This window comes from Aegilops tauschii, chromosome 7, assembly GCF_002575655.3.
Source record: "Aegilops tauschii subsp. strangulata cultivar AL8/78 chromosome 7, Aet v6.0, whole genome shotgun sequence".
In the NCBI taxonomy this organism is placed as follows: Eukaryota; Viridiplantae; Streptophyta; class Magnoliopsida; order Poales; family Poaceae; genus Aegilops; species Aegilops tauschii.
The window spans coordinates 133180329-133252417 of record NC_053041.3 but is presented as its reverse complement, the minus strand read 5'-3'; positions in this window follow the sequence as shown (position 1 = coordinate 133252417).

Genomic DNA, 72089 nt, shown 5'->3' with positions numbered 1-72089 from the left:
CTCTGATGAGAGGTGGCCTAATCATGTGGTGACATGAAGGGCAGCAAGGTGGTACTGTTGTAGCATGCCAGCCTTGTGTCATCCGACCTTTCCGACGTTAACATGGTTGGAGCCGTGTTATCGTCCCTTCCCCTTTCCGTGCTACCACATGTCTCATTGCCAGGATACGGTTTAGTAAGTTGGTAACCTCTTTCCGTGTACACACCAAACAGAGAGGCCGGGATGATGGTACCTTGGCCCAGGATTAAAGCCAGTCATTCGGTCAGGGGGCATGGGTGTTTCCGGTTGGGACCGAGAGGGGGGGCACCCCCTTATAGCGCGCGTATAGAAATTTGATCCCATGCTACGCGAGGTTGTAGCCTCCCCGACTCAGGGTTTTTCCTGAATGTTGCCGAGGGTGATCCCTGGCTTCGGATGGTTAAATTGGGTGTGTACTGGTTAGACGTGTTCCTTCCAGAACACCGTAGACGGAACTAGTCCCCGTGACTACTGAAATCCGTTGGCTGTGGTTAAGTACAAACTCTGCAGAGTCAATTCCTTCCAAATCATCGTATCCATGATCAGTAATGTAGACTTTACGTCCAAATCTATCTGTGTGAAAATCTTGCCCCCGGTGAACAAGCTCAAGCGGTAAAATCTCAGATTTATTGTTATTCCAGTTGATGGACTAACTTTATTTTGTGTCTCATGCTTGTGATAATTTATGTCTCCGAGCTATTGCATTAATGAGTTGTGACATAAGCCCTTTATGTGACGTCGCGCAGACGTCCGACTGTGGCGTGTACTCGTTTCTCACTTTCGATATAAGCCCTTTATGTGATGTCGCTCAGACGTCCGACTGCGGCATGCACTGTCTTTACTTTCGGTTATAAGCCCTTTATGTGGTGTCGCCCCGACGCCCGACTGTGGCATTATTATTCTGCATTTTCCGCTCGAGGAGTCTTTCAGACACTCGTTTGGCACCTGTATTATTATTCCGCATTTTCCTCTCGAGGAGTCTTTCAGACACTCGTTTGGCACCTGTATTATTATTCCGCATTTTCCTCTCGAGGAGTCTTTCAGACACTCGTTTGGCACCTGTATTATTATTCCGCATTTTCCTCTCGAGGAGTCTTTCAGACACTCGTTTGGCACCTGTATTATTATTCCGCATTTTCCTCTCGAGGAGTCTTTCAGACACTCGTTTGGCACCTGTATTATTATTCCGCATTTTCCTCTCGAGGAGTCTTTCAGACACTCGTTTGGCACCAGCATTACTATTCTGCAGTTTCCGCTCGAGGCGTCATTCAGACCCTCGCTTGGCACCCAGTATTTATTATCTCTGTGTCTGATCGCACTTGTTAACTTATTCATGTGCTTCATATTTGCATTTGTTATACCTTATGTCCGAACTGTCTTGTGAGTACTTTCATAGTACTCACCTGGCTTGTTGATTTGGCCAGATGTTGACGAAGGCGATCTCTTGGATGAAGAGTTTGATAGCGCGTCCGACGCCTAGAGGAGTCCCAGTCAGTCCTGCGCGATCCCGGATATTGGTCACTTGTATCGTTTACGCTTCCGCCACCCGTAATAAGTCTTCTCGAGCCTCACTCCGACGCTCGAAGAGTTGTAGTATTCTGGAATCATGTCACTCGCCTCGCAATGACATTTCCACCACCGTTTTTATCGTGAGCTAGTAGTTTGCCACCCTAACCGCCGTATTGTTTTATCGGCGTGCATGTAATAAATTGTTGGGCAGTCTCTGCTCAACCTTGTATTATATTTAGTACTCCTGGTATTTTTCTTCTGTGACCAATGTATTGTCTATCAGTGAGAAGGAATTCTTCCTCGCTGGTCCGTAACAGGGATTGGTTTCTCAATAATTATTTTATTGAAAAATCGGTCGTGACAGAGCGGCTCCTCCAGGCCATGAGCGCCAACTTCCAGAAGCTCCAGGTGCTTCACCGCGCCCGCCTGGACAAGGCAAAGTCCAGGATGGCGGTGGTGGACAAGGCAGAGGCGGACCTCGAGGAGTGTGTCACCGAGGCGCAGGCCTGGCTCCGCCAGGCCCACAAGGACTTGAAGGCCGCCCAGGATGTGCTGGCTGAGCGCAAGCTGGAGCTTGTCATGAAGCAGACCGACATCGAGAAGGCCCAGGAAATGGCGAAACAGCAGGCCGCCCAGGACAAGGCCACGCGGCACCAGCACCAGGCCGTGCTGAACTCCCAGGAGGAGGACCTTGCCGCTCGCGAGGAGAAGCTCGCTGCGACACTCCATGGTAAGGACGAGGAGGTGGAGAAGCTTGTCGTGCAGCGGACCCAGGAGCTAGAGCAGAGGCACAAGGAGGCACTCAATGCTCAGGCCCAGGTCCAGGCCGGCAAGGTGAAGGAGCTGGAGGTGGAGCGGGATGGGCTGAAGGACCAGGTCCTGAAGCTGTCCAAGGAGAAGGACACGCTCAATGGCGCTCTGGTTGAGGCGCAGGCCGCAGTCCTCGGCAAGGCTGAGCAGCTCTCCAAGGCCAACGACTCCGTCAAAGACCTGAAGCTGAAGCTGGAGAGTCTTGAGGGGACGCTTTCGGAGGCCAAAACTCGGGAGGAGGCCCTGACCAAAGCCCTGGAGGATGAGAGCAAGCTGCGGAAGAACGACGCCGCCGACCACGAGGATTACGTGAAGGGCGAGAACCTCTGGCTCAGCCACCTCGCCGCCGCCGCCGACAGGACCACCACGCAGCTGGCTTCCATGGGGATGTCGAATGTGAGGTACGCCCCGGAGCCGAACTTGAGTCCCAACTGTAACCTGACCCTGTTCTTTGAGAGGGTTATTGGAGCCCTGGAGCGGCTCCACTCCAACCGGGCGGCCTCTCTGGCCAATGAGGCCCGGAGGCTCTGCCGGGGTGTCATGACCAAGGTCCTCACCAAGGTGGCGTACTGGAACCCCAACCTCAACTTCGACACCACGCTGGAGAGCTTGCCGGAGGATGCGGACCTCGGAGCGCTCGAGGAGCGTATTGAGCCCATCATCAGCCGCATCGATGGAGTTCAGAGGGTAGAGGGCCAGCGCCGGGATTAGGCACCCCGTTTCTTATCGCCGCTGCAGGTTCATGACCAAGACAATTTTTATCTTTAGTTAGAACCGCAGCAACAATTGATGTAATATGACTCCGCAGTACTTTAATATTATGCACGCTATCTTCCCGTTAGATCTTTCTTCGTATGTTCGTACCCTACGCTTGTTGAGATAAGGCTGCTGGCGCGTAAACCCATGCCATGGTGCTTTAAGGACGGATCCTTAGCACCCTGCCGGCAGGGCGCTTGCTGCCGGGCGAGCCACCTTGCAGCCGCCAGCGCGGTCGCTTGAGCTGTCGAGCGGACTCGAGGCAGGACAAGAGCGCAGCTGGGAACGGGTAGGCCACCTTGCCGCCGCCAGCGCGGCCGCATGAACTGTCGAGCAGGCTCGAGACAGAACAAAGGCATTGCCAACAGCGGAAGGGCCCCATCGCGTGCAGGTTTCCCATACAAAGAACGAGATCTCTCGGGGAGAACAACCTTATATAAGTGAATATAGCCAAGATTTCGCGTAACTTAGCTTTTTTGTCGTTGCGCGGGTGTCCACCGCATCCGCAGGCAACGCCGCCCGTTTGGTCGTCTTCTTCCTTGGAGTGACGACCACCATGAAACCGCTGCTCCAACCAGACCAGATTTCCACAACTGCGCCCCCTACCTGGCGCGCCAAAGATGTCGGTGAGAACGACACCTATGGGATCACTGGGATCCCTTCTACGGTTGGCGGGCACGGGGTTGTGCAAAGAACAGGTCTATGAGCCAGCACAAAGATCGTTTACCCAGGTTCGGGCCGCGAGAATGCGTAATACCCTAGTCCTGCTTTGGTGTATGTATTTGAGTGTTCTTGAGTTCTTGAACTAGCTACGGTGCGTGTCTAGTCCAAGATATCCGAATCCTTCTCCTGGTCGCCTCGGGCCTCCTTTTATAGACAAAAGGGGTTGCCACAGTGGCACACAGGAGGTGGAAAGGTGTACAGTGGATGAGTCTATCCTCTGGCACCGTCGGACAAACACATTGAATGCGCTGCCGACGTGCTCCTCTTGCTTTATCGGGGACGGCAAGGAAGCTCGTCCCAGATGTCACCGCCTCGCCTGGCTGTGACGCGCGTCCGAGCTGACGAGGCGTTGTAGCGCCACGTTGGCTGGCTGCTGGGCTGGTGCGGTGGCGGAGTCTTCATGAAGATCTGCATGCCACCACGCAGGTGCTAGCTAAGTCGGCGTAGAGGCCGCACGCTGCCACGCAGGTGCCTGGCCAGCTGGTTGAGCTAGCAGCTGCATGGGAGCAGCGGTGTAGTCTTGGCAGACGTGGGCCTGGCCACGGCCCCGCTGACGTCCTTGGCAAGGGTCTTGCCGTAGCACCGCGGTCGTCCCCGGCAAGGATCTTGCCGGGGGGGGGGGGGTCTCGTAGATTTCCTTGGCAAGGATCTTCGCCAAGAATCGTCGTCTTCTGGTCCTCATCTGACCTTGTGTATTTATGATCTTGACGAAGATCTGCATGCCACCACGGAGGTGCCTCTTGAGCCTTGGTTCCAATGCGGTTGTTGGCGGCGTTGGAACCCTTGGGCTCAAGGGTGGCGCGCCCCGCTGGCGTCGGGCAAGTTGCCCCGGCAAGGCTCTTGCCCGGGCTGCGGGGGCTGCCCCGGCAAGGGTCTCGCCAGGGGAGCCCACCTCGCCCTCTTGCTTGTTGTGTTTCTGGTCTTGGCGTTGCTTTGGTTGCCTTGTGCTCCGGCTTCCCTCTTCTACCCTGCTCAGTGTGGCCGCGGGCGCGGCTCTGACTGCCTGTGCACAAGTAGAGGGGTCAAAAGGAGAGCCCCTACTTTTGTACACCGACAGTTGACAAGACCACTAGTTTCAAGAAAATGGCAAAGGGAAGAAGGGGAACTTCAAGAAGAACGGCAAGCAAGTTGCTGCTCAAGTGAAGAAGCCCAAGTTTGGACCTAAGCCTGAGACTAAGTGCTTCTACTGCAAAGGGACTGGTCACTGGAAGCAGAACTGCCCCAAGTATTTGGTGGATAAGAAGGATGGCAAAGTGAACAAAGGTATATTTGATATACATGTTATTGATGTGTACTTTACTAGTGTTTATAGCAACCCCTCAGTATTTGATACTAGTTTAGTTGCTAAGATTAGTAACTCGAAACGGGAGTTGCAGAATGAACAGAGACTAGTTAAGGGTGAAGTGATGATGTGTGTTGAAAGTTGTTCCAAGATTGATATGATCATCATCGCACACTCCCTATACTTTTGGGATTAGTGTTGAACCTAAATAAATGTTATTTGGTGTTTGCGTTAAGCATGAATATGATTTGATCATGTTTAAATGCAATACAATTATTCATTTAAAGTCAGAGAATAATTGTTGTTCTGTTTACATGAATAAAACCTTCAATGGTCATACACCCAAGGTGCATGGTTTATTGAATCTCGATTGTAGTGATACACAAATTCATAATATTGAAGCCAAAAAATGCAAAGTTAATAATGATAGTGCAACTTATTTGTGGCACTGCCATTTAGGTCATATTGGTGTAAAGCGCATGAAGAAAATCCATGCCGATTGGCTTTTGGAATCACTTGATTATGAATCAGTTGATGCTTGCGAACCATGCCTCATGGGCAAGATGACTAAGACTCCGTTCTCCGGAACAATGGAGCGAGCAACAGACTTGTTGGAAATAATACATACTGATGTATGCAGTCCGATGAGTGTTGAGGCTCGCGGCAGGTATCGTTATTTTCTGACCTTCACAGATGATTTGAGCAGATATAGGTATATCTACTTGATGAAACATTAATTTGAAACATTTGAAAAGCTCAAATAATTTCAGAGTGAAGTGGAAAATCATCGTAACAAGAAAATAAAGTTTCTATGATCTGATCGTGGAGGAGAATATTTGAGTTACGAGTTTGGTCTTCATTTGAAACAATGCGGAATAGTTTCGCAACTCACGCCACCTGGAACACCACAACGTAATGGTGTGTCCGAACATCATAACCGTACTTTATTAGATATGGTGCAATCTATGATGTCTCTTACCGATTTACCACTATCGTTTTGGGGTTATGCATTAGAGACAGCTGCATTCACGTTAAATAGGGCACCATCTAAATCCGTTGAGATGACACCATATGAACTGTGGTTTGGCAAGAAACCAAAGTTGTCGTTTCTCAAAGTTTGGGGTTGCGATGCTTATGTGAAAAAGTTTCATCCTGATAAGCTCAAACCCAAATTGGAGAAATGTGTCTTCATAGGATACCCCAAGGAGACAGTTGGGTATACCTTCTATCACAGATCCGAAGGCAAGACATTCGTTGCTAAGAATGGATCCTTTCTAGAGAAGGAGTTTCTCTCGAAAGAAGTGAGTGGGAGGAAAGTAGAACTTGATGAGGTAACTGTACCTGCTCCCTTATTGGAAAGTAGTTCATCACAGAAATCTGTTCCTGTGACTCCTACACCAATTAGTGAGGAAGCTAATGATGATGATCATGTAACTTCAGATCAAGTTCCTATCGAACCTCGTAGGTCAACCAGAGTGAGATCCGCACCAGAGTGGTACGGTAATCCTGTTTTGGAGGTCATGTTACTTGACCATGACGAACCTACGAACTATGAGGAAGCGATGATGAGCCCAGATTCCGCGAAATGGCTTGAGGCCATGAAATCTGAGATGGGATCCATGTATGAGAACAAAGTGTGGACTTTGGTTGACTTGCCCGATGATCGGCAAGCCATAGAAAATAAATGGATCTTCAAGAAGAAGACGGACGCTGATAGTAGTGTTACTATCTACAAAGCTAGACTTGTCGAAAAAGGTTTTTGACAAAGTTCAAGGTGTTGACTACGATGAGATTTTCTCACTCGTAGGGATGCTTAAGTCTGTCCGAATCATGTTAGCAAATTGCCACATTTTATGAAATCTGGCAAATGGATGTCAAAACTACATTCCTTAGTGGATTTCTTAAAGAAGAGTTGTATATGATGCAACCAGAAGGTTTTGTCGATCCTAAAGGTGCTAACAAAATGTGCAAGCTCCATCGATCCATCTATGGACTGGTGCAAGCATCTCGGAGTTGGAATATACGCTTTGATGAGTTGATCAAAGCATATAGTTTTATATAGACTTGCGGTGAAGCCTGTATTTACAAGAAAGTGAGTGGGAGCACTACAACATTTCTGATAAGTATATGTGAATGACATATTGTTGATCGGAAATAATGTATATTTTTCTGGAAAGCATAAAGGAGTATTTGAAAGGAGTTTTTCAAAGAAAGACCTCGGTGAAGCTGCTTACATAATATGCATCAAGATCTATAGAGATAGATCAGACGCTTGATTAGTTTTTTCAATGAGTACATACCTTGACAAGATTTTGAAGTAGTTCAAAATGGAACAGTCAAAGAAAGAGTTCTTGCCTGTATTGCAAGGTGTGAAATTGAGTAAGACTCAAAGCCCGACCATGGCAGAAGATAGAAAGAGAATGAAAGTCATTCCCTACGCCTCAGCCGTAGGTTCTATAAAGTATGCCATGCTGTGTACCAGATCTATTGTATACCCTACACTAATTTTGGTAAGGGAGTACAATAGTGATCTAGGAGTAGATCACTGGACAGCGGTCAAAATTATCCTTAGTGGAATAAGGATATGTTTCTCGATTATGGAGGTGACAAAAGGTTCGTCATAAAGGGTTACATCGATGCAAGTTTTGACACTGATCCAGATGACTCTAAGTCTCAATCTGGATATATATTGAAAGTGGGAGCAATTAGCTAGAGTAGCTCTGTGCAGAGCATTGTTGACATAGAAATTTGCAAAATACATACTGATCTGAATATGGCACACCCGTTGACTAAACTTCTCTCACAAGCAAAACATGATCACACCTTAGTACTCTTTGGGTGTTAATCACATGGTGATGTGAACTAAGATTACTGACTCTAGTAAACCCTTTGAGTGTTGGTCACATGGCGATGTGAACTATGGGTGTTAATCACATGGTGATGTGAACTATTGGTGTTAAATCACATGGCGAAGTGATCTAGATTATTGACTCTAGTGCAAGTGGGAGACTGAAGGAAATATGCCCTAGAGGCAATAATAAAGTTGTTATTTATATTTCCTTATATCATGATAAATGTTTATTATTCATGCTAGAATTGTATTAACCGGAAACTTAGTACATGTGTGAATACATAGACAAACAGAGTGTCACTAGTATGCCTCTACTTGACTAGCTCGTTGAATCAAAGATGGTTAAGTTTCCTAGCCATTGAGATGAGTTGTCATTTGATTAACGGGATCACATCATTAGAGAATGATGTGATTGACTTGACCCATTCCGTTAGCTTAGCATTTGATCGTTTAGTATATATTGCTTTCTCCCTGACTTATACATGTTCCTATGACTATGAGATTATGCAACTCCCAAATACCGAAGGAACACTTTGTGTGCTACCAAACGTCACAACGTAACTGGGTGAATATAAAGGTGCTCTACAGGTGTCTGCGATGGTACTTGTTGAGTTGGCATAGATCGAGATTAGGATTTGTCACTCCGATTGTCGGAGAGGTATCTCTGGGCCCTCTCGGTAATGCACATCACTATAAGCCTTGCAAGCAATGTAACTAATGAGTTAGTTGCGGGATGATGCATTACGAAACGAGTAAATAGACTTGCCGGTAACAAGATTGAACTAGGTACTGAGATACCGACGATCGAATCTCGGGCAAGTAACATACCGATGACAAAGGGAACAACGTATGTTGTTATGCGGTTTGATCGATAAAGATCTTCGTAGAATATGTGGGAGCCAATATGAGCATCCAGGTTCCGCTATTGGTTATTGACCGGAGACGTGTCTCGGTCATGTCTACATAGTTCTCGAACCCATAGGGTCCGCACGCTTAACGTTCGGTGACGATCGGTATTATGAGTTTATGTGTTTTGATGTACCGAAGATAGTTCAGAGTCCCAGATATGATCACGGACATGACGAGGAGTATCGAAATGGTCGAGACGTAAATATCGATATATTGGATGACTATGTTTGGACATCGGAAGGGTTCCGAGTAAGTTTGGACGAATACCGGAGTACCGGGGGGCGGGTTACCGGAACCCCCCGGGGAGTGTAATGGGCCTCATGGGCCTTAGTGGAGAGAGGGAGGAGCGGCCAGGGCAGGCCGCGCGCCCCCTCCCCCTCAAGTTCGAATTGGACTAGGAAGGGGGGCGGCGCCCCCCTTTTTCCTTCCCCCTCTCTCCTCCTTCCTTCTCTCCTACTCCTACTCATGGAAGGGGTGGAATCCTACTCCCGGTGGGAGTAGGACTCCCCTTGGGGCGCGCCTAGGAGGCCGGCCTCCTCCCCCTCCTCCACTCCTTTATATACGGAGGAGGGGGGCACCCCATAGACACACAAGTTGATTATTGATCTGTTAGCCGTGTGTGGTGCCCCCTCCGCCATAATCCACCTCGGTCATATCGTCGTAGTGCTTAGGCGAAGCCCTGCACCGGTAGCTTCATCATCACCATCATCACGCCGTCGTGGTGACGAAGCTCTCCCTCGAAGCTCTACTGGATCGTGAGTTCATGGGACGTCACCGAGCTGAACGTGTGTAGATCGCGGAGGTGCCGTACGTTCGGTACTAGGATCGGTCGATCGTGAAGACATATGACTACATCAACCGTGTTGTCATAACGCTTCCGCTTTTGGTCTACGAGGGTACGTGGACAACACTCTCCCCTCTCGTTGCTATGCATTACCATGATCTTGCGTGTGCGTAGGAATCTTTTTGAAATTACTACGTTCCCCAACAATTAGGACTAATTTTATAGCCAAAGCAAATTACCATGCTGTTCTGAAAGACTCCCAAAATAATATAAGTGAAGCATGAGAGATCAATAATTTCTATAAAATAAAACCACCACCGTGCTCTAAAAGATATAAGTGAAGACTAGAGCAAAATTATCTAGCTCAAAAGATATATGTGAAGCACATAGAGTATTCTAATAAATTCCGATTCATGTGTGTCTCTCCCAAAAGGTGTATACAACAAGGATGATTGTGGTAAAATAAAGAGCAAAGACTCAAATCATACAAAAGGGTACATGATTGGTAGGAAAAGACCATCGCTCGTCCCCGACCGCCACTCATAAGGAACACAATCAATAAATAAATCATGCTCCGACTTCGTCACATAACGGTTCACCATACGTGCATGCTACGGGAATCACAAACTTTAACACAAGTATCTCTCAAATTCACAACTGCTCAACTAGCATGACTCTAATATCACCATCTTCATATCTCACAACAATGATAATGAATCAAACTTCTCATAGTATTCAATGCACTTTATATGATAGTTTTTATTATACCCATCTTGGATGCTCATCATCTTAGGACTAATTTTATAGCCAAAGAAAATTACCATGCTGTTCTAAAAGACTCTCAAAATAATATAAGTGAAGCATGAGAGATCAATAATTTCTATAAAATAAAACCACCACCGCGCTCTAAAAAGATATAAGTGAAGCACTAGAGCAAAATTATCTAGCTCAAAAGATATAAGTGAAGCACATAGATTATTCTAATAAATTCCGATTCATGCGTGTCTCTCCAAAAGGTGTGTACAGCAAGGATTATTGTGGTAAACTAAAAAGCAAAGACTCAAATCATACAAGACGCTCCAAGCAAAACACATATCATGTGGTGAATAAAAATATAGCCTCAAGTAAAGTTACCGATAGACGAAGACGAAAGAGGGGATGCCTTCCGGGGCATCCCCAAGCTTAGGCTTTTGGTTGTCCTTGAATTTTACCTTGGGGAGCCTTGGGCATCCCCAAGCTTAGCCTCTTGCCACTCCTTATTCCAAAATCCATCAAATCTTTACTCAAAACTTGAAAACTTCACAACACAAAACTCAAACAGAAAATCTCATGAGCTCCGTTAGTATAAGAAATTAAACCACCACTTTAAGGTACTGTTATGAACTCATTATTTATTTATATTGGTGTTAAACCTACTGTATTCCAACTTCTCTATGGTTCATACCCCCCGATACTACTCATAGATTCATCAAAATAAGCAAACAACACACGAAAAAACAGAATCTGTCAAAACAGAACAGTCTGTAGCAATCTGTATCAAATGAATACTTCTGGAACTCCAAAAATTCTCAAATAAATTTTTGGACGTGAGGAATTTGTCTATTAATCATCTTCAAAAAGAATCAACCTAAAATCACTCTCCAGTAAAAAATGGCATCTAATCTCGTGAGCGCAAAAGTTTCTGTTTTTTACAACAAGATCGCAAAGACTTCATCCAAGTCTTCCCAAAGGTTCTACCTGGCACAAACACTAATTAAAACATAAAACCACATATAAACAGAGGCTAGATGAATTACTTATTACTAAACAGGAACAAAAAGCAAGGAACAAAAATAAAATTGGGTTGCTTCCCAACAAGCGCCATCGTTTAACGCCCCTAGCTAGGCATTGAGATTTCGATGATGCTCACATGAAAGACAAGAAATGAAGGACAAAGAGAGCATCATAAAACACATGACAAACACATCTAAGTCTAACATACTTCCTATTTATAGGCATCTTATAGGCAAACAAATTATCAAGGCAAGCAAAAACTAGCATATGCAAGGAAGCGGAAAGAAACAATAGCAATCTCAACATAATGAGAGGTAATTTAGTAACATGAAAATTTCTACAACCATATTTTCCTCTCTCATAATAATTACATGTAGGATCATAAGCAAATTCAAAAATATAGCTATCACAAAACATATTCTTAACACGATCCACATGTATGCAAAGTTGACACTCTTCCAAAATAGTGGGATTAACATTATCCAAAGTCATGACCTCTCCAAACCCACTTTTATCAAAAACTTCATAAGATTGAACTTTATCCAAATATGTGGGATCTAAAGTTGACACTCTTCCAAACCCACTTTCAATATTATTGCGAACATTATTATCAATCTCATATTCATCATGGGGCTTAAATAAATTTTCAAGATCATAAGAAAAATCACCCCAATCATGATCATTGCAAAAAATAGTGGTCATAGCAAAACTAGCATCCCCAAGCTTGAGGTTTTGCATATCATTAACACAATTGACATTAAGAGAATTTATGATAACATCATTGCAATCATGCTTTTCATCGAAGGAACTATCAAGTATGGGTGCAATAGCAACGATCTCATGTTTAACATAAGGAACTATAGCAAATTCATATTCATAAATATTGGCATCATGGCCACAAGAATAGCAATCATCATGTTCATCAAGGGATACTTCAATAAAATTATTGGAATCATAATTATCTAGAGATTCATGCATATCATTATTTTCTTCCAAAGCAACGGTCATTCTGTCAATAAATTCTTTGACATAAACATTATGAGCATAGTTTTCATAGCAATATTTAAGTATGTCAAAATTTTCAGATTCGTAGAGAGTAATATCATACTTTTCAATCAAAGAAGCAACTTCATAAGCACCCTTAAAAGCAACAAATTCTTCAATTTGTTTGATATCGTAGTAACTATAAACACCCTTTGCATAAGAAGATAAGATTTCATTATCATTAAACTCACATAGGTAGGGGAGGTGTTTTTTAGGGTTCTTAGAGCAACAAGTAAAATAAAAATTTCACAAAGATTCCAAGCATAACACAACAATCTGTTTATTTGATCCCATAAGAGTCTCCCTTTTTCAGACAAATGGTGACGCACAAAATGAGCATGCTCATCTAAAGATTTCCCATCAACTAGGCTAGTTGGGGTTTCAGCACGAGTGCATAAGGATCGAAGATGATCCAAGTAGAACACTTTAAGTGGATCCATATCAATAGATTTTTAGCAAGAAAAGATGCAAGCAAATAGAAGGCACATGGAAACACAAACAAATATACATATGGGAAGAAGGCGAAGAAAAGGCAAAGGTTTTCAAAAATCGTTTTAGAAGTGGGGGAGAGGAAAACGAGAGGCAAATGGCAAATAATGTAATGCAAGGGATAAGAGTTTGTGATGGGTACTTAGTATGTCTTGACTTGAGCGTAGATCTCCCCGTCAACGGTGCCAGAAATCCTTCTTGCTACCTCTTGAGCATGCGTTGGTTTTCCCTTGAAGAGGAAAGGGTGATGCAGCAAAGTAGCGTAAGTATTTTCCTCAGTTTTTGAGAACCAAGGTATCAATCCAGTAGGAGACTACACGCAAGTCGCCTAGTACCTGCACAAACAATCAAGAACTTTGCAACCAACGCGATAAAGGGGTTGTCAATCCCTTCACGGCCACTTGCAAAAGTGAGATCTGATAAAAATAATAAGATAAATATTTTTGGTATTTTTGTTGTATAGATTGGAAAATAAAGATTGCAAATAAATAGTAAAATAGAATTGTAGATTGGAAACTTATATGATGTAAAGTAGACCCCGGGGCCATAGGATTCACTAGTGGCTTCTCTCATGATAGCATGTATTACGGTGGGTGAACAAATTACTGCCGAGCAATTGATAGAAAAGTGCATAGTTATGATGATATCTAAGGAAATGATCATGAATATAGGCATCATGTCCGTGTCAAGTAGACCGAAACGATTCTGCATCTACTACTATTACTCCACACATCGACCGCTATCCAGCATGCATCTAGAGTATTAAGTTCATAAGAACGGAGTAACACATTAGGCAAGATGACATGATGTAGAGGGATAAACTCAAGCAATATGATATAAACCCCATCTTTTTATCCTCGATGGCAATAATACAATACGTGTCGGTTCCTGATACGTCTCCAACGTATCTATAATTTTTGATTGTTCCATGCTATTATATTATCTGTTTTGGATGTTTAATGGGCTTTAATATACCTTTTTATATTATTTTTGGGACTAACCTCTTAACCGAAGGCCCAGTGCAGTTTGCTGTTTTTTTGCCTATTTCAGTGTTTCGCAGAAAAGGAATATCAAACGGAATCCAAACGGAATGAAACCTTCGCGAGGATCTTTTTTGGAACAAACGCAATCCAGGAGACTTGGAGTGGAAGTCAAGGAAGCCACGAGGCGGCCATGAGGCAGGAGGGCGCGCCCCGGGGGGTGGGCGCGCCCCCACCCTTGTGGGCCCCTCGTAGCTCCACCGACCTACTTCTTTCGCCTATATATACTCTTATACCCTGAAACCATCGGGGGGAGCAACGAAACCACTTTTCCATCGCCGCAACCTTCTGTACCCGCGAGATCCCATCTTGGGGCCTTTTCCGGCGCTCCGCCGGAGGGGGATTCGATCATGGAGGGCTTCTACATCAACACCATAGCCTCTCCGATGATGTGTGAGTAGTTTACCACAGACCTTTGGGTCCATAGTTATTAGCTAGATGGCTTCTTCTCTCTCTTTGGATCTCAATACAAAGTTCTCCTTGGTCTTCTTGGAGATCTATTCGATGTAATACTTTTTGCGGTGTGTTTGCCGAGATCCGATGAATTGTGGGTTGAGACGTCTCCAACGTATCTATAATTTATGAAGTATTCATGCTATTATATTTTCTGTTTTGAATGTTTATGGGCTTTACTAAACAATTTTATATTATTTTTGGGACTAACCTATTAACCGGAGGCCCAACCCAAATTGCTGTTTTCTTGCCTATTTCAGTGTTTCGAAGAAAAGGAATATCAAACGGAGTCCAAACGGAATGAAACCTTCGGGAGAGTTATTTTTGGAACGGAAGCAATCCAGGAGACTTGGAGTAGACATCAGGGAAGCTTCAAGGAAGCCAGGAGGCAGGGAGGCGCGCCCTACCCCCTGGGCGCGCCCCCACGCTCGTGGGCCCCTCGTGGCTCCCCTGACCGACTTCTTTCATCTATATATGTCCATATACCCTAAAAACATCGGAGAGCAGAATAGATCGGGAGTTCCGCCGCCGCAAGCCTCTGTAGCCACCAAAAACCAATCGGGACCCTGTTCCGGCACCCTGCCGGAGGGGCGAACCCTCACCGGTGGCCATCTCCATCATCCCAGTGCTCTCCATGACGAGGAGGGAGTAGTTCACCCTCGGGGCTGAGGGTATGTACCAGTAGCTATGTGTTTGATCTCTCTCTCTCTCTCTCTCTCTCTCTCTCTCTCTCTCTCGTGTTCTTGAGATGGTACGATCTTGATGTACCGCGAGGTTTGCTATTATAGTTGGATCTTATGATGTTTCTCCCCCTCTACTCTCTTGTAATGGATTGAGTTTTCCCTTTGAAGTTATCTTATCGGATTGAGTCTTTAAGGATTTGAGAACACTTTATGTATGTCTTGTATGTGCTTATCTATGGTGACAATGGGATATTCACGTGATCCACTTGATGTATGTTTTGGTGATCAACTTGCGGGTTCCGCTCATGAACTTATGCATAGGGGTTGGCAGACGTTTTCGTCTTGACTCTCCGGTAGAAACTTTGGGGCACTCTTTGAAGTTCTTTGTGTTGGTTGAATAGATGAATCTGAGATTGTGTGATGCATATCGTATAATCATACCCACGGATACTTGAGGTGACATTGGAGTATCTAGGTGACATTAGGGTTTTGGTTGATTTGTATCTTAAGGTGTTATTCTAGTACGAACTCTTGAATAGATCGATCCGAAAGAATAACTTTGAGGTGGTTTTGTACCCTACCATAATCTCTTCGTTTGTTCTCCGCTATTAGTGACTTTGGAGTGACTCTTTGTTGCATGTTGATGGATTGTTATATGATCCAATTATGTTATTATTGTTGAGAGAACTTGCACTAGTGAAAGTATGAACCCTAGGCCTTGTTTCCTAGCATTGCAATACCATTTTCTCTCACTTTTATCATTAGTTACCTTGCTGTTTTTATATTTTTAGATTACAAAAACCTATATCTACCATCCATATTGCACTTGTATCACCATCTCTTCGCCGAACAAGTGCACCTATACAATTTACCATTGTATTGGGTGTGTTGGGGACACAAGAGATTCTTTGTTATTTGGTTGCAGGGTTGTTTGAGAGAGACCATCTTCATCCTACGCCTCCCACGGGTTGATAAACCTTAGGTCATCCACTTGAGGGAAAATTTCTACTGTCTTACAAACCTCTGCACTTGGAGGCCCAACAACGTCTATAAGAAGAAGGTTGCGTAGTAGACATCAAGCAGTTTCTGGCGCCGTTGCCGAGGAGGTGAGTTCTTGAAGGTATATCTTTAGATCTTGCAATCGAATCTTTTAGTTTCTTGTTTTAGCACTAGTTTAGTTTATAAAAGAAAACTAAAAAAATGGAATTGAGTTTGCCTCATACGCTTCATCTTTTTCATATCTTTCGTGAGAATGATGGAAGGGAAAATTGTGCTCAAATGCTAGAAGAAGAAGTCTATAAAATGTTTGGCACTAAATCATTGAATGATGAGCATGATTGCAATGCTGTTAGTATGAACTCCTTGAATATCCATAGTACTAATGATGATTGCACCAGTCATGATGAAAATGTCTCTTATAAGCATGTCAACTTTTGTGGTGTGCATAGAGTTTGCAAGTACACACCAAATAGGGAGGATAGATTTTGCAAGAGGCATAAGTATTTAGAATCTAAATGGTTGCAAGAGAGGCTAGATGTTTTTGCTGAAAGATTCAATATTTATCGCCATCCTTGTGAACTTTGCAATGAACATGGCCATTTAAAGCTCCAATGCTATTTGTTTCATGATCAAATCGTATCCAAAAATTGTGATAACTTGATTACCCTTGAGCATCATAAAGAGCTTAGTCTTCTTTTGGGGTATGAAGAAATGAAACGTATAACTGAGGGTATTCCAAAATTTAATCTTGATAGATTTCTTGATTTTGATCTAGAAGAAATTTTTATGTATTGTGCGGTGAATTGCATTGAAAATCCTTATATTGCCAATTACATAAAGAAAAGAAAACAAATAGAAGATGAAGAGAATACTAATGAAAGGTAAGAGGCTTCCCAATATCCTCCTATTATTTCTTATGATGAATCAGGTAACGAGGAGGAGCCTTCTATTCAACCAATCTCATTAATAAGGAGCTAAAAAAAGAGGATTAAACCCACACATGATGTGAAGAAGAAAAAGAAAAGACGGAGGAGCAAAGGTAGAAAGGTATCCCTCCCAAATGATGTTGCTCCTATTACTCATTGTGATGATGATAATTGCTATACTATTGGTGCTATCCATACTATTAATGATGAGAGTGATTATACTTATGATATGAAAAGGCCCAAGCTTGGGGATGCTGTGTTTGATGAGAATGACATGTTTTAGAATATATTTGCTGCAATTAATGTTTGTCCCAAGCTTGGGGATGCTATGTTTAATGAAGATGATATTTTTAGCCTCCCAAGTTTTGATGAGCAAATTTGTTATGATGATAGCATGCCTCCTACTTATGATGATTATATTGATGAAAGTGGGTTTGGAAGAGTGTCAACTTTAGGAAGTAATGATCCCACTATTTTGGAGGATGTTGAATCTTATTGTGATAATTATGAAAGTGGATTTGGAGAGGTCATGACTTTATTTAGTAATGATTCCACTATCTTGGAAGAGGTTTCAATTGATTATGATGAGAACAAAGTTGCTACTTATGATGATTATTGTGATGAAACTTATGCTATAAAGGGTAGTGAGATTATATTTATAAAACTTGTCATGATTATGATTACCCTTTTTCTGAACATTACTCATTTAATGTGGAAACAATTTATAGTATTCGAGTCTCTTATGATACTTCCACTATTCCGAAAGAGAAGAATTTTGCTTATGTGGAGAGTAATAAAATTTCTATGCTTGTAGATAATGAAAAGAATGCTTTAGGTGCTGGTTATATTGTTGAATTCATTCATGATGCCACTGAAAATTATTATGAGGGAGGAATATATGCTTGTAGGAATTGCAATAATATCAAGTTTCCTCTCTATGTGCTTAAAGTTTTGAAGTTATGCTTGTTTTGCCTTCCTATGCTAGTTGATTATTGTTCCCATAAGTTGTTTGCTCACAAAATCCCTATGCATATTAAGTGGGTTAGACTTAAATGTGCTAGTCATATTCTTCATGATGCTCTCTTTATGTTTCAATTCTTATCTTTTATGTGAGCATCATTGAAATCATCATGCCTAGCTAGGTTCGTTAAACGATAGCGCTTGTTGGGAGGCAACCCAATTTTATTTTTGTTCTTTGCTTTTTTCTACTGTTTATTAATAAATAATCTATCTAGCCTCTGGTTAGATGTGGTTTTATGTTTTAGTAGTGTTTGTGCCAAGTAGAACCTTTGGTAAGACTTGGGTGAAGTCTTTATGATCATGCTGTAAAAAACAGAAACTTTAGCGCTCACGAGATGTGCTGCCATTTTTTACTGGAAAGTGCTTTTAGGTTGATTCTTTTTGCAGATGATTAATAGACAAATTCCTCAGGTCTAACAATTTATTTCAGAATTGTTGGAGTTCCATAAGTATACGTTTGATACAGATTACTACAGACCGTTCTGTTTTTGACAGATTCTGTTTTTGTATGTGTTGTTTGCTTATTTTGATGAATCTATGAGTAGTATCGGAGGGTATGAACCATAGAGAAGTTGTAATACAGTAGATATTACACCAATATGAATTTAGAGTGAGTTCAGAACAGTACCTAAGTGGTGGTTTTATTTTCTTATACTAACGGAGCTTACGGGTTTTCTGTTGAGTTTTGTGTTGTGAAGTTTCAAGTTTTGGGTAAAGATTCGATGGACTATGGAATAAGGAGTGGCAAGAGCCTAAGCTTGTGGATGCCCAAGGCACCCCAAGGCAATATTCAAGGACGACTAAGAGCCTAAGCTTGGGGATGCCCCGGAAGGCATCCCCTCTTTCGTCTTCGTTCATCGGTAACTTTACTTGGAGCTATATTTTTATTCACCACATGATATGTGTTTTGCTTGGAGCATCAATTTATTTTGTTAGGATTTGCTTGATATTATTTATAACAATGTTTTTCATCTTTTATTTCAATAAAAGTGGCATTGATAGCCTTTACTATGCCTATTTTACAAGTCTTCATGTTGCTGTTTGAAAACAGAAAGTTTACTGCTGTTGCAAAAATTCCCTAGAAAAGTCAGAATGTGATAAAATGTTGAAACCTTTTGAATAATAAGCTATGATAAATTTACTACAGTGGGAATTTTCGTTCATAATTTTTGGAGCTAGGGAAGTATGTATCTTGCTGCATTCTTTACAGATTGTCCTGTTTAGGCAGATTGCTGTTATGTTTGCATTGTTTGCATATGTTTGCTTCTTTATTGATTCTATTTGAGGATAGGACTATTAAATATGCAGAGGCATTTAGTATGCAATGTTGAATAATAATTTTAGTGATTTGCTACAGTAGAGTATGATAAGGTTTTTGCATTGGTTTATACTAACTTATCTCACGAGTCCTTGTTGAGTTTTGTGTGGATGAAGCTTTTGAGATTTAGGGAGACCGTGATATGAGAGGAATTAAGGAGACACAAAAGCTCAAGCTTGGGGATGCCCAAGGCATCCCAAGATAATATTTCAAGAAGTCTCAAGCGTCTAAGCTTGGGGATGCCCCGGTTGGCATCCCACCTTTCTTCTTCGACAACTATCGGTTAGTATCGGTTGATCCTAAGTTTTTCTTCTTCACGTGATGTTTGCTATTCTTAGAATGTCATTTTATTTTATTTTGCTTGCTGTTTGAATAAAGTATCAAGATCTGAAATTATTAAATGGGAGAGTCTTCACATAGCTAAATAATTATTTAACTACTCATTGATCTTCACTTATATCTTTTTGGAGTAGTTTGTCATTTACTCGTGTGCTTCACGTATATCCTATGAGTAAATAGTTGAATGATTTGAATATCATAAATCTGAAATTATATATGTTTTATATGCTTATCCCATGGGGAGTAATGACTTCACATATAAGAAGTAGAGGTGGTAAATTTATTGAAGGTTAGCAAACATTGTATTGGTCACTTGAACAATTCATGAAAGAATATTGAGGGAAGAGAGATTTCACATATAGATATACTATCTTGGACATCTTTTTTAATTGTGAGCACTCATTAAAATATGACATGCTAAAAGGTTGATGTTGGACAAGGAAGACAACGTAATGGGTTATGTTTTCTTATATCCGAAATAAAGTATATTGTCATGGATCATTCAACATGCTGAGCTTGCCTTTCCCCCCTCATGCTAGCCAAATTATTTGCACCAAGTAGAGATACTACTTGTGTTTCCAAACATCCCTTAAACCAGTATTGCCATGAGAGTCCACCATACCTACCTATGGATTGAGTAAGATCCTTCAAGTAAGTTGTCATCGGTGCATGCAATAAAAATTGCTCTCTAAATATGTATGATCTATTAGTGTGGAGAAAATAAGCTTTATACGATCTTGTGATGTGGAAGCAATGAAAGCGACGGACTGCATAATAAAGGGTCCTATCACAAGTGGCAATATAAAGTGATGTTCTTTCGCATTAAGATTTTGTGCATCCAACTATAAAAGCGCATGACAACCTCTGCTTCCCTCTGCGAAGGGCCTATCTTTTATTCTTGTCTTATACCTTATGCAAGAGTCATGGTGATCTTCACCTTTCCTTTTTACATTTTATCCTTTGGCAAGCACATTGTGGTGGAAAGATCCTGATATATATATATCCAATTGGATGTAAGGCATCATGAACTATTATTGTTGACATTACCCTTAAGGTAAATGGTTGGGAGGCGAATCTATAAGCCCCTATCTTTCTCTGTGTCTGACTAAAACTTTGAACCCATAAATATCATGTGAGTGTTAGCAATTGTGAAAGACTAAATGATAGTTGAGTATGTGAAGTTTGCTGAATCAAAGCTCTGACATAGACCCTTCCTGAAAATAAGATGAATTGTAATTGTTTGATGACTAATAACACGGTTTATTAGTTTTCAAGAAAGTTTATGATCTATACTTTAACAAGTGAATAGCTTGTTACTTGATCATGAGAAGTTCTATGAGTTGAGCTACTGTTATGATATATAATGATGCTAGAAAAGGTGATTGAAATTATCATTGATCAAACTTGTGCACCTGCTACTTCATAAACTATTTCTTTTATCATTTACCTACTCGAGGACGAGCAGGAATTAAGCTTGGGGATGCTGATACGTCTCCAACTTATCTATAATTTATGAATTATTCATGCTATTATATTATCTGTTTTGAATGTTTATGGGCTTTACTAAACACTTTTATATTATTTTTGGGACTAACCTATTAACCGGAGGCCCAGCCCAAATTGCTGTTTTCTTGCCTATTTCAGTGTTTCGAAGAAAAGGAATATCAAACGGAGTCCAAATGGAATGAAACCTTCGAGAGAGTTATTTTTGGAACGGAAGCAATCCAGGTGTGACGCCCCCGATTCAATCGTACACTAATCATGCACGCAAACATGTACGATCAAGATCAGGGACTCACGGGAAGATATCACAACACAACTCTAAAACATAAATAAGTCATACAAGCATCATAATACAAGCCAGGGGCCTCGAGGGCTCGAATACAAGTGCTTGATCATAGACGAGTCAGCGGAAGCAACAATATCTGAGTACAGACATAAGTTAAACAAGTTTGCCTTAAGAAGGCTAGCACAAACGGGGATACAGATCGAAAGAGGCGCATGCCTCCTGCCTGGGATCCCCTAACTACTCCTGGTCGTCGTCAGCGGGCTGCACGTAGTAGTAGGCACCTCCGGTGTAGTAGGAGTCGTCGTCGACGGTGGCATCTGGCTCCTGGGCTCCAACATCTGGTTGCGACAACCAGGTAGAAAGGAAAGGGGGAAAAGAGGGAGAAAAGCAACCGTGAGTACTCATCCAAAGTACTCGCAAGCAAGGAGCTACACTACATATGCATGGGTATATGTGTAAAGGGCCATATCGGTGGACTGAACTGCAGAATGCCAGAATAAGAGGGCGATAGCTAATCCTGTCGAAGACTACGCTTCTGGCAGCATCCATCTTGCAACATGTAGAAGAGAGTAGATGGTAAGTTCACCAAGTAGCATCGCATAGCATAATCCTACCCGGCGATCCCCTCCTCGTCGCCCTGTTAGAGAGCGATCACCGGGTTATATCTTTCACTTGGAAGGGTGTGTTTTATAAAGTATCCGGTTCTAGTTGTCATAAGGTCAAGGTACAACTCCGGGTCATCCTTTTACCGAGGGAGACGGCTATTCGAATAGATAAACTTCCCTGCAGGGGTGCACCACATAACCCAACACGCTCGATCCCATTTGGCCGGACACACTTTTCTGGGTCATGACCGGCCTCGGAAGATCAACACGTCGCAGCCCCACCTAGGCTCAACAGAGAGGTCAGCACACCGGTCTAAATCCTATGTGCGCAGGGGTCTGGGCCCATCGCCCATTGCACACCTGCATGTTGCGTACGCGGCCGGAAGCAGATCTAGCCCCCTTAATACAAGCGCGAGCTTACGGTCCAATGCGGCGCGTGCCACTCAGTCACTGACGTCAAAAAGAGCATCGGCTGATACCACGACGCCGAGTGCCCATAACTGTTCCCGCGTAGTTGGTTAGTGCGTATAGACCAAATTGCCAGACTAAGATCAAATACCAACATCTCGTTAAGCGTGTTAAGTATCCGCGAACGCCGACCAGGGCCAGGCCCACCTCTCTCCTAGGTGGTCTCAACCTGCCCTGTCGCTCCGCCACAAAGTAACAGTCGGGGGCCGTCAGGAACCCAGGCCCACCTCTACCGGGATGGAGCCACCTGTCCTTTCAGGCCCCTCATCAGAATCACTTGCGGGTACTCAACGAGCCGACCCGACTTTAGTCACCACATGTGTCATGTATATAAAGTATATAGTATATACCCGTGATCACCTCCCTAGTGATCACGGCTCGATAGTATAGCATGGCAGACGGACAAGAGTGTAGGTCCACTGATGGAACACTAGCATCCTATACTAAGCAGTAGGGTAGCAGGTAAGGGTAACAACTGTAGCAACAATGACAGGCTATGCAGCAGAATAGGATTAACCGAAAGCAGTAACATGCTACACTCTTCTAATGCAAGTAGTATAGAGAAGAATAGGCGATATCTGGTGATCAAGGGGGGGGGGCTTGCCTGATTGCTCTGGCAAGAAGGAGGGGTCGTCAACACCGTAGTCGATCGGGGTACCAGCAGCAGCGTCAGTCTTGTAGTCTACCGGAGAGAAGAGGGGGAAGAAACAATGAATACAATGCAAACAGATGCATATTGATGCATGCCATAACAAGTAGCGGTGCCAAGTGTGCCCTAATGCGGTAGGAGGTGATACCGGCGAAGGGGGAAAACATCCGGGAAAGTATTCTCGGTGTTTCGCGTTTTCGGACAGATGAACCAGAGGGGGAAAGTTGCGTGTTTGCTATGCTAGGGATGTGTGGCGGACGAACGGGCTGCGTGTCCGGATTCGTCTCGTCGTTCTGAGCAACTTTCATGTAGAAAACTTTTTCATTCGAGCTACGGATATTTTTCTATGATTTTCCAAAGTTTTAAACAATTTCTGAAATTATTAAATATTTCGAAATTAATTAGATAAAGCTATGGGTACACAGAAGTGTACCGAGCACTATGTACATGTGGCTTACAGGTGGGTCCACTGGGACCAGTTGACCATAGTCAACAGTCCTAGTCAGCAGTCAATTGGGTTGACTGTTGACTAGTCAAATATGACAGGCAGGGCCCCATTGTCATTGCCTGCCTATTTAACTACTAGGATTAGCTTAAACTAACTAAGTAGCTAACAGGTTAATTAACATGATTAATTGGTTAATTAATTTAACTATTTTTTATTCTGTTATTTTTTTTAAATTTTTTTAATTCGTTTAATTTTCTTAAACGTTTTGGGGCTGGTCCCACGTGCAGTGGCACACAGGCCATAGCAGGTGTGGGTGCTGGATCAGGGCGTGGCCAGCAGGCGGGGGTGGTGTGGGGTGCGGGGCTGCGCCCACGGCGAGGCGCACCGGCCGGCCACGGGCACCACAGCACGGGCAAGCGCGCGGCGCGGCAAGGGCCAGCAACTGGGGAAGGCAACGGGCGATGAGCGGGGCAAGGCTGCGAGCGTGCGGGAGCGCGCCCATGGGCGTGGGCGGATGCGGTGAGCGTGAGCTCCAGTGAGCTCGGCCACGGCGACGTACGACGTCAACGGCGACGGATCAACGCGAAGGAGGAGGGGGATCGACGGAGGGGCTCACCAGCCCTGTAGTGGTGCAAACGCGTGCTCGGGGAGGGCTGTAGTCACGGGGGGACGGCGCGCGCCGGCGACGGGGACGGCGAGGCGGCGACGTCCAGCTCGGGAGGGGGGAGTAGCGCGAGGGAGAGGCGGGGATGGCGCGGTCCGGTGCGACGAGGGGGGGGGTTGGGGCGAGGTGGCGGCGGGACGCGCCGGGCGGCGGCGTCGCGACGTCGGGAGTGAGCGATGTGCGCCTGCGTCGTGGAGGGTGGCAGTGCTAAGGGAGAGCGAGGGGAAGGGAGGTCGGGCGTGGAGGCGCCTGGCGGCGGGGGGAGGCGCCAGAGGCGCGATCCAGATGTGGATCGTGGGGGGAAGTGGGGATCGTGGGGGAACGAGGTGGGAGTGGGGGTAGCAGTTAGGGTTTGGTCGGGGGAGCCGGGCCATATAGGCCAGGGAGGGGTGCCGGGAGTGGGCCGGCCTGACTGGTGGCTAGGTTGGCCGTGGCCCATTAGGGGGCTTCTTTTCCCCTTTTTTTGGTTTCTTTTCTTTCAAAAACTTTTCTGTTTTATTTATTTTTAGAGCATGTAGCCATTTTGTAAAAACATGATTTCTCCACTAATATTACCAAATGATTATTTGCAACAACTTGAACATTTTTGTTTGCATGTTTGATAAATTTGAATCCTGACTTTAAACTCAGTTTTGATTTTGAGTTGCGATTTGGGCCAAGCAAAGATTGGCAACCGTAACAGTGGTGAGGTGGCACCATTAGCATGAGATTACTGTAGCATAATTATCCGGGCGTTACAATTCTCCTCCACTACAAGAAATCTTGTCCCGAGATTTAAGAGGGGAGTAAGGGGGAAAGTTCTGGTTACGGAATTCTAACGAATCTTCTCGGTCTTGGTTGCTCTTCTCGAAGAAGTTGATCCGTTACGTTGATGCCTTCATTCCTCTGCTCCAGGTCATCATGATGAAGTCATCATCCTTTCTTCGGGACTTCCATCGTACTTACGAATAGGTAAGGGGCAGCTCGGCTACGACAGAATGCTTATGAGGGAAACAATCTGGGGGTTAACCCATGAATGAGCATAAGAGTATCTCTCGAGTTGAACATATTTAAAATACATCGAGAGTAAGGTACGAAGGTACAATAAGAGGTTCCAAGCGGATAGACAATCGTTCGATGCCTGAAAAAGAGTGTGAAAGGGGTTCAAAGCATCAAGTTTAAGTATTGCATCTGATACCGGAACAGATCACTAGGAAGGTGGCTCATGAATTACACACGAAACCAAGAGTAAGGGATAACTTTGCCAACAAGGTGTACATGAGAGTCATGTTTCGATCATGTGGATCTGTGGGTTATGGGCCCACCATGTGGTTAAAAGTAGGAAGGTCGGTGACATCTTGCACGATCATGTAAGCAAGGCATGTCAGAGGATAGTCTGTCGGTTATGTCAGCAACAACATCGGTACCAAGGGCGAGGGACGGAGAGAACCATTTTCCTGCTCGTTTGAACGAGGCGGACCAGTAGGCAAGGTTCTCGTCCATCGGTGGTTACCGGAATGTCATTAACAAATGCAATAGGGTCTTACTAACACGGTTGTACACCAAGGTGTTTACATAAGCAGGAGAAAATTACTACTTAGATCATATAGATCACCAGAAAGGTTAAACAAATCAATGAAAAGGAAAAGGTGACCATCAGATTAAACCGAACAATGGAAAGGTAAATGTGTTTAAACACATGTTTCAGGGATATATCCTTCCCAAGGACAAGCAGAGCATGATATCCATGATAGGATATAATGTAGAAAACCCTTTAAGGTAAGGGGAGAGGAAGTTCATGACATTACCCATACATCGGTGTTTGGATAATTGATAAAGAGAATTTAGCATTGTGCTTGAAATGCTCTTATTGAAAATCGGAGTACCACAGACATGCTTCGGGATAGCATTGATATGGTCTTCAAGCAAAAATCAGACTTTGGATACACAAAGGATCCATCAGGATAAACTTATTAAACAAGGCATTCAATTTCCTCATGGAAAAATGATTAACCTTGTTAAAAAGGAAACTATAACACTAGGTCCTCTGGTCAGGCGTGCTAGGCATGACATCACCTTACCGGGGCATATAGGGACCAATGTTATAACTCTTGAAAATATGTTCCAACCATCATATCTGACCGAGATTCAGATCTGATTGGTGTCAAGATACCTTAGACTCAGGATGCCTGAGAAGAAAGGTGCAACACAAATTGTCGAGGTGACATTGTATGATTCTCGGGAATTAAACCATGGAAGCGAGTTCCGAAACAAGAGTTCATCATTAAATCAAGGAGAGGTGAGGAGGTGACTGATTGACTCAGCGACAATCCATTGACATTTCCAAAAAGGATGGATTTCCACAACTATGTGAACAAGGAGATAACATTAGCCAGATCAAATGACTGAATGATGTATGCTGGAGGAAAACATACACAATTAAACATGGTTTGAAAGGTGCATTCGAAATAAGGGTTGGGTTGCACGCCCAACGTCGGAATGGCGATTGAGCAACCAACACACTAAATTGGAATAATTGTCCATTAACTCTGAAGCAATAGGGTTGCCAGAGATAATAAATTCGCACCACAGAGTTCACTCAACACGGGGACCAAGAAGGGAATGGTGATGGTGAGAAGCATCACTATACCAAGAATACTTAAGAGGTGGAGCAATCCTCACAACATTCTTGATATAGAAGACAGTAATACTACAAGGTAGAACATAACCTAAGCTAGATAGCAAGGATATCAAGGTACAACACAAAACATGAACAAGTTTGTGTTGGGGGAAGGTAAGAATGTTGTCGATGATTACACAAATCATCGAGGGGCAAGGATGGTATTTCCCATCATGAATCCGATTGATATCCTGGAAGAGCTTAAAATGTTGATGATGATCATGACGCAATTGTCGAGAGATTTCATGAAGGTGTAATCGATCGGCGATGACATCAAGTCAAAGGAATGATGAAGCGAAAGGTTATTGAAACCACGGTACGACACAAACTCGAGACCAAGCTTGTTGTCCAAGGCGAAATGATAAGACGAGGAAGGTCGACGTAAGCTTAGCTCATCATCGAAAAGTTGTGTTCCGGGAATAAGGACCAGGTAGCACACTTAAAATCATCACGACAATGATATAGCCAAATAGGCTAGGAATGGCGTGATCGGGTACGAACTCGTATGTAAAGAAGATTACTAAGAGTTGTTGAACCATAGTGTGGACTCGGTTCAGTTATCGGTGTCTTTGAGTGTTTCATAACTCAGAGCCCGTGAAAAATTGGAATCGGTGAAAATGTAGTACTTGATGAAGAACTCATAAGAAGTTATGCAGTTCCAGGATATTCTTGAGATACCAGAGTGAAATACTCGACGGTAGATCAAAGTAAAGGTTGGACAAGTGCAATGATTTGCAGAAGACAAGTGCTTAAACTTGTCCGAGAAATGGGATCAAAGAAGAACAATATGGTCAGAAACCATGATTGCAAAAGACCAAATCCCAGATATAAGATGAAATTATATCTAGCGGATAATTATTGTTACGAGAAGCTTCCATGACAAGATCTACATCATGTCCATGGGCATGAACACAAAGTTCAAGGTCGACTCCCACTTCTCCAATGCATAACCTTTCATTCACTTCTCGTATTCGATTAAGTTGTATGGTAGAAAATTATCTGGTAAAATACCAGAAGAGTATGACTCATGAAAACTTTCGAGTGCACACATATTATGGAAGGCATAGGTTCAACCCATCGGGTCATCGTGGAAACATATACCACAAGCTTCAATAGTAAATATCACCAGCTCGAAAGCAGAGCATGGTTGGCCAAATCAAGGAACAGGATTAACCAAAGGCATTATGTATCAGGGAAAGAACTTCCAAAGTGATTGAATATGAAGGACATTGTCGGATAAAATCCAACAAGGTTCTGATGGTCCATAAAGGATCTGATGAGAGTATCGGCTCACAACCAGAGGAAGAATCAATGCAAAGACATTGGATTATAGAAACAACTGAGTAACTTAGAGCTCAATTGCAAAGGAATTATGATTTACAAAGCGAAGGATCAGAAGCAGACGCTCTGATCAAGGATGGATAAGTTCAATAGACTTAGGGGCACAATCGACGACAATTTGATTGGCGAGAACCAGCTCACGTTTAAAATGACGTCTGGGCCGGAAGGATGAATTCTAGCGTCTGATTGAGGATTGCGAGCATTCGCAACAAATTGAATCAACGGACTCAAAATGATAATGACAAGAGATGCCAATAAGATTATAGACTTATGGGATTAACCATAATGCAAGCAAGTAAGAATTTCAAGAGCAATAGGCTACTCAGGATTTTCGGAAGTTCAAATAGTATTTTGAAGACTTTTGTGAAATACATGAATCAACTGGGGATGAGCAAATATCCGGTGAGTGCTAGAAATTATCCATAGTGGTATTCATGTGGCAAAGAACAGCAAGGCAGTAAGCTCAAAGGACTCTCGGAGCAACAGAGAGAATTTCGGGGTATCTTGTAATAACAAGATCAACTGGGAAGCATTGTATGAATGGTGAGTATACGTGGTTATCCACAGGGGTTTATCGATGGAAGGGAATTGCAAAAGCGACACCATAAAGTCTCAAGAGAACATCAGAGAGTATCTTCGGATTCTTCTAGTGCAGTAGACGATCATCTGTAATAAGGGTTCTCCGGGAGAAAGTATTTATGAGAACCTACAGTTAGTCTTTTTAGCAAAATCATTTAACCCGAATAGGAGAGAGTTCAGAGTCCCAGAGTAAAGGTCGAGGAATAAAAGATCCTACTACCACCCAATGGCGACGTGGGCCCGTAAGACACACAGCCATGTTAGCAAATTTTTTTGCAATGTCTAGACTCGACTTCGGCCAAGGAGTGTGGAAGGGGGATTCCTCCAGGCAGTCGGCTCTGATACCAACTTGTGACGCCCCCGATTCAATCGTACACTAATCATGCACGCAAACGTGTACGATCAAGATCAGGGACTCACGGGAAGATATCACAACACAACTCTAAAACATAAATAAGTCATACAAGCATCATAATACAAGCTAGGGGCCTCGAGGGCTCGAATACAAGTGCTCGATCATAGACGAGTCAGCGGAAGCAACAATATCTGAGTACAGACATAAGTTAAACAAGTTTGCCTTAAGAAGGCCAGCACAAATGGGGATACAGATCGAAAGAGGCGCATGCCTCCTTCCTGGGATCCTCCTAACTACTCCTGGTCGTCGTCAGCGGGCTGCACGTAGTAGTAGGCACCTCCGAGGGACACGGCTATTCGAATAGATAAACTTCCCTGCAAGGGTGCACCACATAACCCAACACGCTCGATCCCATTTGGCCGGACACACTTTTCTGGGTCATGCCCGGCCTCGGAAGATCAACACGTCGCAGCCCCACCTAGGCTCAACAGAGAGGTCAGCACGCCGGTCTAAATCCTATGCGCGCAGGGGTCTGGGCCCATCGCCCACTGCACACCTGCACGTTGCGTACGCGGCCGGAAGCAGACCTAGCCCCCTTAATACAAGCGCGAGCTAACAGTCCAATGCGGCGCGCGCCACTCAGTCGCTGACGTCAAAAAGATTTTCGGCTGATACCACGACGCCGAGTGCCCATAACTGTTCCCGCGTAGTTGGTTAGTGCGTATAGACCAAATGGCCAGACTCAGATCAAATACCAACATCTCGTTAAGCGTGTTAAGTATCCGCGAACGCCGACCAGGGCCAGGCCCACCTCTCTCCTAGGTGGTCTCAACCTGCCCTGTCGCTCCGCCACAAAGTAACAGTCGGGGGCCGTCAGGAACCCAGGCCCACCTCTACCGGGATGGAGCCACCTGTCCTTTCAGCCCTATCATCAGAATCACTTGCGGGTACTCAACGAGCCGACCCGACTTTAGTCACCACATGTGTCATGTATATAATGTATATAGTATATACCCGTGATCACCTCCCTAGTGATCATGGCTCGATAGTATAGCATGGCAGACGGACAAGAGTGTAGGGCCATTGATGGAACACTAGCATCCTATACTAAGCAGTAGGGTAGCAGGTAAGGGTAACAACTGTAGCCACAATGATAGGCTATGCAGCAGAATAGGATTAACCGAAAGCAGTAACATGCTACACTCTTCTGATGCGAGCAGTATAGAGAAGAATAGGCAATATCTGGTGATCAAGGGTGGGGGCTTGCCTGATTGCTCTGGCAAGAAGGAGGGGTCGTCAACACCGTAGTCGATCGGGGTACCAGCAGCAGCGTCAGTCTCGTAGACTACCGGAGAGAAGAGGGGGAAGAAACAATGAATACAATGCAAACAGATGCATATCGATGCATGACATAACAAGTAGCGGTGCCAAGTGTGCCCTAATGCGGTAGGAGGTGATAGGGGCGAAGGGGAAAAAAATCCGGGAAAGTATTCCCGGTGTTTCGCGTTTTTGGACAGATGAACCAGAGGGGGAAAGTTGCGTGTTTGCTATGCTAGGGATGTGTGGCGGACGAACGGGCTGCGTATCCGGATTCGTCTCGTCGTTCTGAGCAACTTTCATGTAGAAAACTTTTTCATCCGAGCTACGGATATTTTTCTATGATTTTCCAAAGTTTTAAACAATTTCTGAAATTATTAAATATTTCGAAATTAATTAGATAAAGCTATGGGTACACAGAAGTGTACCGAGCACTATGTACATGTGGCTTACAGGTGGGTCCACTGGGAACAGTTGACCATAGTCAACAGTCCTAGTCAGCAGTCAACTGGGTTGAGTGTTGACTAGTCAAATATGACAGAACTACTAGGATTAGCTCAAACTAACTAAGTAGCTAACAGGTTAATTAACATGATTAATTGGTTAATTAATTTAACTATTTTTTTATTCTGTTATTTTTTTAAATTTTTTAATTCGTTTAATTTTCTTAACGTTTTGGGGCTGGTCCCACGTGCAGTGGCACACAGGCCATAGCAGGTGTGGGTGCTGGATCAGGGTGCGGCCAGTAGGCGGGGGTGGTGTTGGGCGCGGGGCCGCGCCCACGGCGAGGCGCACTGGCCGGCCACGGGCACCACAGCGCGGGCAAGCGCGTGGCGCGGCAAGGGCCAACAACTGGGGAAGGCAGCGGGCGATGAGCGGGGCAAGGCTGCGAGCGTGCGGGAGCGCGCCCATGGGCGTGGGCGGATGCGGTGAGCGCGAGCTCTAGTGAGCTCGGCCACGGCGACAGATCCACGCGAAGGAGGAGGGGGATCGACGGAGGGGCTCACCAGCCCTGTAGTGGTGCAAACGCGTGCTCGGGAGGGCCGTAGTCACGGGGCGACGGCGCGCGCCGGCGACGGGGACGGCGAGGCGGCGACGTCCAGCTCGGGGCGGGGGGGGGGGGGGGGGGAGTAGCGCGAGGGAGAGGCGGGGACGGCGCGGTCCGGTGCGACGGGGGGGGGGGGGGCGGTTTTGGGGCGAGGTCGCGGCGGGACGCGCCGGGCGGTGACGTCGCGGCGTCGGGAGCGAGCGATGTGCGCCTGCGTCGTGGAGGGCGGCGGTGCTAAGGTAGAGCGAGGGGAAGGGAGGTCGGGCGTGGAGGCGCCTGGCGGCGGGGGGAGGCGCCAGGGGCGATATCCAGATGTGGATCGTGGGGGGCAGTGGGGATCATGGGGGAACGAGGTGGGAGTGGGGGTAGCAGTTAGGGTTTGGTCGGGGGAGCCGGGCCATATAAGCCAGGGAGGGGTGCAGGGAGTGGGCCGGCCTGACTGGTGGCCAGGTTGGCCGTGGCCCATTAGGGGGCTTCTTTTCCCCTTTTTTTGGGTTTCTTTTCTTTCAAAAACTTTTCTGTTTTATTTATTTTTAGAGCATGTAGCCATTTTGTAAAAAGATGATTTCTCCACTAATATTACCAAATGATTATTTGCAACAACTTGAACATTTTTGTTTGCATGTTTGATAAATTTGAATCCTGACTTTAAACTCAGTTTTGATTTTGAGTTACAATTTGGGCCAAGCGAAGATTAGCAACCGTAACAGTGGTGACGTGGCACCATTAGCATGAGATTACTGTAGCATAATTATCCGGGCGTTACACCAGGAGACTTGGAGTAGACGTCAGGGAAGCTTCGAGGAAGCCATGAGGCAGGGAGGCGCGCCCTACCCCCTGGGCGCGCCCCCACCCTCGAGGGCCCCTCGTGGCTCCCGTGACCGACTTCTTTCCCCTATATATATGTCCATATACCCTAAAAACATCGGAGAGCAGAATAGATCGGGAGTTCCGCCGCTGCAAGCCTCTGTAGCCACCAAAAACCAATCAGAACCCTGTTCCGGCACCCTGCCGGAGGGGGGAACCCTCGCCGGTGGCCATCTCCATCATCCCGGCGCTCTCCATGACGAGGAGGGAGTAGTTCACCCTCGGGGCTGAGGATATGTACCAGTAGCTATGTGTTTGATCTCTGTCTCTCGTGTTCTTGAGATGGTACGATCTTGATGTACCGCGAGCTTTGCTATTATAGTTGGATCTTATGATGTTTCTCCCCCTCTACTCTCTTGTAATGGATTGAGTTTTCCCTTTGAAGTTATCTTATCGGATTGAGTCTTTGAGGATTTGAGAACACTTGATGTATGTCTTGCATGTGCTTATCTATGGTGACAATGGGATATTCACGTGATCCACTTGATGTATGTTTTGGTGATCAACTTGCGGGTTCCGCTCGTGAACTTATGCATAGGGGTTGGCACACGTTTTCGTCTTGACTCTCCGGTAGAAACTTTGGGGCACTCTTTGAAGTTCTATGTGTTGGTTGAATAGATGAATCTGATATTGTGTGATGCATATCGTATAATCATACCCACGGATACTTGAGGTGACATTGGAGTATCTAGGTGACATTAGGGTTTTGGTTGATTTTTATCTTAAGGTGTTATTCTAGTACGAACTCTTGAATAGATCGATCCGAAAGAATAACTTTGAGGTGGTTTTGTACCCTACCATAATCTCTTCGTTTGTTCTCCGCTATTAGTGACTTTGGAGTGACTCTTTGTTGCATGTTGAGGGATTGTTATATGATCCAATTATGTTATTATTGTTGAGAGAACTTGCACTAGTGAAAGTATGAAGCATAGGCCTTGTTTCCTAGCATTGCAATACCGTTTTCGCTCACTTTTATCATTAGTTACCTTGCTGTTTTTATATTTTCAGATTACAAAAACCTATATCTACCATTCATATTGCACTTGTATCACCATCTCTTCGCCGAACTAGTGCACCTATACAATTTACCATTGTATTGGGTGTGTTGGAGACACAAGAGACTCTTTGTTATTTGGTTGCAGGGTTGTTTGAGAGAGACCATCTTCATCCTACGCCTCCCACAGATTGATAAACCTTAGGTCATCCACTTGAGGGAAATTTGCTACTGTCCTACAAACCTCTGCACTTGGAGGCCCAACAACGTCTACAAGAAGAAGGTTGCGTAGTAGACATCATGGGTTTATGATCAAGATTATCTATGAACAATATTTGATTCTTCTATGAATTCTTTTATGCATGATTTAATTATCTTTGCAAGTCCCTTCGAATTATCGGTTTAGTTTGGCCTACTAGATTGATCTTTCTTGCAATGGGAGAAGTGCTTAGCATTGGGTTCAATCTTGCGGTGCTCGATCCCAGTGACAGAAAGGGAAACGACACGTATTGTATTGTTGCCATTGGGGATAAAAAGATGGGGTTTATATCATATTGCTTGAGTTTATCCCTCTACATCATGTCATCTTGCCTAATGCGTTACTCCGTTCTTATGAACTTAATACTCTAGATGCATGCTGGATAGCGGTCGATGTGTGGAGTAATAGTAGTAGATGCAGAATCGTTTCGGTCTACTTGTCACGGACATGATGGCTATGTTCATGATCATGCCTAGATATTCTCATAACTATGCGCTTTTCTATCAATTGCTCGGCAGTAATTTGTTCACCCACCGTAATACATATGCTATCTTGAGAGAAGCCACTAGTGAAACCTATGGCCCCCGGGTCTACTTTAGATCATATAAGTTTCCAATCTACAATTCTAGTTTACTATTTATTTGCAATCTTTACTTTTCCAATCTATACAATAAAAATACCACAAATATTGATCTTATTATCTTTATGAGATCTCACTTTTGCAAGTGGCCATGAAAGGATTGACAACCCCTTTATCGCGTTGGTTGCAAGGTTCTTGATTGTTTGTGCAGGTACTAGGCGACTTGCGTGTAGTCTCCTACTGGATTGATACCTTGGTTCTCAAAAACTGAGGGAAATACTCACGCTACTTTGCTGCATCACCCTTTCCTCTTCAAGGGAAAACCAACGCATGCTCAAGAGGTAGCAAGAAGGATTTGTGGCGCCGTTGCCGGGGAGATCTACGCCAAGTCAAGACACACCAAGTACCCATCGCAAACTCTTATCCCTCGCATTACATTATTTGCCATTTGCCTCTCGTTTTCCTCTCCCCCACTTCACCTTTGCCGTTTTATTCCCCCTTTTTCGTTCGCTTCCTTCCGCTTGCTTCTTGTTTGCTTGTGTGTTGGATTGATTGTTTGTCACAATGGCTCAAGACTTTAATACTAAATTGTGTGACTTTTCCAATACCAACAATAATGATTTTATTAGCACTCCGATTGCTCCTATTACCGATGCTGAATCTTGTGAAATTAATGCTGCTTTGTTGAATCTTGTCATGAAAGATCAATTTTCTGGCCTTCCTAGTGAAGATGCCGCTACCCATCTAAACAACTTTGTTGATTTGTGTGATATGCAAAAGAAGAAAGATGTGGATAATGATATTGTTAAATTGAAGCTATTTCCGTTTTCGCTTAGAGATTGTGCTAAAACTTGGTTCTCTTCTTTCCCTAAAAATAGTATTGATTCTTGGAATAAGTGCAAAGATGCTTTTATCTCTAAATATTTTCCTCGCGCTAAGACCATCTCTCTTAGAAATGATATTATGAATTTTAAGCAACTAGATCATGAGCATGTTTCACAAGCTTGGGAGAGGATGAAATTAATGGTACGTAATTGTCCTACACATGGTTTGAATTTATGGATGATTATACAAATTTTTTATGCTGGATTGAATTTTGCTTCTAGAAACCTTTTAGATTCAGCCGCGGGAGGCACTTTTATGGAAAACACTTTAGGAGAAGCTACTAAACTTCTAGATAATATTATGGTTAATTATTCTCAATGGCACACCGAAAGATCTACTAGTAAAAATGTTCATGCGATAGAAGAGATTAATGTTTTGAGTGGAAAGATGGATGAACTTATGAAATTGTTTGCTAATAAGAGTGTTTCTTCTGATCCTAATGATATGCCTTTGTCCACTTTGATTGAGAATAATAATGAATCTATGGATGTGAATTTTGTTGGTAGGAGCAATTTTGGTAACAACGCATCTAGAGGAAACTTTAATTCTAGGACGTTCCCTAGTAATCCCTCTAATAATTATGGTAATTCCTACAACAACTCTTATGGAAATTTTAATAAGATGGCCTCTGATTTTGAGAGTAGTTAAAGAATTTATGAATTTGCAAAAGAATTTCAATGCTTTGCTTGAAGAAAAATTGCCTAAGATCGATGAGTTGGCTAGGAACGTGGATAGAATTTCTCTTGATGTTGATTCTTTGAAACTTAGATCTATTCCACCTAAGCATGATATCAATGAGTCTCTCAAATCCATGAGAATTTCCATTGATGAGTGCAAAGAAAGAACCGCTAGGATGCGTGCTAAAAAAGATTGCTTTGTGAAAGCGTGTTCTGCTAGTTGCCATGATAATAATAATGAAGATCTAAAAGTGATTGATGTGTCTCCTATTAAATATTTGTTTTCCAATATGAATCTTGATAAAGATGGGACTGGTGATGAGTCAACTTTAGTTAAAAGGCGTCCCAATGATTCGGAGTTTTTAGATCTTGATGCAAAAATTGGTCAAAGTGGGATTGAAGAAGTCAAAACTTTACATAGCAATGAACCCACTATCTTGGATTTCAAGGAATTTAATTATGATAATTGTTGTATGATAGATTGTATTACCTTGTTGCAATCCGTGTTAAATTCTCCTCATGCTTATAGTCAAAATAAAGCTTTTGCCAAACATATCGTTGATGCTTTAATGCAATCCTATGAAGAAAAGCTTGAATTAGAAGTTTCTATCCCTAGAAAACTTTATGATGAGTGGGAACCTACTATTAAAATTAAGATTAAAAATCATGAATGTTATGCTTTATGTGATTTGGGTGCTAGTGTTTCCATGATTCCAAAAACTTTGTGTGATGTGCTAGGTTTCCATGAATTTGATGATTGTTCTCTAAATTTGCATCTTGCGGATTCCACCATTAAGAAACCTATGGGAAGGATTAATGATGTTCTTATTGTTGCAAATAGGAATTATGTGCCCATAGATTTCATTGTTCTTGATATAGATTGCAATCATACGTGTCCTATTATTCTTGGTAGACCTTTCCTTAGAACGATTGGTGCAATTATTGATATGAAAGAAGAAAATATTAGATTCCAATTTCCATTAAGGAAAGGCATGGAACACTTTCCTAGGAAGAAAATTAAATTACCTTATGAATCTATTATGAGGGCCACTTATGGATTGCATACCAAAGATGACAATACCTAGATCTATTCTTGTTTTTATGCCTAGCTAGGGGCGTTAAACGATAGCGCTTGTTTGGAGGCAACCCAATTTTATTTTTGTCCCTTGATTTTTTGTTTCTGTTTAGTAATAAATAATTCTTCTAGCTTCTTTTTAGATGTGTTTTTATGTTTTAATTAGTGTTTGTGCCAAGTAGAACCTTTGGGAAGACTTGGGTGAAGTCTTTGCGATCTTGCTGTAAAAAACAGAAACTTTAGCGCTCACGAGATTAGCTGCATGTTTTACTGGAGAGTGATATTAGGTTGATTATTTTTGCAGATTATTGACAAACAAATTCCTCACGTCCACCGATTTATTTCATAATTTTTGGAGTTACAGAAGTATACGTTTGATATAGATTACTACAGACTATTCTGTTTTTGACAGATTCTGTTTTTCGTGTGTTGTTTGCTTATTTTGATGAATCTATGGCTAGTATCGGGGGGCATGAACCATAGAGAAGTTGGAATACAGTAGGTTTAACACCAATCTAAATAAAGAATGAGTTCATTACAGTACCTTATGGTGGTGATTTGTTTTCTTATACTAACGGAGCTCATGAGATTTTCTGTTGAGTTTTGTGTTGTGAAGTTTTCAAGTTTTGGGTAAAGATTTGATGGATTATGGAATAAGGAGTGGCAAGAGCCTAAGCTTGGGGATGCCCAAGGCACCCCAAGGTAAAGTTCAAGGACAACCAAAAGCCTAAGCTTGGGGATGCCCCGGAAGGCATCCCCTCTTTCGTCTTCGTCTATCGGTAACTTTACTTGAGGCTATATTTTTATTCACCACATGATATGTGTTTTGCTTGGAGCGTCTTGTATGATTTGATTCTTTGCTTTTTAGTTTACCACAATCATCCTTGCTGTTCACACCTTTTGGGAGAGACATACATGAATCGGAAATTATTAGAATACTCTATGTGCTTCACGTATATCTTTTGAGCTAGGTAATTTTGCTCTAGTGCTTCACTTATATCTTTTAGAGCACGGTGGTGGTTTTATTTTATAGAAACTATTGATCTCTCATGCTTCACTTATATTATTTTGAGAGTCTTTTAGAACAGCATGGTAATTTTCTTTGGCTATAAAATTAGTCCTAATATGATAGGCATCCAAGATGGGTATAATAAAAACTTTCATATAGAGTGCATTGAATACTATGATACTTGATAGTTGTTTGGAGATATAAAGGTGGTAATGTTAGAGTCATGCTAGTTGGGTAATTGTGTAATTGAGGAATACTTGTGTTAAGGATTGCATGTCCCGTAGCATGCACGTATGGTAAACGTTGTGTGACAAATTTGAAGCATGAGGTGTTCTTTGATTGCTTTCCTTATGAGTGGCGGTCGGGGATGAGCGATGGTCTTTTCTTACTAATCTATCCCTCTAGGGGCATGCATAGTAGTACTTTGCTTCGAGGGCTAATAAACTTTTGCAATAGGTATATGAGTTCTTTATGACTAATGTGAGTCCATGGATTATACGCACTCTTACCTTTCCGCAATTTGCTAGCCTCTACGATACCGTGCATTGCCCTTTCTCACCTCGAGAGTTGGTGCAAACTTCGCCGGTGCATCCAAACCCCATGATACGATACGCTCTATCACACATAAGCCTCCTTATATCTTCCTCAAAACAGCCACCATACCCACCTATTATGGCATTTCCATAGCCATTCTGAGATATATTGCCATGCAACTTTCCACCGCTCCGTTTATTATGACACGCTCCATCATTGTCATATTGCTTTGCATGATCATGTAGTTGACATCGTATTTGTGGCAAAGCCAGCTTCATAATTCTTTCATACATGTCGCTCTTGATTCATCGCATATCTCGGTACACCACCGGAGGCATTCACATAGAGTCATATTTTTGTTCTAGTATTGAGTTGTAATTCTTGAGTTATGAATAAATAAAAGTGTGATGATCATCATTATTAGAGCATTGTCCCATGTGAGGAAAGGATGATGGAGACTATGATTCCCCACAAGTCGGGATGATACTCCGGACGAAAAAAAGAAGAGGCCAAAGAAGCCCAAATAAAAAAGAGGCCAAAGAAGCCCAAACAAAAAAAGAGAGAAGGGACAATTTTACTATCCTTTTTTCACACTTGTGCTTCAAAATAGCACCATGATCTTCATGATAGAGAGTTTCTTATTTTGTCACTTTCATATACTAGTGGGAATTTTTCATTACAGAACTTGGCCTGTATATTCCAATGATGGGCTTCCTCAAAATGCCCTAGGTCTTCGTGAGCAAGCAAGTTTGATGCACACCCACTTAGTTTCTTTTGATGAGCTTTCATATATTTATAGCTCTAGTGCATCCGTTGCATGGCAATCCCTACTCCTTGCATTGACATCAATTGATGGGCATCTCCATAGCCCGTTGATTAGCCGCGTCAATGTGAGACTTTCTCCCTTTTTGTCTTCTCACATAACCCCCATCATCATATACTATTCCACCTATAGTGCTATATCCATGGCTTACACTCATGTATTGCGTAAGGTTTGAAAAGGCTGAAGCGCGTTAAAAGTATCAACCAATTGCTCGGCTTATCATCGGGGTTGTGCATGATGGGAGCATTTTGTGTGACGAAAATGAAGCATGGCCAAACTATATGATTTTGTAGGGATAAGCTTTCTTTGGCTATGTTATATTGATAAGACATAATTGCTTGGTTAGCATGCTTGAAGTATTACTATTTTTATGTTAATATTAAAACTTTGTCTAAAAACTTTCGGATCTAAACATTCATGCCACAATAAAGAGAATTACATTGAAAAATTATGTTAGGTAGCATTCCACATAAAAAATTCTGTTTTTATCATTTACCTACTCGAGGACGAGCATGAATTAAGCTTGGGGATGCTTGATACATCTCCAATGTATCTATAATTTTTGATTGTTCCATGCTATTATATTATCTGTTTTGGATGTTTAATGGGATTTAATATACCTTTTTATATTATTTTTGGGACTAACCTATTAACCGAAGGCCCAGGGCAATTTGCTGTTTTTTTGCCTATTTCAGTGTTTCGCAGAAAAGGAATATCAAAAGGAACCCAAACGGAATGAAACCTTCGGGAGGATTTTTTTGGAACAAATGCAATCCAGGAGACTTGGAGTGGAGTTCAAGGAAGCCACGAGGCAGGAGGGCGCGCCCCAGGGGGGTGGCGCGCCCCCACCCTCGTGGGCCCCTCGTAGCTCCACCGACCTACTTCTTTCGCCTATATATACTCTTATACCCTGAAACCATCGGGGGGAGCAACGAAACCACTTTTCCATCACTGCAACCTTGTGTACCCGCGAGATCCCATCTTGGGGCCTTTTCCGGCGCTCCGCCAGAGGGGGATTCGATCACGGAGGGCTTCTACATCAACACCATAGCCTCTCCGATGATGTGTGAGTAGTTTACCACAGACCTTCGGGTCCATAGTTATTAGCTAGATGGCTTCTTCTCTCTCTTTGGATCTCAATACAAAGTTCTCCTCGATCTTCTTGGAGATCTATTCGATGTAATACTTTTTGCGGTGTGTTTGCCGAGATCCGATGAATTGTGAGTTTATGATCAAGATTATCTATGAACAATATTTGATTCTTCTCTTAATTCTTTTATGCATGATTTAAATATCTTTGCAAGTCTCTTCGAATTATAGGTTTAGTTTGGCCTACTAGATTGATCTTTCTTGGAATGGGAGAAGTGTTTAGCTTTGGGTTCAATCTTGCGGTGCTCGATCCCAGCGACAAAAAGGGAAACGACACGTATTGTATTGTTGCCATCGAGGATAAAAAGATGGGGTTTATATCATATTGCTTGAGTTTATCCCTCTACATCATTTCATCTTGCCTAATGCGTTACTCTATTCTTATGAACTTAATACTCTAGATGCATACTGGATAGCGGTCGATGTGTGGAGTAATAGTAGTAGATGCAGAATTGTGTTGCTCTACTTGTCACGGACGTGATGCCTATGTTCATGATCATGCCTATATATTCTCATAACTGTGTGCTTTTCTATCAATTGCTCGACAGTAATTTGTTCACCCACCGTAATACATATGCTATCTTGAGAGAAGCCACTAGTGAAACCTATGGCCCCCGGTTCTACTTTACATCATATAAGTTTCCAATCTACAATTCTAGTTTACTATTTATTTGCAATCTTTACTTTTCCAATCTATACAACAAAAATACCAAAAATATTCATCTTATTATCTTTATCAGATCTCACTTTTGCAAGTGGCCGTGAAGGGATTGACAACCCCTTTATCGCGTTGGTTGCAAGGTTCTTGATTGTTTGTGCAGGTACTACGTGACTTGCGTGTAGTCTCCTACTGGATTGATACCTTGGTTCTCAAAAACTGAGGGAAATACTTACGCTACTTTGCTGCATCACCCTTTCCTCTTCAAGGGAAACCAACGCATGCTCAAGAGGTAGAAGTTCCCTTTCTGTCACTGGGATCGAGCACCGCAAGATTGAACCGAAAGCTAAACACTTCTCCATTGCAAGAAAGATCAATCTAGTAGGCCAAACTGAACCGATAATTCGAAGAGACTTGCAAAGATATCAAATCATGCATATAAGAATTCAGAGAAGAACCAAATAATATTCACAGATAATCAAGTTCATAAACCCACAATTCATCAGATCTCGGCAAACACACCGCAAAAGAATATTACATCGAATAGATCTCCAAGAACATCGAGGAGAACTTTGTATTGAGATCCAAAGAGAAAGAAGAAGCCATCTAGCTAATAACTATGGACCCGAAGGTCTGTGGTAAACTACTCACACATCATCGGAGAGGCTATGGTGTTGATGTAAAAGCCCTCTGTGATCGAATCCCCCTCCGGCAGATCGCCGGAAAAGGCCCCAAGATGGGATCTCATGGGCACAGAAGGTTGCGGCAGTGGAAAAGTGGTTTCGTGGCTCCCCTGGATGTTTTCAGGGTATAAGAGTATATTAAGGCGAAATAAGTAGGTCAGTGGATCTATGAGGGGCCCACGAGGGTGGGGGGCGCGCCTACCCCCCTGGGCGCGCCCTCCTGCCTCGTGGCCGCCTCGTTGCATCTCTGACTTCCACTCCAAGTCTCCTGGATTGCGTTTGTTCCAAGAAAGATCCTCGCGAAGGTTTTGTTCCGTTTGGATTCCGTTTGATATTCCTTTTCTGCGAAACACTGAAATAGGCAAAAAACATCAATTTGCACTGGGCCTTCGGTTAATAGGTTAGTCCCAAAAATAATATAAAAGAGCATATTAAAGCCCATTAAACACCCAAAATAGATAATATAATATCATGGAACAATCAAAAATTATAAATACGTTGGAGACTGATACGTCTCCAACGTATCTATAATTTATGAAGTATTCATGCTATTATATTATCAACCTTGGATGTTTTATATGCATTTATATGCTATTTTATATGAAGGAAATATGCCCTAGAGGCAATAATAAAGTATTATATATTTCCTTATATCATGATAAATGTTTACTATTCATGCTAGAATTGTATTAACCAGAAACATAATACATGTGTGAATACATAGACAAACAGAGTGTCACTAGTATGCCTCTACTTGACTAGCTCATTAATCAAAGATGGTTATGTTTCCTAGCCATAGACATGAGTTGTCATTTGATTAACGGGATCACCTCATTAGGAGAATGACATGATTGACTTGACCCATTCCGTTAGCTTAGCACCCGATCGTTTAGTATGTTGCTATTGCTTTCTTCATGACTTATACATGTTCCTATGACTATGAGATTATGCAACTCCCGTTTACCGGAGGAACACTTTGTGTGCTACCAAACGTCACAACGTAAATGGGTGATTATAAAGGTGCTCTACAGGTGTCTCCAAAGGTACTTGTTGGGTTGGCGTATTTCGAGATTAGGATTTGTCACTCCGATTGTCGGAGAGGTATCTCTGGGCCCACTCGGTAATGCACATCACTATAAGCCTTGCAAGCATTGTGACTAATGAGTTAGTTGCGGGATGATGTATTACGGAACGAGTAAAGAGACTTGCCGGTAACGAGATTGAACTAGGTATCGAGATACCGACGATCGAATCTTGGGCAAGTAACATACCGATGACAAAGGGAACAACGTATGTTGTTATGCGGTCTGACCGATAAAGATCTTTGTAGAATATGTGGGAGCCAATATGGGCATCCAGGTCCCGCTATTGGTTATTGACCGGAGAGGTGTCTCGGTCATGTCTACATAGTTCTCGAACCCGAAGGGTCCGCACGCTTAACGTTACGATGATAGTTTTATTGAGTTTTGATGTACCGAAGGAGTTTGGAGTGCCGGATGAGATCGGGGATATGAAGAGGAGTCTCGAAATGGTCGAGACGTAAAAATCGATATATTGGACGACTATATTCGGACTTCGGAAAGGTTCCGAGTGATTCGGGTATTTTTCGGAGTACCGGAGAGTTACGGGAATTCGTATTGGGCCTTAATTGGCCATACGGGAAAGGAGAGAAAGGCCTCAAAAGGTGGCCGCACCCCTCCCCATGGGCTGGTCCGAATTGGACTAGGGAAGGGGGGCGCACCCTTCCTTCTTTCTCCTTCCCCATTCCCTTCTCCTACTCCCACAAGGAAAGGAGGAGTCCTACTCCCGGTGGGAGTAGGACTCCCCCCTATGGCGCGCCTCTCCCCTTGGCCGGCTGCCTCCCCCTTGCTCCTTTATATACGGGGGCAGGGGGGCACCCCAGAGACACAACAATTGATCCTTGAGATCTCTTAGCCGTGTGCGGTGCCCCCTCCACCATATTACACCTCGATAATACCGTTGCGGAGCTTAGGCGAAGCCCCGCATCGGTGGAACATCATCATCGTCACCACGCCGTCGTGCTGACGAAACTCTCCCTCAACACTCGACTGGATCGGAGTTCAAGGGACGTCATCGAGCTGAACGTGTGTAGAACTCGGAGGTGCCGTGCGTTCGATACTTGATCGGTCGGATCGTGAAGACGTACGACTACATCAACCGCGTTGTGATAACGCTTCCGGTGTCGGTCTACGAGGGTGCGTGGACAACACTCTCCCCTCTCGTTGCTATGCATCACCATGATTTTGCGTGTGCGTAGGAATTTTTTTGGAATTACTACGTTCCCCAACAGTGGTATCCGAGCCTGGTTTTATGCGTTGATACTATGCACGAGTAGAACACAAGTGAGTTGTGGGCGATATAAGTCATACTGCTTACCAGCATGTCATACTTTGGTTCAGCGGTATTGTGAGATGAAGCGGCCCGGACCGACATTACGCGTACGCTTACGCGAGACTGGTTTCACCGTTGCGAGCACTCGTTGCTTAAAGGTGGCCGGCCGGTGTCTGTCTCTCTCACTTTAGTTGAACCGAGTGTGGCTATGCCCGGTCCTTGCGAAGGTTAAAACAGCACCAACTTGACAAACTATCGTTGTGGTTTTGATGCGTAGGTAAGAACGGTTCTTGCTAAGCCCGTAGCAGCCACTACATGCAACAACAAAGTAGAGGACGTCTAACTTGTTTTTGCAGGGTATGTTGTGATGTGATATGGTCAAGACATGATGTGATATAATGTATTGTATGAGATGATCATGTTTTGTAACCGAGTTATCGGCAACTGGCAGGAGCCATATGGTTGTCGCTTTATTGTATGAGATGCAATCGCCATGTAATAGTTTTACTTTATCACTAAGCGGTAGCGATAGTCGTAAAAGCAATAAGTTGGCGAGACGACAACGATACTACGATGGAGATCAAGGTGTCGAGCCGGTGACGATGGTGATCATGATGGTGCTTCGGAGATGGAGATCACAAGCACAAGATGATGATGGCCATATCATATCACTTATATTGATTGCATGTGATGTTAATCCTTTATGCATCTTATCTTGCTTTGATTGACGGTAGCATTATAAGATGATCTCTCACTAAAATTTCAAGACAAAAGTGTTCTCCCTGAGTATGCACCGTTGCGAAAGTTCTTCGTGCTGAGACACCACGTGTTAATCGGGTGTGATAGGCTCTACGTTCAAATACAACGGGTCAAAACAGTTGCACACGCGGAATACTCAGGTTAAACTTGACGAGCCTAGCATATATACAGATATGGCCTCGGAACACAGAGACCGAAAGGTCGAGCGTGAATCATATAGTAGATATGATCAACATAGTGATGTTCACCATTGAAACTACTCCATCTCACGTGTTAATCGGACATGGTTTAGTTGCTTTGGATCACGTAATCACTTAGATGATTAGAGGGATGTCTATCTAAGTGGGAGTTCTTAAGTAATATGATTAATTGAACTTAAATTTATCATGAACTTAGTCCTGATAGTATTTGCAAATTATGTTGTAGATCAATAGCTCGCGTTGTTGCTTCCCTGTGTTTATTTTTGATATGTTCCTAGAGAAAAATTATGTTGAAAAATGTTAGTAGCAAAGATGCGGATTGGATCCGTGATCTGAGGATTATCCTCATTGCTGCACAGAAGAATTGTGTCCTTAATGCACCGCTAGGTGACAGACCTATTGCAGGAGCAGATGCAGACGTTATGAACGTTTGGCTAGCTCAATATGATGACTACTTGATAGTTTAGTGCACCATGCTTAACGGCTTAGAATCGGGACTTCAAAGACGTTTTGAACGTCATGGACCATATGAGATGTTCCAAGAGTTGAAGTTAATATTTCAAGCAAATACCCGAGTTGAGAGATATGAAGTCTCCAACAAGTTCTATAGCTAAAAGATGGAGGAGAATCGCTCAACTAGTGAGCATGTGCTCATATTGTCTGGGTACTACAATCGCTTGAATCAAGTGGGAGTTTATCTTCCAAATAAAATAGTGATTGACAGAATTCTCTAGTCACCATCACCAAGTTAGTAGAACTTCGTGATGAACTATAGTATGCAAGGGATGACGAAAGTAATTCCCAAGCTCTTCGTGATGCTGAAATCGACGAAGGTAGAAATCAAGAAAAACATCAAGTGTTGATGGTTGACGAGACCACTAGTTTCAAGAAAAGGGCAAAGGGAAGAAGGGGAACTTCAAAAAGAACGGCAAGCAAGTTGCTACTCAAGTGAAGAAGCCCATGTCTGTACCTAAGCCTGAGACTAAGTGCTTCTACTGCAAAGGGACTGGTCACTGAAGGCGGAACTGCCCCAAGTATTTGGTGGATAAGAAGGATGGCAAAGTGAACAAAGGTATATTGGATATACATGTTATTGATGTGTACTTACTAGTGTTTATAGCAACCCCTCAGTATTTGATACTGGTTCAGTTGCTAAAGAGTAGTAACTCGAAAACGGGAGTTGCAGAATAAACAAAGACTAGTAAAAGGCGAGGTGACGATGTGTGTTGGAAGTAGTTCCAAGATTGATATGATCATCATCGCACACTCCCTATACTTTTGGGATTAGTGTTGAAACTAAATAAGTGTTATTTGGTGTTTGCGTTGAGCATGAATATGATTTGATCATGTTTATTGTAATACGGTTATTCATTTAAATTAGAGAACAATTGTTGTTCTGTTTACATGAATAAAAACCTTCTATGGTCATACACACCAACGAAAATGGTTTGTTGGATCTCGATCGTAGTGATACACATATTCATAATATTGAAGCCAAAAGATGCAAAGTTAATAATGATAGTGCAACTTATTTGTGGCACTGCCGTTTAGGTCATATTGGTGTAAAGCGCATGAAGAAACTCCATACTGATGGGATTTTGGAATCACTTGATTATGAATCACTTGATGCTTGCGAACCGTGCCTCATGGGCAAGATGACTGAAACGCTGTTCTCCGGAACTATGGAGAGAGCAACAGATTTGTTGGAAATCATACATACAGATGTATGTGGTCCGATGAATATTGAGGCTCGTAGCAGGTATCATTATTTTCTGACCTTCACAGATGATTTGAGCAGATATGGGTATATCTACTTGATGAAACACAAGTCTGAAACATTTGAAAAGTTCAAAGAATTTCAGAGTGAAGTAGAGAATCATCGTAACAAGAAAATAAAAGTTTCTACGATATGATCGCAGAGGTAAAATATTTGAGTTACGAGTTTGGCCTTCAGTTAAAACAATGTGAAATAGTTTCACTACTCACGCCACCTGGAACACCACAGTGTAATGGTGTGTCCAAACATCGTCACCGTACTTTATTAGATATGGTGCGATATATGATGTCTCTTACCGATCTACCACTATCGTTTTGGGGTTATGCATTAGAGACAGCTGCATTCACGTTAAATAGGGCACCATCAAAATCCGTTGAGACGACGCCTTATGAACTGTGGTTTGGCAAGAAACCAAAGTTGTCATTTCTTAAAGTTTGGGATTGCGATGCTTATGTGAAAAAGTTTCATTCTGATAAGCTCAAACCCAAATCGGAGAAATGTGTCTTCATAGGATACCCAAAGGAGACAGTTGGGTACACCTTCTATCACAGATCCGAAGGCAAGACATTCGTTGCTTAGTATGGATCCTTTCTAGAGAAGGAGTTTCTCTCGAAAGAAGTGAGTGGGAGGAAAGTAGAACTTGATGAGGTAACTGTACCTGCTCCCTTATTGGAAAGTAGTTCATCACAGAAATCTGTTCCTGTGACTTCTACACCAATTAGTGAGGAAGTTAATGATGATGATCATGTAACTTCAGATCAAGTTACTACCACACCTCGTAGGTAAACCAGAGTAAGATCCGCACCAGAGTGGTATGGTAATCCTGTTCTGGAGGTTATGTTACTAGACCATGACGAACCTACGAACTATGAAGAAGCGATGGTGAGCCCAGATTCCGCAAAATGGCTTGAGGCCATGAAATCTGAGATGAGATCCATGTATGAGAACAAAGTATGGACTTTGGTTGACTTGCCCGATGATCGGCAAGCAATTGAGAATAAATGGATCGTCAAGAGGAAGACGGACGCTGATAGTAGTGTTACTATCTACAAAGCTAGAATTGTCGCAAAAGGTTTTCGACAAGTTCAAGGTGTTGACTACGATGAGAGTTTCTCACTCGTATCTATGCTTAAGTCTGTCTGAATCATGTTAGCAATTGCCGCATTTTATGAAATATGGCAAATGGATAAACAAAACTACATTCCTTAATGGATTTATTAAAGAAGAGTTGTATATGATGCAACCAGGAGGTTTTGTCAATCCTAAAGGTGCTAACAAAATATGCAAGCTCCAACGATCCATCTATGGACTGGTGCAAGCATCTCGGAGTTGGAATATACACTTTGATAAGTTGATCAAAGGATATAGTGTTATACAGACTTGCGGTGAAGCCTGTATTTACAAGAAAGTGACTGAGAGCACTACAGCATTTCTGATAAGTATATGTGAATGACATATTGTTGATCGGAAATAATGTAGAATTATTCTGCAAAGCATAAAGGAGTATTTGAAAGGAGTTTTTTCAAAGAAAGACCTCGGTGAAGCTGCTTACATATTGAGCATCAAGATCTATAGAGATAGATCAAGACGCTTGATAAGTTTTTTTTCAATGAGTACATACCTTAACAAGATTTTGAAGTAGTTCAAAATAGAACAGTCAAAGAAAGAGTTCTTGCCTGTGTTACAAGGTGTGAAATTGAGTAAGACTCAAAGCCCGACCACGACAGAAGATAGAAAGAGAATGAAAGTCATTCCCTATGCCTTGGCCATAGGTTCTATAAAGTATGCCATGCTGTGTACCAGATCTATTGTATACCCTACACTGTTTTTGGAAAAGGAGTACAATAGTGATCTAGGAGTAGATCACTGGACATCGGTCAAAATTATCCTTAGTGGAATAAGGATATGTTTCTCGATTATGGAAGTGACAAAAGGTTCGTCGTAAAGGGTTACGTCGATGCAAGTTTTGACACTAAATCTAGATGACTCTAAGTCCCGGTCTAGATACATATTGAAAGTGGGAGCAATTAGCTAGAGTAGCTCCGTGCAGAGCATTGCAGACATAGAAATTTGCAATATACTTACGGATCTGAATGTAACAGACCCGTTGACTAAAATTATCTCACAATCAAAACATGATCACACCTTAGTACTCTTTGGGTGTTAATCACATAGAGATGTGAACTAGATTATTGACTCTAGTAAACCCTTTGAGTGTTGGTCACATAGAGGTGTGAACTATGGGTGTTAATCACATGGTGATGTGAATTATTGATGTTAAATCACATGGCGATGTGAACTAGATTATTGACTCTAGTGCAAGTGGGAGACTGAAGGAAATATGCCCTAGAGGCAATAATAAAGTATTATATATTTCCTTATATCATGATAAATGTTTACTATTCATGCTAGAATTGTATTAACCGGAAACATAATACATGTGTGAATACATAGACAAACAGAGTGTCACTAGTATGCCTCTACTTGACTAGCTCGTTAATCAAAGATGGTTATGTTTCCTAGCCATAGACATGAGTTGTCATTTGATTAACAGGATCACCTCATTAGGAGAATGACGTGATTGACTTGACCCATTCCGTTAGCTTAGCACCCGATCGTTTAGTATGTTGCTATTGCTTTCTTCATGACTTATACATGTTCCTATAACTATGAGATTATGCAACTCCCGTTTACCGGAGGAACACTTTGTGTGCTACCAAACGTCACAACGTAAATGGGTGATTATAAAGGTGCTCTACAGGTGTCTCCAAAGGTACTTGTTGGGTTGGCGTATTTCGAGATTAGGATTTGTCACTCCGATTGTCGGAGAGGTATCTCTGGGCCCACTCGGTAATGCACATCACTATAAGCCTTGCAAGCATTGTGACTAATGAGTTAGTTGCGGGATGATGTATTACGGAACGAGTAAAGAGACTTGCCGGTAACGAGATTGAACTAGGTATCGAGATACCGACGATCGAATCTCGGGCAAGTAACATACCGATGACAAAGGGAACAACGTATGTTGTTATGCGGTCTGACCGATAAAGATCTTTGTAGAATATGTGGGAGCCAATATGGGCATCCAGGTCCCGCTATTGGTTATTGACCGGAGAGGTGTCTCGGTCATGTCTACATAGTTCTCGAACCCGAAGTGTCCGCACGCTTAACGTTACGATGACAGTTTTATTGAGTTTTGATGTACCGAAGGAGTTCGGAGTCCCGGATGAGATCGGGGATATGACGAGGAGTCTCGAAATGGTCGAGACGTAAAAATCGATATATTGGACGACTATATTCGGACTTCGGAAAGGTTCCGAGTGATTCGGGTATTTTTCGGAGTACCGGAGAGTTACGGGAATTCGTATTGGGCCTTAATGGGCCATACGGGAAAGGAGAGAAAGGCCTCAAAAGGTGGCCGCACCCCTCCCCATGGTCTGGTCCGAATTGGACTAGGGAAGGGGGGCGCACCCTTCCTTCTTTCTCCTTCCCCCTTCCCTTCTCCTACTCCCACAAGGAAAGGAGGAGTCCTACTCCCGGTGGGAGTAGGACTCCCCCCTATGGCGCGCCTCTCCCCTTGGCCGGCTGCCTCCCCCTTGCTCCTTTATATACGGGGGCAGGGGGGCACCCCAGAGACACAAAAATTGATCCTTGAGATCTCTTAGCCGTGTGCGGTGCCCCCCTCCACCATATTACACCTCGATAATACCGTTGCGGAGCTTAGGCGAAGCCCTGCGCCGATGCAACATCATCATCGTCACCACGCCGTCGTGCTGACGAAACTCTCCCTCAACACTCGGCTGGATCGGAGTTCGAGGGACGTCATCGAGCTGAACGTGTGTAGAACTCGGAGGTGCCGTGCGTTCGGTACTTGATCGGTCGGATCGTGAAGACGTACGACTACATCAACCGCGTTGTGATAACGCTTCCGCTGTCGGTCTACGAGAGTACGTGGACAACACTCTCCCCTCTCGTTGCTATGCATCACCATGATCTTGCGTGTGCGTAGATTTTTTTTTGAAATTACTACGTTCCCCAACATTATATGGTTTTTGGGACTAACCTATTAACCTAGAGCCCAGTGCTAGTTTCTGTTTTTTCCTTGTTTTAGAATATCGCAGAAAAGGAAAACCAAACAGAGTCCAACTGACCTGAAACTTGACGGAGCTTATTTTTGGACTAGAAGAAGGCCACAAAGTCAAAGAGTTGGGCCAGAAGAGTCCTGGGCTGCCCACTAGGGTGGGGGGGCGCGCCCACCCCCTGGGCGCACCTCCCTGCCTCGTGGACAACCAGGAGACCCCCATGACTTGTTCTCGACGCCAACACCTCTCATCTATACCCAAACTTCCAGAAAGAAACCTAGATCGGAAGTTCCGCCGCTGCAAGCCTCTGTAGCAACGAGAAATCAATCTAGGCCCTCTCCGGCACCCTGCCGGAGGGGGCCATCATCACCGGTGGCCATGGAGGAGTATCCCGGAGAGGCCATCATCGCCATGAAGGCCAAGGACCAGAGGGAGAACCTTTCCCCATCCAGGGGGAGGCCATGGAGGAGGAAGCACAAGGGGGAGAACCTCTCCTCCTCTCTCTTGGTAGCACCGGAGTGCCATCAAGAGGGGAATCATCGCCACGGTGATCGTCTTTATCAACATCACCATCATCATCACCATCCTCATCTCTTTTACGCGGTCCACTCTCCCGCACCCCGCTGTAATCCCTACTTGAACATGGTGCTTTATGCCACATATTATGATCCAATGATGTGTTGCCATCCTATGATGTTTTGAGTAGATATCCTTTGTCTTTGGGTTGATTTATGATCTAGATTGGTACGAGTTGTATGTTTTATTTTGGTGCTGTCCTATGGTGCCCTCCGTGTCGCGCAAGCGTGAGGGATTCCCGCTGTAGGGTGTTGCAATACGTTCATGATTCGCTTATAATGGGTTGGTGAGTGACTGAAACACAAACCCGAGTAAGGGGGTTGTTGCGTATGGGAATAAAGATGACTTGATGCTTTAATGCTATGGTTGGGTTTTACCTTAATGATCTTTAGTAGTTGCGGATGCTTGCTAGAGTTCCAATCATAAGTGCGTATGATCCAAGTAGAGAAAGTATGTTAGCTTATGCCTCTCCCTCGTATGAAATTGCAATGACGACTATCGGTCTTGTTAACAATTGCCTAGGACAATTCCGCACACCGATCCATCATTATTCCACACTCGCTATTTATAATATTTAGTAATATATTCTAACTTTATGATAACAACACCTACTTTTATATTTTAGCTCTCCGATACCATGCAAAGTTATCCTCTTCATACCCACAACATAGTTTTATTTCTCGTTTCTAGTTGGAAGCAAACGTTCGGTGTACGTAGAGTCGTATCAGTGGCAGATAGGGCTTGAGAGAATATTGATCTTACCTTTAGCTCCTTGTGGGTTCGACACTCCATACTTATCACTTCCACCTTTGGAAATTGCTACGATGATTCCCTACACTTGGGGATTATCAAGCTCTTTTCTGGCGCCGTTGCCGGGGAGCAATAGCGTGGGGTTGATATTCTCGTGTATGCTTGTTTGATTTCTTCACTAAGTAGATTTTGTTTTACCTTTTTGTTTATGTTTAGTTGTGGGTGAAACATACAAAAAAATTTAAGGAATGAAAATACAAAAAAATTTACTTGCCTCTCATGCCTAAAAAGTTTTTCAAAAAGAGAAGTGATTGGAAAGTTATGCATTGAAGAAGTGAGGGACGACCTTGAGCACTTGTGTTCATGCTCACGGAAACAATGTAGAATTTTTCATGGAAGTTTCTCTGTAAATAATTATCTCCTTGTATATACCCATTGTATCATAAAAATAGTGTGCCAAGCTTTGGTTTTAGGATGATTAGATTGCTTGTTTACTATGTGCAGAACAAAAACAGAAACTTTGGCTGTAGCGCGTGATTTTACATTTTTTAATGGAAAGTCAAATGGGTCTGAAACTTTTTGCACATTACTTCTGTACAAAATTTTCAAATTTTCAAATTTATTTCATATTTTTTGGAGTTACAGAAGTTTACTAAACTTCCAGATTACTACAGACTGTCCTGTTTAAGACAGATTCTGTTTTTGATGCATTGCTTGCTTGTTTTGATGAAACTATCGATTTTATATCAGTGGATTAAGACATGGAAAAGTTATATTACATTAGCTATAATGAAAAAACAAAATATGAATTGGCTTGCAACAGTACTTATAGTAGTGATTTGCTTTGTTATACTAAGGGATCTCACAAAGTTTTTGTTAAAGTTCTGTGTGGATGAAGTGCTCAAAGATCGAAGAGTTATCAATATGAGAAGAATAAAGAGAGGCAAGAGTTCAAGCTTGGGGATGCCCAAGGCACCCCAAGTAAATATTTCAAAGGATACTCAAGCATCTAAGCTTGGGGATGCCCCGGTTGGCATCCCATCTTTCTTCTTCAACAAATATCGGTATACCTCGGTTTTTGTTTTTGTTCACATGATTTGTGTCCTTTGTGTTTTTGTTTTTTACTTTAAGAACCATGCTAGTATGAGATATCTCTTCATCTATTTATAGAATGATCCATGTGCTTCACTTATATCTTTTGAGTATGACCTTATAGAATGCTCCTTGTGCTTCACTTAAATCTTTTGGGTATGGTTTTATAGAATGCTTCGTGTGCTTCACTTATATATTTTGAGCTTGGATATTGGTTAGTCTATATTAATTGTAGAATGCCCCAGAACTTCACTTATATCTTTTGGAGTATGAATAATACTATCATCTAAAACGGGTTTGGAAGAGTGTCAACTTTAGGAACTAGTGATCCCGCTATTCCGAATGAGAAGAATTTTTCTTATGTGGAGAGTAGAAAATTTTCTATGCTTGTAGATCATGAAAAAATGCTTTATGTGATGGTTATATTGTTGAATTCATTCATGATGCTACTAAAAATTATTATGATGGAGGAATATATTCTTGTACGAGTTGCAATAATATCAAGTTTCCTCTCTATATGCTTAAAGTTTTGAAGTTATACTTGTTTTGCCTTCCTATGCTAGTTGATTCTTGTTCCTATAAATTATGTGTTCACAAAATCCCTAGGCACAGGAAGTTGGTTAGATTCAAATGTGCTAGTCATATTCTTCATGATGCTCTCTTTATGTTTCAATTCTTATCTTTTATGTGAGCATCATTGAAATCATCATGCCTAGCTAAAAGGCATTAAAGAAAAGCGCTTGTTGGGAGACAACCCAATATTTAACCTTACTGTTTTCGTGTGTGTACATGATTAAGCTACTGTAGTAATCATGTTTTATAGCTTTTGTTTCAATAAAATGCCAAGTAAGAACTTTGGGAAGACTTGGGTGAAAGTTAATGTGATCTTGCTGTAGAAAACAGAAACTTTGCGCTCACGGGATTAGCTACCATTTTTTTACGGAAGAGTGCTTTTGAGTTGATTCTTTTTGCAGAAGATTAATAGACAAATTCCCCACGTCCACCAATTTATCTCATATTTTTTGGAGTAGCAGAAGTATGGTTGCTGTTCAGATCATTACAGACTGTTCTGTTTCTGACAGATTCTGTTTTCATCGCATAGTTTGCTTGTCTTCTAGTTTCTATGGCTTATATTTCTCAATATAAATTGTAGAAATGATATGGTACAGTAGGCATTGTGTGCGAAAAATTATGAACCTTGTCTTTGACAGTACCAAAGTGAATGGTTTGCTCTTTATCATACTAACCTATCTCACGAAGTTCCGTTAAGTTTTGTGTGATTGAAGTTTTTCAAGCTTTGAGTGAGATATCGATATGAGGAGAATAAGGAGTGGAAATACCCTAAGCTTGGGGATGCCCCAGGCACCCCAAGGTAATATTCAAGGAAGACTCAAGCGCCTAAGCTTGGGGATGCCCCGGAAGGCATCCCCTCTTTCGTCTTCAAAACTATCGGTATACCTTACACAGAGCTATATTTTTATTCGTCACATGATATGTGTTTTGCTTGAAGAGTATTTTCATTTTTACTTGCTGTTTGAATAAAATCATTGGATCTGAATTTTTGAATGAAAAAGAATCCTCCCATGGCTAGTTAATTATTTGACTACTCAGTGTTCTTCACTTGCATCTTTTTGGAGTAGTTTGTCAATAACTCACGTGCTTCACGTATATCCTATGAGTAAAAGGTTGAATGAATTGAATGTCATAAATCTGAATTTATATATGTTTCATATGCTTACAACATGGGGAGTAATCACTTCACACATAATAAGTATAGGTAGTAAACTCATTGAAAGTTAGCAAACGTAGAATTGGTCACTTGAACAATTCATGAAAGAATATTGAAGGAAGAGAGATTTCACATATAAATATACTATCTTGGACATCTTTTGTAATTGTGAGCACTCATTAAAATATGACATGCTAAAAGGTTGATGTTGGAAAAGGAAGACAATGTAATGGGTTATGTTTTCTTATATCCGAAATAAAGTATATTGTCTTGGATCATCCAACATGCCGAGCTTGCCTTTCCCCCTTATTCTAGCCAAATTCTTAGCACCAAGTAGAGATACTACTTGTGCTTCCAAATATCCCTTAAACCAGTTTTGCCATGAGAGTCCACCATACCTACCTATGGACTGAGTAAGATCCTTCAAGTAAGTTATCATCGGTGCATGCAATAAAAATTGCTCTCTAAATATGTATAATCTATTAGTGTGAAGAAAATAAGCTTTATACAAACTTGTGATAGGGAAGTAATAAAAGCGACAGACTGCATAATAAAGGTCTCTATCACAAGAGGCAATATAAAGTGACGTTCTTTTGCATTAAGATTTTGTTCATCCCACCATAAAAGCGCATGACAACCTCTGCTTCCCTCTGCGAAGGGCCTATCTTTTACTTTTATCTTCTACCTTATGCAAGAGTCATGGTGATCATCACCTTTCTTTTTTTCACTTTTTCCTTTGGCAAGCACTTTGTGTTGGAGCGATCCGGATATATATATCTACTTGGATGTAGGTTTTCATGAGTTATTATTGTTGACATTACCCTTGAGGTAAATGGTTGGGAGGCGAAACTATAAGCCCCTATCTTTCTCTGTGTCCGATTAAAACCTTGAACCCATAAATATCACATGAGTGTTAGCAATTGTGAAAGATTAAATGATAGTTGAGTATGTGGAGTTTGCTAAATCAAAGCTCTGACATAGACCCTTCCTGAAAATAAGATGAATTGCAATTGTTTGATGACTAAGAATATAGTTTGTTAGTTTCAAGAAAGTTTATGATCTATACTTTAACACGTGAATAGCTTGTTACTTGATCATGAAAAGTTTTATGAAGATGAGCTACTGATATGACATATAATGATGCTAGAAAAAGTGATTGGAACTATCATTGATTAAACTAGTGCACTTGCTAGCATTCACCCTTCATAAATTATTTCTTTTATCATTTACCTACTCGAGGACGAGCAGGAATTAAGCTTGGGGATGCTGATACGTCTCCAACGTATCTATAATTTATGAAGTATTCATGCTATTATATTATCAACCTTGCATGTTTTATATGCATTTATATGCTATTTTATATGGTTTTTGGGACTAACCTATTAACCTAGAGCCCAGTGCTAGTTTTTGTTTTTTCCTTGTTTTAGAATATTGCAGAAAAGGAAAACCAAACGGAGTCCAATTGACCCGAAACTTGACGGAGCTTATTTTTGGACCAGAAGAAGGCCACGGAGTCAAAGAGGTGGGCCAGAAGAGTCCTGGGCTGCCCACTAGGGTGGGGGGCACGCCCACCCCCCTGGGCGCGCCTCCCTGCCTCGTGGACAGTCCGGAGACCCCCCTGACTTGTTCTCAACGCCAACACCTCTCATATACACACAAACTTCCAGAAAGAAACCTAGATCGGAAGTTCTGCCGCCGGAAGCCTCTATAGCAACGAGAAATCAATCTAGGCCCTCTCCGGCACCCTGCCGGAGGGGGCCATCATCACCGGTGGCCATGGAGGAGTATCCCGGAGAGGCCATCATCGCCATGAAGGCCAAGGACCAGAGGGAGAACCTTTCCCCATCCAGGGGGAGGCCATGGAGGAGGAAACACAAGGGGGAGAACCTCTCCTCCTCTCTCTTGGTGGCACCAGAGTGCCATCGAGAGGGGAATCATCACCACGGTGATCGTCTTTATCAACATCACCATCATCATCACCATCCTCATCTCTCTTACGCGGTCCACTCTCCCGCACCCCGCTGTAATCCCTACTTGAACATGGTGCTTTATGCCACATATTATGATCCAATGATGTGTTGCCATCCTATGATGTTTTGAGTAGATATCCTTTGTCTTTGGGTTGATTGATGATCTAGATTGGTACGAGTTGTATGTTTTATTTTGGTTCTGTCCTATGGTGCCCTCCGTGTCGCGCAAGCGTGAGGGATTCCTGCTGTAGGGTGTTGCAATACGTTCATGGTTCGCTTATAGTGGGTTGGTGAGTGACTGAAACAAAAACCCGAGTAAGGGGGTTGTTGCGTATGGGTATAAAGATGACTTGATGCTTTAATGCTATGGTTGGGTTTTACCTTAATGATCTTTAGTAGTTGCGGATGCTTGCTAGAGTTCCAATCATAAGTGCATATGATCCAAGTAGAGAAAGTATGTTAGCTTATGCCTCTCCCTCATATGAAATTGCAATGATGACTGTCGGTCTTGTTAACAATTGTCTAGGACAATTCCGCACACCGATCCATCATTATTCCACACTCGCTATTTATAATATTTAGTAATATATTCTAACTTTATGATAACAACACCTACTTTTATATTTTAGCTCTCCGATACCATGCAAAGTTATCCTCTTCATACCCACAACGTAGTTTTATTTCTCATTTCTAGTTGGAAGCAAACGCTCGGTGTACGTAGAGTCGTATCAGTGGCAGATAGGGCTTGAGAGAATATTGATCTTACCTTTATCTCCTTGTGGGTTTGACACTCCATACTTATCACTTCCACCTTTGGAAATTGCTACGATGATTCCCTACACTTGGGGATTATCAGAGACGTATCATTTGGCTCCACAGTTCTTCAGGTACTGTATATTATCATCTACACTTGTAACCATAAGCTGCATTTTAAATTTCTGCGCATAAGTTATATATCATCTTGGAGTACACATTTTGTATTAATATTATGTTCTATGCTGAATGAAGAGTTTCTCCATGGTTAGCCTATCAATGGTGCTGGATTCTATCAAGATCTTATATATCACTACAAAAAAAGACACTTCCGTGATGATACGTGTTGGTCACAGTAGGTCACGTTTTCTGTCATGCATGTACATCCATGACAAATTTATGACAGAATCAAGATAGTCATACCTGTGTTGTCGTAGAAATGTTCCATGACATTACCAAAATTATCATCATGGAAGTGTCCACTTCCATGACGATAAATCGCGCGTCATGGAAGTGCTTTCGTCAAGGGTGCTGACACGTGGCATCCACCGTAACGGAACGCCGTTAAGCTATCGGGTACGGTTTTGGATCCGATAACCCGCTAACAACCCGGACCAATGAGGATTTTCCACGTGTAAAATTCTCATTGGCCGGAGGAAACACGTGTTGGCTCACTGTTGGGACAGATGTCATCCATTCATTGGACAAGAGGCGCCTATGATACGTCAACACGTGGCACGGCCCAACAGAGGCCCATTCCAGTGAAAAGGCCGGCCCGTTTGACTTGGTCAAAAGGTAACGGGCCGGCCCACGGAAAGCCTGTTAATGGCCTGTTCGTATATAGCCCATTTACGGCCCGCTAACTGACGGCCCATTACGACCTATCTGAATTAAGCGCAATAGCTTCATCTGGGCCTTCCAATATGATTCCAGCCAGTTGTAACTTCCGGCCCATGTATGGCCCATGATGTCTTCCGGCCCATACGAGACCATTTGTAACTCTTGGCCCATTAATGGCCCGTGCTGAATCTGGCCCGCAATGAACAATGTACCCCTTTATACCCATTAACGGCCCATTATTCCATTGGGCCATTTCCAACCCGTGTTATCTTTCGGCCTTCTCAGGGCCCATTTATTCTTGGGCTCATTTCCAGCATTCGGTTACTTATGGCCCGTCATTGGCCTTTTCTGCCTCTGGGCCAAATTCAGCCCGCGGTTACAATCGGCCCGTTACTCCGTTTGGCCGTTTTTATAACGTCATCAAATACAACCGATTAACGACGGCCTATTATTGTCGGCCCATGAACGGACGATTCCAAATCTAGCCCGTTTACGGCCCCTAATGCGGTCTGTTATTGGCCCATGTGTTGTAGGGTGGAGACCCTAAGTGGAGATCTTTCATGAATTGGAGGGGAATCCACGAAGAACACGAAGAACACGAAGAACAAGAGGGGAAATCACAAGAGGAAAACACTCTAGAACAAGTCCAATCACACATCCACTAGACTCACAATCACACAAGATCCACAAAGGTACAAGAACAACAAAGGGAAAGATACAAGGTAAAGTTCATCCCAAATCCAAAGGAGATGAGGTCTTGATGATGTAGATAGACCCTTCCCTAGAAGGGGTCTTGAATCACTAGGGATCTTCTCCAATGGAGGCCTTGAACTCCAATGGAGTCTTCTCCCTCAAGAGGAAACCCATAAGGGGAGATACATGAGCTAAGCTCTAATGTCTAGTTCTAATCTTAGCTAACCCTAAAAACTGAGAGGAGCACGGAATATATAGTCCAGGGGCGAAGGGGTATGGGCCTCGGAGGTTACATGGGCTTTTTAGCCCAATTCATAGCGAAACTGGGCCTACCGGACAGTCCGGTGGTAAGGACCGGACAGTCTGGTGAGGACATGCATTTTCGTGTGCCACCGGACTGTTCGCTGTGGGGACCGGACTGTACGGTAGTGCATTTTCTGTGCGACCGGACTGTCCGCTGTGGGGACCGGACTGTCCGGTAGTGCAATTTCTGCACACTTCCTTTTCTTCATCTTGACGCTTCCGGTCAGGTCTTGGGTCTTGGGGTCCTTCTCCTTGGCCTCCGGGAAGCTTCCTAGTTGCTTGGTGGCGGTTGCCCTCGTACCTAATGATGGACAATGTTCCATGGTGAGGTAGCAACCAAGTCCAATGGATATTCATGTAAATCTCGAAGAGGAGCGGGTTCACCTTAAGTCCAATGGCATATGCTTGAGGTCTCATCGTATGGACACTTGGGGCTTGGGGAGTAGTCGTCGTGTACATGGGGATGATCGTGGGATGCTCTGCATCATCTCCCCTCCCTTGGGAAAGATCCGTCCTCGGATCCAGAACCTCATCACCATGGAAACAGTTGTCGTGGACGGACTTGTAGTTGGACGAAGTGGAAGACATGGCGCAATCCAAGTACTCCATGGTGTCTCCGGAGTGGTATACATGCAAAAGGAGCAAACACAAACGACACTTGGAAATACAATGGTTAGCGCACACAAGGTGTCCATCAAGTAAACATGAGTCCGTTCGGCAAGATTGTTTGTGACAAAGCGTATGAAGCTTAGTAAGATCATACATAATGATATGCAAAGCATTCATGGGAGCAAAAGCATTCATTGTGCACACAAATTTATTGCGAACGTGATCGATGCAACCATTGTGCAAAATGATGTCATAATGGGACAGTGTATCAAAAGCATGAACATGGTAATTGGTGCTCAAAGTGACTATGTGATCATGCAATTGATGGTGGGCAATATGATCATGATGTATGAATATGCCATCAAGAAAGATCACAACAAATTTGCTGAGGAAGTGCATAAGCTCGTATATCATGGATGACATAGAAATGGAAGATGCAACAAGGCAATCATAATGTGAGTCAATCCATGCATAAGATGCAAATTTGTTATGGGTGGTGTTGACATAGAAATGGAAGATGCAACAAGGCAATCATAATGTGAGTCAATCCATGCATAAGATGCAAATTTGTTATGGGTGTTGTTGTACCATATCTCAATGTCGTGGTAGAAGTGGTGGTCCGGTGGTGAATCCACTAAGTCCGAGCACTCCTCAACTTGAAGGTCCATAGGGTCCATCTCCAATGTCGGTCCTCCATCCAATAGATGTATCATGTAGACAAAAAGAAGGAAACAACAATGAAAGTATGACCCGTCCAATATGCATATTTGAGGATGGCTCAAATGGAAGGAGTTCACCTTTATGAGTTTGTCGAAAATGTTGGTGTCGCACACCATATACGCCTTCACATACCCAATATGTCTCGTGATGGTAATACCTTGAGAATCCTTCAAAATGAAAGAACATGACAAACACGCGGAAAAACAAATGAGGTTAGAAGAAATGCAAAACCTATCATTCGTGTGGTAAGATACCCAACAAGTGTTTTCATCATTCTTATCATAAGAAAGGACAAGGTGTGGTAAGGTATGAAAGCATATGATGCAACTACAACCAAAGACAATAGGCTCAATCAAACAAGCATGCATCACAAGTAAGATGTCCAAGTCTCCAAGATCAATAAGTATAGTATGGTTGCACTCACTACAAAGTGATATGAGAGATGCAACTAATGGAGACAAGAGACAATGGTCAAGACAAATCAAGTGAGAGGCATGAACATATATGTCATCAACCCAAGAAAGCGAGTAAGAATGGAACATGGGTGATGCGATAAAGCAGGCAATCATAGTGATCAAGTCAAGCAAGCTAGTAGTGCGAAGATGCAACGTACTAGAAGGAATAATGGCAAGCATGTCACGTGTGCAAATAGTGGTCATGAATAATGCACATGACATATCACAAGCGTGAAAGCAAGATATGCGTAAAATATCATCAATGTATTGGCGAGAGGCTCTATGTAAATAGCAATGGGACATCATGACTCTCCCAACACAAGAATCAACAATAGCATGTGGCACATGGTAAACATGGCAAAAGCAACAAGGATCTCCACCAAGCTTGCAAATACACATAGAAGTTGTATAGTGGTGAATCACATGTAAGTGCAAGAAAGGGTCACAATTGCATGGCAAAGGCATATAAAGAGGCATAACATGCAAAGTGAACACGGGAAAATGGGTATAAGATGACAAGTGGTATATAACCCATAGCCGTGTGAGAGCCAAGTAAAAGAGATGCGCGTAGTCCTTGTGCGAAGGGAACGGTGTAAGGATAATCCACGGGATCCCAAGTCATCCTTACTCTCAAGAGCTCGTTTCGCCAACTCATGGGATTGTGAGGTTGACGAGTGTTCATAAGTACCTACACAAAACAAAGGCAAAGGAAAAATTGTGTGTGTACACATCATCCATCATGATGCGCACGTGCTTGTGTTAGTTAGCACCAAATATCCAATGCTCAAATAAATGAGATGTGTGATATAGAAACATGTCATCCATCATGATGGGTTTGTTGTTATGTGTAGCATAATGGAGACTCAAATTGTGTAATGCATCATGAGAAATATGTAGAGCATTGTTATTCATGGAATGCATATGGTGCAAGCAATTATGGGGCATGCAAAGTATGGAAAGCATCAAAATCTCCTAATTTGTATGAGGACACTATGGGGGGTCTCCTCATGAGCATTTGTAGAAACATCACATGGAGAATATTGACAACATCCAAAACAAAGCATATTTGGAACAATCTGATCATGGCATGGCATTGTAGATGAATTGCGCAAATCATGTAAAGGAAGCATGGCAATATCATCACATGAAAAACAAAAGCCAATGACCATCATCTTGTCATCTATGCCATAAGTGCAAATGGGATTTATTTTAATGGGGCATGCATAGTTACTATGTTGAGATTGAAATGATGCAATATGGGAGATCTCACTCATAGCATATGACAAGTTTAATGGATTGTCAAACATGACGTGACCAATAGAATTTTCACATGATATCCTATGGAGCATACCATCACAACTAGGCAACTCAACATGCTCATCATCATATTCATCATAAATTGGTAAGTCATTACATGAAGAAGTCGCACTAGCATGAAGCATGGGGATAGGTGGATCAACATCATGCACGCAATCATTGGGGAAATAGTCCACTAGTGGGACAAGAGAAGCACCATCACCTATGTTACCTTTAGAGCGTCGCTCATGTGTTGTAGGTGAGGTGTCGAAGATCCACTCATTTTCATCTTCATCTTGATGGAACCATGTGGGGGGTGCATCATAGTCCACCATGGCCATTGTCTTGTCCAAAGGGAGGACGGAGTCGTCGCGAATCGGCGCGTCATCATATATGGGACCTAGCACCAAAGGAGAAGACACCATAGAGGTAGAGGTTAAGTCATTAGAAATCATAGTGGCCTCACATGCCCAATCAACTATCACACTCTCTCTATGCGGTGGTTCACTCACTCCCTCAAAATAGGTGCACTCAACGTCACATATGGTGGAGTCACTCAAATCACTCAAGTGGTGGTGGTGGCTCTCCTCACATGGGAAATGGGGCAGCTCATCATATATGGGGCTAGTGGTGAAGTTACTTGCACTCTCAATATGGTGGCACAAGTCAGTCAAGTCATCATACGTTGTCGGTGTCAAAACCGGCGGATCTCGGGTAGGGGTCCCGAACTGTGCGTCTAGGATCGATGGTAACAGGAGACGGGGGACACGATGTTTACCCAGGTTCGGGCCCTCTCTATGGAGGTAATACCCTACTTCCTGCTTGATTGATCTTGATGAATATGAGTGTTACAAGAGTTGATCTACCCCGGGATCGTAATGGCTAAACCCTGGAAGTCTAGCCTATGAGTATATGGTATTGAATCCGTCCTCATCCGGACTATGCTCTCCGGTTTATATAGGCACCGGAGAGATCTAGGGTTACATGGGGTCGGTTACATAGGAGGAAATCTTCATAATCGATCGCCTAACTTGCCTTCCACGCCAAGTAGAGTCCAATCCGGACACGGGTATAGTCTTCGGCCTTCATGTCCTCACAGCCCATCAGTCCGGCCCGATGGATAACAGGCCAGACGCCCGAGGACCCCTTAGTCCAGGACTCCCTTAGTAGCCCCTGAACCTGGCTTCAATGACGAGGAGTCCGACGCGCAGATTGTCTTCGGCATTGCAAGGCGGGTTCCCCTTCTTCCAAACTCCAAGATAATCTTCGGACGCGATAATTGTATCCGGACCTATAACGCATTCCACACACAACCGCAGAGAGAATATAATATTTGCACGAGTCTAATCTGCTGATAGTTTTTTATAACATGACACCACGTCTATCCAGTTATAATCTCGAACCATTTTTCATCTGCCACCCCATGTTTCAAGACGCGGTTGCTATTTGGCACGTCCCGTCGAAGCAGAGATCGTGTCCGCTTATTGCGGGATCCTCATCAATGCAGGCGTGGGTAACCCAACCACGCCATTTGCACAACCATTGGGAACAGGAGAGTTTAAGGTGAGTGGGAAGGTGCTTGACATTCGCGGCCTCTATAAGGGGGTAAGGATTCCCTTCTTTCACCCATGCCCTTTCTCTTCCTCAGCCCTTCCGTCCTTGAGCTCCAGCGCCCAAGCTTTAGCCTTTCTCTCGTTCGAGAAAGTACTTCGAAGATGTCTGGATCCGGAGCTGGAGGTAAGTGGATGGCCTCTTCTGTCAAGAATAAGGATATCAAGGAGCTCCAGGAGGCCGGATATCTGGCCAAAGAGATCGCTCATCGACTCCCGGCCAAGGGACAAATCGTCCCCACTGCCGAGCCCCACGAGAGGTTTGTGTTTCTTACACATTTCGTCCGCGGGCTTGGGTTCCCTCTTCACCCATTGGTCCGCGGGTTGATGTTTTACTATGGGCTGGATTTTCATGACCTAGCCCCTAACTTCATCCTCAACATTTCGGCGTTTATCGTTGTTTGTGAGGCTTTTCTCCACATCCCGCCTCACTTCGGCCTGTGGCTGAAGACCTTCAATGTGAGGCCGAAAGTAGTGCACGGTCAACAAGCAGAGTGCAGAGGCGCTATGGTGGGCAAGATGCCCAACGTCACCTGGCCTGAAGGTTCGTTTGCGGAGACGGTGAAGGGGTGGCAATCGGGGTGGTTCTACATCACCGAGTCGCGCGATGCTGACTGGTTGGCGGCCCCCGAATTCCGATCCGGAATCCCGATGCGGCTCACCTCCTGGCAAGAGAGGGGCCTAACCTGGGGTCCCTCGGACGAGCTGACTGGACTCCAGACGTGCATCCAGAACATGATAGAAAGGAAAATCAAGCTCGTCAACGTGGTCCAGGTCATGCTTGTTCGTCGGGTCCTTCCGTGCCAACGCCGAACTTGTAATTTGTGGGAGTTCGAGCCGGCCAAGCACCAGACGCTACTGGAGCTCTTCGGCACGACGCACGAAGAAATCTGGAAGGTGCTCTTCAAGGCCGGCGAGACGCCCCCGCCTACGACCGAAGACCGCGGGCTTAGCCTAAAGCGCCAGCCCAACCCGGTCAGTTCCCTTAATGTTTTCAAGGAGTATCCCCTACTAGCATATTTTGAGGGGAAACTTAAGCTTCCTTCCCCTATTTTCAGGCCTGGATTAAGTTGGCCGAGGAGATTAACTGTCCGGCTCCGCTGCCCGAGGACCAAGAACTTCCATTATTGGAGAAGATGTTGTTCCCTGCACCTTATGAGGTGCCGGAGAAGACGGCTAAGAAGGCGGCCCAAGGGGCCAAGAAGGGCCTTCACCGGAGAAGCACTCCGGACAAGACGTCCGGAAGTGAGACTTCCTCTTCGTCCGCTGACGACGGCGATGAAGAGGAAGAAGAAAACGACTCCCCACCTAAAGCGGGGAGGAAGAAGAGAGCGGCCCCCACAAGCCCGGAGGCAAAAGCGCCTAAGAGGGTTAAAGGCCTCGACGGACCAAGCCTCGGGCCGCTTCGTAAGTACTAGAATTCGCAAACGTCTGGCTTTTTCGGTTTGTAATATTGACATATTGTAAACTTTGTCCTTGCAGTCCGGCGCGTGATGGCTCTCCGCGATCCTCGACAGAGGATTCGCTGGACATGGAGGAGATGGCTAGCATGTCTCCGCCACCTACTCATTCCATCTCACCCAAGGGTGATGACGAGGCGGTGTCCAAAAAGACTTTCCAAGCCGGAGTGAGGTTCCGGAGATCATCGAGGTGACGCCCCAGGATGACTCCTCGGACGCCGGACACATGGAGAAAAAAAGCCCCCATGGGGACTGGTGATGGGGCCCGAGTTCCCTTCGGCCCTCAGCCGGATACCATTCCGGAAATCTATACGGCTCCGGGGTCCAGCGAACGGCGTCCCCACCAGGAGGGGGTGTGCCTGTTCCACCAGTGACCTCTGTCCAACCAGAGGCACCGGATAATCTGCTGGAGGCGCTACGAGGCGCCTCTATCATGGATGAACATCGTGTCCTTATGGACACGGTAATAGAGAAGGTTCAGTCCGTTAAAAGCGGACTGACCGAAGCCTGCACTAGCCTTCTAATGGGCTTTGAGGTAAGTAATGTGATTATAGGAAAAATATCACAGTATAGACAGTAGCCCCTGATACTCTGTTTGGTGTTCGTCAAGAAAAGCTGAACAGAGGATCAAAAACTCGTAGGAGTCTAACATGAGTTGTCTATGTGAATAAGCAGGTATCGCTGCAGGCTGCCAGTGGTGATGCTGCGGAGGTCTCCGGACTGAAGCAGAAATTAGAGCGGGCCGAGGAGGAGCTTGGCCGCGTGAAGAAGCAGTTGGAGGATAGCCAAGGTATGTAGTAACCTGTGGGTATATTTCGAAAAGAAATGAATAGTACGACTGGGCTAAAGTGTCATAAACATTATTAGGGGCCACGGGCGAGGTGGCAACCCTGAAGAAGGCGCTAGCCGAGGCCGAGGACAAAGCGGCCAAAGGGCGCGTCTTGCGCTAGAAGCACGAGGCCTGGGTTGGCGAGGCGCAGCAACAGCTCCAGGGCGCGATAGAGAGATTTGAGGCCCTGGAGCGCGATTGTAAGGCCCAAGAGTCCGAATTGGTGAAGGCTCGCTAGAGCGCTCAGGATGCACGAGCCGAAGCCCAGAGCACCCTCCAGGAAATCGAGATGGCCACGAAGACTGCGGCGGGTAAGTTCTTCACCATGCAGAGCAAGCGTGTAGAAGCAACGTCCCTTGTACTTATCCTGAATTTTGGTTTTCCAGGGGCATTTACAGGTCTGCTGCACAGTGTGTCGGATGCGGCCGAGCATTATAGAGCCGAGGAAGGGATGTCTACGGAGAAGCTGTTCTGGTCCCAATATTTGGGATCCGAACGTCCGGTGCCCTTCAGTGACCAGCTAAAGCAGTTGGTCGAGCTACACAGGTTGGCAGAGTTAGCCATGAAGGACTTTATAGTCCGGCTGTGGCCTGTCGATCCTGTACCCAGCAGCTACTTCGGACTTGTGCAGCGGCTTGTGAGTGCCTGTCCGCGGCTCGAAGCTGTGAAGCGGTCGGTCTGTATCGAAGGTGCGCGTATGACCTTTGCCCGCGTCAAGATGCATTGGGCGAAGCCGGATGCCAAGAAGCTGATGATCGAGGGACCGCCTGAGGGCAAGGAGCATCATTGACTTGAGCATTATTTTGATGGTGTCCTGGAGGGGTCCTGCCTGGCGGCGGAGCAATGTTCAAAGGATATTATATTCCCAAAAGAACATGCGTATTATCTTGCCCTGTAATATGGAACAAAGATGTTATGTAGTATAACATTTATGATTTTAAATTTTACCTCCTGTGCGGCCGTTTATTAAATCTGAGGGATGACCAGTCATCGGCTTCTGCCCCCACGTAGATAGTACGGGGGTGTTCGGGATAAATCTAAACACTCTTTACTCCAGATTCTGGTCCTTGAAGGAGGTGTTTAGCGCAACGAACAAGGCAATAAGACTGCGGCCTTTACCGCCCCCACTTAGCCATAGGAGTTTGACAATTGATAGAGTTGGTGAAGCCCCTGGTATTCGGAAGGCCGAGGGGCGCTATACACGCCTAATCGGAGAAACCGATTCTTAGCAAGAAGCGGGAAAAATCTCTAACGATTTGGAACCTCTCGAACAGCTGACCGGCTCTCGCCGTACCATGACAGTCAGTTTTCGGCTTTCTCTACTGAGGTGCTCGTCCGGAAGAACCGGGACACAATCGCAGTAGTTGTCCCTTTACTACCCTAGCCGATATAGCGGAACATAAGGTAGTAAGCACAGGAGCCGGGCAACCCAACTATTGACCAAAGACATGATTCGGAGATGAGGCATATAATGCTATAAGTTCGGGGTGCCGAACTATACTGTAAAAGTGTTCGGAATTTTATTGCCGTGATGCGGGGTGTAATTGAGCCCCTGGCGTATTAGTACGTACCATGGTGTACTTGTGCGACGAGTAATAGATACTGAGGTGGGGAAACGGAAAAAATGAAGTAATGGGCTGACGCCACCATTTATTCACCGTTGTGATGTAATCAGTACGTCAAGGCGTACTTTGTACAAGTAATGTGATAAGCAAGTAAGGCTATTGAAAATGCCGTAACCAAGGGCGAGCTGCATGCGGGTATGTAAAACAAGTATGATAATCATTTATTAGAAACCACCTGGGGGTTCCCTTGTACGCTAGAGCTCCTTGCCTGCTTGGTGTGTTCTACAAGCAGGTCGTCCGTATAGCCCTTGAAAAGAGAAGAAGACCTGTACAAAGAAAAAGCAGAAGCGTGCGAATCCCAGGGTCTATCAAGCCGTACTGTGGATTGCGAGCGAGTTGTGCCTCCGTCAGTACCCATGAGTGCGTAGCTTATATGCGCGCGGTACTAATACCATTGCCTCGTCTGGGCTGGGACGGAGGCCGAATTTGCTAGTTTGGCTCGTGACGAGCCGAGCTGTCCTGCTGTAGTGTAGTCCGGACCCTCTTAATGATGTCCAGGGGCTTGACAACCGGATTATGGCGTTGCTTGAGAAGGCCACTCTATACTTATGCTGCTAGGGCGGCGGTGCGCTCCTTTGTACGGAGGGAGCGTTCCGTGCTTCCATTTACTGTAATGACGCCACGTGGACCGGGCATCTTGAGCTTGAGATAAGCATAATGCGGCACCGCGTTGAATCTAGCGAATGCGGTTCGTCCGAGCAGCGCGTGATAGCCGCTGCGAAATGGGACAACATCGAAGCTTAGTTCTTCGCTTCGGAAGTTATCCGAGGAACCGAATACTACCTCCAGCGTTATTGAGCCCGTACAACGGGCTTCTACGCCTGGTATGACTCCTTTAAAGGTAGTCTTCATGGCTTGACTCGCGAGGGGTCAATGCTCATTTTACGTACTGTATCCTGATAGAGCAGGTTGAGGCTGCTACCGCCGTCCATTAGGACTCGAGTCAGGTGGAATCCGTCGATGATTGGGTCGAGGACCAGTGCGGCTGAACCGCCATGCCGGATGCTAATTGGATGGTCTCGGCAGTCGAATGTGATCGGGAATGATGACCATGGATTAAATTTTGGGGCGACGGGCTCTACCGCATAGACGTCCCTGAGTGCGCGCTTGCGCTCCCGTTTGGGAATATGTGTAGCGTATATCATGTTCACCGTTTTGACTTGAGGGGGAAATTTCTTTTACCCCCCGGTGTTCGGCTGCCGGGGCTCTTCGTCATCGTCCTCGCTCTGTTATTCCCCTTCTTTGTTTCTGCTATTTACCTTGCTGGCTTGTTTAAAGACCCGGCAGTCTCTGTTAGTATGGTTGGCCGGTTTGTCTGGGGTGCCGTGTATTTGGCAAGGACGATCGAGTATGCGGTCCAAGCTGGATGGTTTTCCGCTGCTCCTATTATAGGGCTTCTTTCGCTAGCCGGACCTTGAGCCACTGAATCCGGCATGAACTATTGTGTCGTCGGTGTTATCACCATTGCTTCGGCGTTTGTTTCTGTTGCGCCGGAGCTTGCCAGTGCTGTTTTTGGCCTCGACGGGGCTTGTTTCGTTGGCCGTGCTTGTACTGCGAGCCAGCCAACTATCTTCTCCCATGCAAAAGCAGGTCATAAGTGCCGTGAGGGCTGCCATGGACCTTGGTTTTTCTTGGCTGAGGTGGCGGGCGAGCCATTCGTCCCGGATGTTATGCTTAAAGGCCGCTAAGGCCTCGTCATCCGGACAGTCAACAATCTGGTTCTTTTTGGTTAGGAACCTAGTCCAGAATTTTCTGGCTGATTCTCCAGGTTGTTGAACTATGTGGCTTAAGTTATCGGCGTCTGGTGGCCGGACATAAGTTCCTTGGAAGTTGTCCCGGAAAGCTTCCTCCATGTCCTCCCAGCTCTGATAGAATTTTCAGGCAGGCTGTTAAGCCAGTGCCAAGCTGGCCCTTTGAGCTTTAGTGGGCAGTATTTAATGGCGTGGAGGTCATCTCCTCAAGCCATATGAATATGGAGAATGAAATCCTCGATCCATACTGCTGGATCAGTTGTGCCGTCGTATGATTCAATGTTGACAGGCTTGAACCCCTCGGGGAATTTGTGATCCAGTACTTCATCTGTGAAGCAGAGAGGTTGTGCGGCGCCTCTATATCGGGCCGCGTCGTGGCGTAGCTCTGACGGAGTCCGTCTGCGTTATTCGGCCCGGGCGTGGTTATGTCTATCACGTCCGAATAGGTAGCCGTCGTCGTGCCTCGGGGCACGTCCTCGTGATCCGTAGATCGATCTTGTGTGTCCTGTTCTACTGTCCAGGGTCTGCCGAAGGTCGTGCGTGTGACCCCGAACTCTTCCGTCTTTATTTTTGCGGGGCGGTGGGGCAGGCTGCTGTTCGGCCTGAGTTGCCGCTTTATCCCGACCGCGGGGTGGCTGGTCGGCCGCCCTGTCTTGACCACGTGGTGGTCGTTCCGCATTGCGCGAGGGAGATATGTGTTCTGGTGCCTCCTCATCGAATTGGGGTAGCAATCTGCGTTTCGTGTAGCTCTTGGCTGGGCGCTTGAGGCCGTATTCTTTGGCTGTCAGGATGTTGGTCCATCTGTCGACGAGCAGGTCTTGTTCTGCTTGAAGCTGCTGATGTTTCTTTTTCAGGCTCCTTGCAGTGGCTATGAGCTGAAGCTTAAAGCGCTCCTGCTCCAGAGGGTCCTCCGGCACGATGAAGTCTTTGTTGCCGAGGCTTGTCTCCTCTTTGGAGGGTGGATGGTAACTATTGTCCTCCGAGTTATCTTCTATGGCCTGTTCATCAGGGTTGTCTTGCTTGTTGTCATGTTCCTCCTGTTCGGATGCAGCTCCGACAGGGTCTTCATTGTTTTCGGCGTCGCCCGAAGTACTATTTTCTCCGGTGCCAGTGTTGCCATCCTTTGAGCGACGAGGCTTAGAACGGCGTTTTGGGCGCCGACACTTGGACTGCGTCTCAGGGGTTTTGTTCTTATGTGGCTCTTCTTTGTCGTCACCAGATCCTTTGGGTGTATCAACCATGTACACGTCGTACGAAGAGGTGGCCGTCCAACGTCCGGTAAATGGCGGGTCTTGGCCTTGCTCCTTGTTGGCATCATCGTCCATGTCGTAGATGTCTTCGGAGACATAGTCAAGCTCGTCGGTTAAGTCGTCGATGGTGGTTATGAAGTGGGTGGCGGGTGGGAAGGAAAAATCCTCGTCATCCGCCTCTAGCTCGAACCAAACATAGTTCAGCTGTGAGTCATCCTCCAAGGACAAGTTCTTCAAAAATTTAGTACGTCACCCAAAGGCGAATGCAGGAAGATGTCTGCGGCGCTAAATTCGAAAATCGATAACCGATCCAGCTCGGTGTCCGCAGGCGCACTTGATCCGGAACGTGTAGCCGGAGACGAGTCCGGAGTTCCATTGACGCAAGCATTTCAGGATGTCGAGTCCGTGCGCGGCTCCAACGTTGCGGACTTTATGGCCTCGGAGGGCGCGATCTGCTTCGGTTCTGAGGCCGTTGCAGCAACAGAATCCATCTCTTGGGTGTGCTCCGATGACAGATTTAAGTCATGTTCATCGAAGAGAAGGGGAGCAATCGCCGCGGTCTCAAATCCATCGAAGATCAAGTCTCCACGGATATCCGCGACGTAGTTCAAGCTTCCAAATCTGACCTGATGGCCAGTGGCGTAGCTGTCGATCTGCTCCAGATGGCTAAGCGAGTTGGCCCGCAGTACGAAGCCGCCGAACACAAAGACTTGTCCGGGGAGAAACGTTTCTCCCTGAACGACGCCATTACCGACGACTGAAGGGGC